This window comes from Vitis riparia, chromosome 3 (assembly GCF_004353265.1).
Source record: "Vitis riparia cultivar Riparia Gloire de Montpellier isolate 1030 chromosome 3, EGFV_Vit.rip_1.0, whole genome shotgun sequence".
Lineage (NCBI taxonomy): Eukaryota > Viridiplantae > Streptophyta > Magnoliopsida > Vitales > Vitaceae > Vitis > Vitis riparia.
The window spans coordinates 7,847,358-7,908,305 of NC_048433.1; the positions used below are offsets into that span (position 1 = coordinate 7,847,358).

At 32.4% G+C, this 60,948-nt stretch overlaps 3 protein-coding genes and 1 long non-coding RNA gene across 15 annotated transcripts; all 4 read right to left on the minus strand.

Moving 5' to 3' along the window:
- Positions 1-3,152: 3,152 nt before the first annotated feature.
- On the minus strand, positions 3,153-24,988 carry LOC117911524 (ribosomal RNA small subunit methyltransferase E). Of its 7 annotated transcripts, none has more exons than XM_034825931.1 (9): positions 24,681-24,978; positions 23,512-23,585; positions 12,648-12,790; positions 12,506-12,552; positions 12,302-12,410; positions 12,064-12,125; positions 11,467-11,581; positions 10,173-10,336; positions 3,153-3,421 (listed from the first exon to the last, which is right to left on the minus strand). In XM_034825931.1, exons 1-8 carry the CDS (start codon positions 24,840-24,842, stop codon positions 10,185-10,187), a joined length of 864 nt encoding a protein of 287 aa, XP_034681822.1. In that variant the 5' UTR covers positions 24,843-24,978; the 3' UTR covers positions 3,153-3,421; positions 10,173-10,184. The 7 variants fall into 7 exon arrangements, 6 of the variants coding, with proteins under 6 accessions (XP_034681822.1, XP_034681821.1, XP_034681823.1 ...); XM_034825930.1 differs by lacking the exon at positions 3,153-3,421 and adding an exon at positions 8,788-9,116 and having other exon boundaries at positions 24,681-24,977; XM_034825932.1 differs by lacking the exons at positions 3,153-3,421; positions 12,506-12,552 and adding an exon at positions 8,788-9,116 and having other exon boundaries at positions 12,302-12,352; positions 24,681-24,979.
- A 964-nt stretch (positions 24,989-25,952) lies between these two features.
- LOC117911580 (thymocyte nuclear protein 1) lies at positions 25,953-26,760 on the minus strand. Its single transcript, XM_034825986.1, has one exon. The coding sequence runs from the start codon at positions 26,693-26,695 to the stop codon at positions 26,219-26,221; it is 477 nt and encodes a 158-aa protein (XP_034681877.1). The 5' UTR covers positions 26,696-26,760; the 3' UTR covers positions 25,953-26,218.
- A 12,188-nt stretch (positions 26,761-38,948) lies between these two features.
- On the minus strand, positions 38,949-39,689 carry LOC117911427 (phytosulfokines-like). Its single transcript, XM_034825798.1, has 2 exons — positions 39,474-39,689; positions 38,949-39,355 (listed from the first exon to the last, which is right to left on the minus strand). Exons 1-2 carry the CDS (start codon positions 39,594-39,596, stop codon positions 39,227-39,229), a joined length of 252 nt encoding a protein of 83 aa, XP_034681689.1. The 5' UTR covers positions 39,597-39,689; the 3' UTR covers positions 38,949-39,226.
- A 5,074-nt stretch (positions 39,690-44,763) lies between these two features.
- On the minus strand, positions 44,764-59,478 carry LOC117911765. 6 transcript variants are annotated; one of them, XR_004650908.1, is made up of 7 exons: positions 59,291-59,460; positions 59,082-59,184; positions 58,176-58,388; positions 55,576-55,845; positions 53,761-53,819; positions 45,982-46,673; positions 44,764-45,812 (listed from the first exon to the last, which is right to left on the minus strand). It is a non-coding gene; the product is annotated as an uncharacterized LOC117911765 (long non-coding RNA). The 6 variants fall into 6 exon arrangements; XR_004650911.1 differs by adding an exon at positions 57,928-58,060 and having other exon boundaries at positions 44,764-46,673; XR_004650909.1 differs by having other exon boundaries at positions 44,764-46,673; positions 59,422-59,478.
- Positions 59,479-60,948: the final 1,470 nt, after the last annotated feature.

The following is a 60,948-nucleotide window of genomic DNA, read 5'->3' on the forward strand; positions in this document are numbered from 1 at the left end:
CTTTAAAAGCTTGGATCCAAACTTGGATATAAAAATCATACTCCAAAGTCCAAACCATGATTATGAGATTCTAATATTTAGATAAAATTATGAGCTTGTTTCATTTGGTTAAGAAATGCTTGTTAAATAATACAAATTCTCATAATAAATATTCAATAATAATAATCAAAATTATATTTAATATATAAAATTAAGAGTAAAATCTACCCAATCCAAAGTTAAATATGTAATAAAAATAAATAAGATAAAATTCCCAATTAAAATATCCACGAAATAAAGAAAGTCTCATATATAAAAGATTTTGAAAAGATTTTAGATTTCCAATTTTTGTATACATATATTTAATAACACCACTACAAAGCCCTTTTTACAAATCTTTATTTAATACTATTTTCAAAAATAATTTTAAATTGTTTTACAAATAAAATTTTATTTGAAAACTCAAATATAAAAACTAAGGGCCTAATTTGTCAACTGTTTTTAAAAATGGTTTTCTGTTTTTCAAAATAAAAAAATTGGTAAATATATTTGATAATTAAAAAAGTGTTTTCAAATAACATCTTTTAATTGTTTTAAATTATTTTTACTTGTTTTTTGAGACTTTTTTTTCTCTAAAAATAATTATACAAACATATATAATAATTAAAAATAAACCTTTAGATATAAAAATTATTTTTAAAACATATTTGAAAATATTAAAATAGATTAAAAATATTTCAGGTTCTTAAACAGATTTTTGTTTTACAAAACATCATAAAAAAGTTTTCAAAAACTGTTCTAAAAAACTACTTTTTTATATATATAAAAAAAAACAAATTACCAAATAAGGCCTTATTTTCTCCACTTATAATGAAAATATTTTTTAAATATTTTTTCACATTTTTAATAATTACTTAAAAAACTCAACAAAAGAAAAATTGAAAAATCCTCTTCTAAAAAATCACCTATTTTCAAAACAAATCTTCAAAAAACTATTTTTGTTATTAAAAGTTTAGCAAACATGATTTTTGAATTAAAAATTTATTTTCTATCTTATAAAAAAAAAAGGTGTTTTGAAGAATAATTTTCAAATGCACCCTTAATATTTTAATTAAAAATGTGGTTTTTTGACTCATTTTTCTAAAGGGAACCATGCATCACGTGTTGGCCATTTCCTTGTTAAAATAAAAGAGTGGTGACTTGTTAACCGAAAATGTTGGTAAGGGTATGGGGTATGGGGGTATGGGCTTAATATAAGAAATGTTTTTATGTTGGAAGAAAGAATATGACCACATGGCATAGCACATTGGGTTGGTACCATTATCTTGTATGTATTTCAAGACCCCTTGCCGACCTTACCTACCAACTTTCTTCACATTATTTTGCCTTTTGCCAAGTGCTTACCTCAACCTACCTTTCCCCTTATGTATTTCAAGGTACCATTTTTAAAAAATATTTTTTAAATATATGGCAACTTTGAACCTATTTTCAAATCTATTATACTATTTATTGCATCAATTGAAAATTATTTTTTTAAGAGATAACTTCAAAATCAACCATAATTATCTTTTTGGGAAAAAAATTTGATTTCTTTTTTTGAATGATCATGTTTAAATTATATTTAAATTATTATCTTATCCTATGTAAATAACAACAAAACAAAATTCGGGTTTATGACCTACTATCCACTACATATTGACTCCTCGTGAACCGGTGTCTATAATCTAATAAAAAATAAAATGACAATATAAAAATCATTATTAATCATAGATTTATAAATATGAATTTTATAACTAGGTTTAGATATTCTCAAATCAAATTCTTATAATGAAGAGCATGTCTAAATAGTCTAAAGGTTTCATACACCTAAGATCTTCTGTTCGGTGACTCAAACCATGGGCTTTAAAAGGGTGGAAACCTTGATTCTCTCTTTGTTGTCCTAATTTTAACTCAAAACTAATTTTTGGGTTATTTTTCCTTTTCATTATCTAAGTGAGTCACATATATTTCTTCTGTCTATTTCTTGTGTACTTCACTAATGGCAAACATATTTATTAGTGACACAAAACCTCTTTTTTATATTTTACATTGATAATAGATTATTTATTTCAACATATGATTGTAATTTCTTACACAAAAAAAAAATAAATAAATAAAAGGACATTGCCAAGAAAAAAAAAATGTAGCCTCATTATAAAGGAAAATTAGGAAGTCTGTCCTAAATAAACCCGAAAGATAAAGTAAAATTATGTTTACAATTATTTAAATATGCTAAATCAATTACCACTCACATTACTAATTATAATATGAAAGAATGACGTAATTATACTTAAAAAAAAGAAAAAAAAAAGTACCATTGATTATATTTTTTAAATACATTTTCTTGTTCTTTTTTACCTTATTCTCTTTTATTTGTATCATAATCTCATTTATTTATATCATTATCCAATGATCCAAACTTTAAATAATTTGAATTCAAAGTTAATCGATTTTAATAAGATACTTCAATATTTTTCCTAATAAATGAGTAATAAATTCAAAATTATATGATATTTTGAACAATATCATGCTTGATGGAGAAGTTTTTAATCTTCAAGTCCCAAATAGTATAAAAAACAATCCCTAGTTTAAAATGTTTTCGAATCATTGGGTGGATATAATCTATTTTACTCTAACCACTACTTAAAAAAAGAAAAAATCCATTCAATATCATATGTGAAATTAGTAGGTGACAAAGAAAAAGACAAATGCAACATGTTCTTGATAAAAAAAATGCTCCCTATAATTTTTTATCTCAAGTGTGAAAAGAACTGAACTCAAAGAACTCTTGAAGGAGAAGACCAAGGCATGTGCAGCACATTCCAATTATAAAGTTGTTTATCTTTCTTAACGGTTCACAGATTTTTATAATGCAAAGAATGAAAGAAGAGATCACAAGACTTGAGGAATCTGTCAGGAAAAAAATGTTTTCAGAACATATATTAACACAAGTATCCCATACAAACCAATAATATAAAAGACAGTACGTATCAACCAAGATTCAATGGTGATTTGGCACCAAGTCAATCAGTCTTGTCTTCCTATTTTTAATTTGAATCTGAATGAATTAAGCAAACATTTTAAATGGATGAGTTTAAGAGGAAAGCACCTTCCCCGGTTGACATCATTTCCCTATGTTTTCTTGGGAAAAGCTTGTTGTGGAAAGCAAAAGCATAAAAGAAGACAAGAAAGTGGTTTAGAAATCAATGCAAGACTTCATGGCTTAGCTCTGATACATCATAACATACGTACCTAGGGAAACAAAAACCCACCCTAAAATCTTGCTTACATGTAGAACACAGTACAGATGGCCAAAAGTCAAAACACCCATGACCTTCTAGACCCACTCCTTTGTTTTCTTCTTCACACTTCATGATGACCTTCTGGACGTATTCCTTGTTTTCTGGTTCATATTTCATGGGTCAGATTCCAAGTTATTGAAATCGATACCCATGAAAATCTAGACTATTCAACAAATGAAATCACAACGAAAAATGAAAGAGACCAATAATGGAATGAGACAAAGTTACAAAGCAATGAAACCTTGTATATGATACAAATTCATGAGACTTGAGAGGATAAAATAATGAGACTCCTATCGCATATGTGATACCGATACTTTTTAACAAGTATTAAAAAAATTATAATTCGGTATTATAACTAGCTCCTTTTGATTATCTATTTTAAGAACAAATGCAAATTTCAGTAACGAGTGTTTTTACTGAGAAGCTTATTCTACCAAGTGGATGTACATAATAAATTATAATGAGTGTTTGAAAGAGCAAAGAGCTTTTTTTTAATGCTAAAAAGTAAAAACAATATTTAAAATTCAAATAAAACTTTAAGAGTGTATTTGACAGTGATTTTGGAAAGTGTTTTTAATTTTTCTAACACTTAAAATTTTTTATTTTTTAAATATTAAAAATACTAAAATCACTATCAAATGCACTCTAAAAGTGTTTTGATAGAATTCTCAAGCATTAGTTACACATTTACCAACATGATCTATCTATGTTTCAAAAAAAAATAAAGACATCCATGCTTTTTCTCAAATGCAATTCTAAAAGTAGATTTTTATTTAATTAAAAGTTTAAAAAAAAAATCATAATTATCCTTATCTTTTGTTAGTCCAAGGATTCTCATAATTAAGTTTTGACAGTAACAAAATATGGTTAAGTGCACTAATCATTTTTAAATCAAACTAAGTTTCAGGTTTATAACAAGAAAATTAAAAATAAATAAATAAAATAAAACAAGTTCACTTAAAAGATTTCAAGGAAAGCTAAATCAAGGATGCATAAAGATTTATCAAGATTAGGAAATTAATGTAAGATGAATTCTTTGAGTGGTGCACTTAGGATTTAAACTTGTTCATACATTTCTTCATACTCAGTTTTTCTATAAACGATTACATTTTCATTTGAATCTGAATATATATCCAAAAATCTTAGGCAAAACTCTCTAAAATTGAGTTACACAGGTTCTTTAAAGATTATGTAAGTGTTAAAAAGCTTTTGAAAAAAAAAATGTTTTTAAGCCTAAAAAGTTCCAACCAATTAAGAGGGGACTTAAACCAACTCAACCGGTTGGGAACTGATCAAATCGATTACCTTTATTGGGTGAGGATTGATCCAAGATGCCATTCTCTCTCTCTCTTCTGGAGAGTTTGCATTCTCGATCTAGGCTTCTCAGTCTAAGTTACCCTGAGGATTAGTTGAACTTCAAAAAAGACAAATGGTAACCTACTATGCATGTATTGTTCAACGACTAGTGAATTGGTCGAGCTGGAGCTCGATCGGTCAAGACTTGTTTCTATGTTTTTGGGTGTCTAGGGTTAAAAACCTATAAATGGAGAGTTCCTATGCATTTATTAAGTAGAGAATAATTGCATTGAATTCCTTATTTACCATTTTCTCTCATTCAAAGTTCTCACTCCTTTATGCATTATCCATTTGCAAATCTTTCTTTGTACACTCCTTGTATTCATCTTAGCTCTCTTTCTACTTGTTCAATTATTGAGCTAGAATTAAATGAGGTTAAACCTTCAATATATTGAGAAAGAATGCATGTTGAAGCCTCAAGTTGAGGTTGAACTTGAAGAGAGGTTGTGAGAGCTTATTGAAGACTTGAATCCAATTGTATCACTTGAAAGTTTCAATTGAAAGCTTCAATTTAGTAGAACCCTCACTTGAAAAAAGTTTGAGAGTAGACGTAGACAAGATTTATCGAACCACTATAAAAACTGAGTTTGCATTTCTCTATCTATCTCTCTTTACTTTCATTGAGCTTGTGAAACAAGGCTAATTTAACTTAAGCAAAACACCCAAGAAAGAGGGGGGGGGGGGGGTGGTGGGGTGGGGATGGGGATGGGGATGGGGGTGTGGAGGGGTGAATTGGGTTTTAAATACTTTTTATAAAACACTCTTAATTAAAATAATAGTAGATCAAATAAAGAGAATAAGGAAAAAGGATTACAAATTCAATGTTATAGTGGTTCGGTAATTCTTGACTACATTCACTTTCCTCAAAATCCTTCTGAGTGAGGGTTCCACTAATTCGAAACTTTCAACCCAAGCTTCCAAGTCTTTACAATTGAGTTCACTGACTACAATGGGTTCTATAAATCTTTCTTCAAGTTTAATTCCAACTTGAAACTCTAACACTCAACCTTACTCAAATAGCTAAGAGTTTAAGCACATTCAATCTAGCTTAATAGTGAACAAATACAAAGAAGTTAGGATGAATAAAAAGGTGCACTAAGATGAATCTACTGGTGAGAAGTTAATGCATCAAAGAGAAGAGAGCTTTGAATGTGAGAAACAAGAAAACAAGTAAATAGAGATTTTAATGCAAATGTTCTTATAACAATAAATGAATAGGAGTTTTCTATTTATAAGTTTGCAACCTTAAACACCCAAAAGTGCACCAATTGGCTTTTTTGATTAAGCTCTAATTCAACTAATTGACTAGTCGTTGGGTAATTAATGCTCAACAATTGACAATTTATCATTTTTAGGGCTTGACTGGATCTCAATCATGAAGGGGTTTTCCTTGGCAGCATTATTGTCCTATCCTCAACTAAAAGAAGGTAATTGAATTGACTAATTCCCAATTGGTTGAACTAATTCAGGCCACCCGTGATTGATTGAACCTAAAAAGGCTTAAAACCTATATTTTTCATTTTGAAATCTTCTAATATGCAATATCTTTAAATACCTCTATAAATCAAATTTGAATAGTTTTACCTAAGGTTTTTGAAATTATACCCAAGTTTATATAAAATATGATTATTCTAGGTGCACCCAAGTATTCATCTGATACTGAATTCCTAAACTTGAATGGTCTTCATACACTATTGACTTTGCTTTCCTTGAATCTTTTGAAGGTTCATTTGACTTTTCTTTTGATTTTTTTTTTTCAATTTATATCTTAAACTTATCTTGATTTTCAATCATTATCATACTAACTATTGTTTGTTATCATTAAACATATTTACAAAAACCTTTAACTAACAGGGTTATCAATTGTTTAATTAAAGGCGTCAATCAAAAAAGTTTTAAAGTTCAATTCACCTTCCCCTTATAGGTATTGTTACTTAATCTAATTAGTCTTGTTTCACATCTTCAATAAAAGTCTTTTTTTCTTAAATACAATTTTCAAACATAAAATTTCATTCCCTTTACTTCTATTCTTAAATAAGGTAGTCAAATAGCCCTAGTCAAATCTCAAGATTTGAACAAACACTTTCACATTTAACAGCAAGGAACTTGTATCATTCACCAAAGGGCACCGTATGAACACAAGAAATCTATTCTATTCTGATTGATTGAAAGAGAATTGACAAGTGACATTTATCTTTCCTGAGTTTTTAATTCTTGACTCAGACATCACCCCACTTTAAAGTTTGATTAAATTATTCATCTGCCCTTTAGAGCAATTCAATCAACAAAAGAGAAGACCAATTTAAAGCTAACATCAATGACCATGAAATCCAATCTAATCAACATATATTTTATAAGTAACATGGAAAGAATTTACTGATTTGTACTGTGATAGTGTGTGGTGGAGGTGATTTAGTGGAAATGGTGGTAGTAATAGGGATAGCAAAGGATACTAGTAGTGAGAATCTCATGGATTGCATAATTTATAATTTTTGCCGTCTACCAAAATAGTTGTATACATAATTTTTGAAAACAAATTTTAGAGTCATTTATTTAAATTTGTTTGACAACTATTTTCGAAAACAACTTTCTATTTTTCAAAATAAAAAAAAATTAGAAATCAAAAAATTGTTTTTTATTTTATGTGTTTAAGAATATAAAATAACATATTTTCATATAACATCTTATAATTGTTTTCACTTATTTTTTAAAAATTATTTTAAAAAATAATTATACAAACATGTATAACGATTAAAATAAAACTCTATAACATAAAAATTATTTTTCAAATATATTTAAAAACAAGCTAAAAACATTTTATATTTCTAGATAAACTTTTATTTTACAAAACATCAAAAAACTAATTTTCAGAACTAGTTTTAATTTGAAAACAAAAATATAAAAGACAATTCTTCTGTTTATTTTCCATGAAGGCATTACTCATTTATATATAATGTAAAAAATTTCATAATTTATTTATATTTTTCAATTATTATTTAAAATAGTCTTAAAATACAATTGAAAACATCTCAAACTTATCCTAAAAAATAACATGTTTTCACAATAAATTTTCAAAAGTCTGTTTTCTATTATAATTTTACCAAACAAATTTTTTTGAGTTTGAAGTTTATTTGCTCCTTTCCATATTAGAAATTTATGTGCTTTTGTTTCATTGTTCATTTCCTTTTGTTCCATGATTTTAGATCTTTGCTCAACATTTTTCTCCTTTCAATATTTCTATGACTTGCTTTTCAAATTTGCATGAAAAACATAAAAACTAGGATTAATTTCACTCAACTCTTCAAGGTTTTAGTTAAATACAACTAGCCTCCATTTGTTTGAAAATTCGTCAAATGTCTCCCTTATTTTGAATTAGAAAGGAGATGAATGAAAATATCAAATGAGAAAGATAAGAAAAACATTTGATGAAATTTCAAACCAATGAAACGAAGTATATTTAGCCAAAACGGCAGGAGGTCTATGAAATTGACTCTTAAAAATAAATGATCCAAGCAGCCTGGTTGACTCTAAATTCAAGTCCTAAACATCAGGACAACTCTATTTAATCACCTCAGTAAACTACCTATATTTTAGTCACAGATTTATATGCAAAATATTTTGTATTGTAAGTGCATCAGCAAATTCTCAGTCAATTTTTCTCCAATCCAAACAGGCATTTAACCAAATAAAAAACAATACATAAGCTTCTGAATTTCATAATTCTTCAGCACAAATTTTGACAGGGAGAAAAAAAAAATGCAACATCTAATCCTCAAAGAAAATCATTCTGAAAAACAGGTTCAGCCCAGTTCAATCCAATTCAATTCATAAATCCAAGCTTGAATTCATGCTTCAAGTTATGTGCTGGTGCAAAGTCAAAGATAAACCATGGTAAGGTGGTCAACAGGGCACCATATTTGATGGATGGTGAATTTAATATGCCATAACTCTCTTCAGAAGGGAAAAAAAAAAATTGAAATAACCCATTTTATAATTCATGTTGGCTTAGACAATGTTCCATATATATATATATATTACTCCCAAAATTCAGCCATAAATGTAGGCAATCAGAACATGTTTGCTTTCAGACCAAAAATTAAGCAAGAGATTCACACATTAAAACAACAATGTTATAGTCAAACACAGCATGGCATATGTCAGAGTCTACATAGAATAAGAGAAAGCATATTAAATAAACTGTGGTACTTGTGTAACAAAATGGGATGTGGGGTGTGGGGATATGCATGATAAAAAGTCAGTGGTCCATGCAAATGAGATAAGAAACAAAGACTTCAATGGTCCTCCTAAGTTGGTCATCAACAAAAAGAATTATAAATGTGAAAAGTAATAGGTCCATCCATGAAAAAGAAAATGAGAAATTTCTATAAGAGAGGAAGCCAAAACCTTCCCTAGATACAGCCAGCCAGGAGAACCCACCTGCTTCACAACCAGAAATAAATGAAGTCTATCAATAGAGAGGCTTACAAGGCATGCCCTAGTTAATTAATTAATTAATTAATAGCCACTTGACCAATCAAAGCTACTTTATTTCAGAAAGTTGAGAATAGTGAACATTTTTGAAGATTTACTTTTGACTCAAGACCTGACTCATATTACAAAATCTGACACCAGCCAAAAAATTAGATCAATAAGGATGAAGATCACTACAATTTTTCATACTACAGATTCCAAAGTCTGCATCATTACTTTATATCCTTAGTAGAACATGAGAAACAGCATATCAAATCTAAAGTATCAATTTCATAAATTTTCAGTTACCCATTTCCCCTAGTCTGGATTCATCTGAATTTAGTAAAAAAGAAATTGCCTCGAGACTTCTTTGAAATTTATGGAGTTTCCCTACTTCTCACTGCAATATTTGGATGGATGGATATGATTGTTTTCAAATATGTTTCTTTCTTCATAATAATTGAATCTTTATATAGTTAAACTCTAGGAGCAAAAGAAATAGTATTCTTCTGAATCAACCAGTTTGTCTATGAATTTTAGAACCACAACAAAATAGTAATGATATGCAAGTATCTTTTTAAAGATTTTTTTTTTTTTTTGAAGACAGATAGAAAAAAAAGGAAGGGTTAACTTGCCTTTTGACAAATAAAAAGTTCATGAAATTCGATTTTGTTCCAATGCACATCATTCATTATCTTTAAGGTTTTGACTGTAAGTTAAGATTAAGCAGGTCAAAGTTAGAAATCACTCCATGCTTCATAATTCCATTTACATATCCTTTATGCAAAACAAGAGTCATCTAATTCATTCACACTTGGAATGTTTCTTTGTATGTTAATATCACAACAGTTAGAAAGCACTTTGTGCCTTGACAAAGTTTCCCAGCAAAACAAGTGTCATCTAATTCAACTCAGTCCCGATCAGCCTAATCTCATATTGTCAGAAATGAGACCTACAAATAAACTTAGAGATTCTGGGTGTAACATTTTGAAAGCATTCTGGAGATACACAATCAAGGATTACCTGTAAATGTGACTAGGGTTCAGACGGCCTCTCAGAGTCGGACCATAGCATTAAAGTTGCTAAAAGTGCTATTGTTGCAGTTTCAACCCGTAGTCGGTGAGGCCCAAGACCAACAGCTGTAGCACCTGCTTCCCTCATCATATTCAGCTCTTTCTCAGTGAAGTCTGCAACATTAATAACCAGCATAAACACACACTAATTTTAGTTCATTCATTCTGAAGGATGAAAAACAGCAGATATCTTAAAGTTGGAAAGACGGCAAATTCTTATCCCAGCATGCCAATGAATGCAGACAATAATTTGAAACATCCACAGGTACAAGTCATACCCAGGAGCATGTAAATCAGCCTGTAGGCCTGAAATCAGATCCAAATTGACCACATTCTTTTGGCAGTGGCCCAGTCCAGCTCTGGGCCAATGGAGGCTAGCTCTGGACCTCAACTTGATACCAAGAAAAGGTAAGACCTATGTCTAGTAAGCTCTATGGAGCTTAGGGCTAGCAGGATCTATGGATTGGGCATATCTTGGGGCATGGATTACATCAATATCAGATTTTAATTATGTGCTATATACTAGGATAGGGTTAGTATATAGAGATCCATCCAACCACAACATTTAACCCACCCTGTACAGCCCAGGCACATTTGCACTATTGGTAAATGGATCAAGGAAAAGGATATCCCTAGAAACAAGATGAAGTAGGATCCAATAGGAGGATATAGCCCTACATAAAGTTGAATGGAAAAAAAATATTTCTTGCAGTCAACCACAAACAATTGGGATTAAGGATTTGCTGAGTGGAGTTAATTCTCACAGTAACAAATAAAGCCTTTACAGAAGCAGAATTTCATATACACCTAAGCCCCAAAACACACAATCTGTTAATTCGACTAGTTCTGTTTTTGTGAATATCTATCAAATCCACATTTAACAACTAATTCATTAAATCTAATAAATGATCCCTCCAAATTAAACAAGACAACAAAATCTTGAACCTTTTATGATTAAGAACTGTATTTTAAAAAATGAATTTGAAATATAAGATAGATGCCACAAAATTCACCATGCTACCAATCAAACCAATTGTACATGACCATCCAACAAAGACAATGGGAACACAAAGAGAGAAAAGAAACTAACGTATAATGGGTACTAACCCCCTTCTGGTCCAATTATTATTAGCCCACTAGATAAATTTACCATACTACCAATCAAACCAATTGTACATGGCCAACTGACAAAGAAAATGGGAAGAGAGAGAGAGAGAAGAAATTAACGCATAATGTGTACTAACCCCCTTCCGGACCAATTATCATTAGCCCAGTAGATTCTTTTCTTGATGAAGTCAACACACTAAAAACAGGAGTAGCTTCTGCAACAGCCACCAAGGATAGCTTTGACTGGGTGACCTAGAGAATAAAAAAATTATGACATAAGTTTCACACAAACCATGGTGGGAAGATAACAAATGCCAAGAAGTATTAGAACAGTTCATTATACACTAAAAGGAACACAGTATATTCTGTAACTGACGTTTGATTAAGAACTATAATACATAATAATACAAGAGAATAAACAAACTGCACCTGTAAAATATACCATAAATATGTGCCAACAAGAAAATGTGTAACAACATACTATATAAGCGATTTAGACTAAAATCAACAGATATGCAAGAGCCTGAATTAACTACCACCTTAGAGTTCATTTGAATGAACCAGAACCAGAATATTTGTTCAATCTCCTATAGCATACAAGGGGGGAAGGAACTCACAGTAGGTAAAAGGTTACTAATTTCTCTAGGAGGATTCATAACCATCTTGTGCAGATTTTGGCTTATGAGAGATGTATGTGTAAGAATAAAAGCCAGTAAACATGAGAAGTAACTCACAATAGGTAAGAGGCTATCAATTGTTGTAGGAGGATTCAGAGTCATTTCATGCAGACGTTGACCTATAGGAGAGAAAAATATACAAAAAGAAGTCAGTAATGAACCACAAACACAGGTCATCTAACTGAGCAATGTCCAAACTGATTTGGCTTTTCATATCACAAAGCAAAGTAGGAGGAGAGTCAGACAGATCTCACCTCAAAACAACATAATGAAACAACTAGAACAAATTATTTACATTGCTTAGCAGCAGCTAGAATGACACGTTGCAATCGATCCACCCGATTTTCTGAAATTGAAGGAGAACGTTCCGTCAGCAAAGGGGTTACACTACTGGCCCCCAACTCCTAATCCAGGAAAAAGAAAAGGAATGGTATTAGCAGCTAGCATATAAACAGAAGTACCAGCCAGATAATGCTCATATATACATTTTAAGACATACTGTGCACTTTTCAACCAGCCAGTCAGCTCGACCACCCTTTAAAGTCCCTAAAAGGAGCAACTGTAAACAAGTGATAGCAAAATCTAAAATCCTTAAAAGAATGCAGCCAATTCATTCTACTGAAGATCCAAAAGGAACTCACCAAAAGCTGCAAACACATGCCACCGTGAGCTTTGTGGAAGCACTAATTTTGGATCTTCCAAAGCGATAAAATCAAGTCCAGTGCGATCAATTCCATTAATGCTTCCTTCCACCAATCCTCCTTTCCCATTGAAGAGCTCTACCCTTGCACATTATGATGTCAAAAACCAAAAATACATTATAAGCAAGCTATTCAATATTCTTCTCCAATAGATACGATTTTTTATGATTAAGCAATATCAAGTTTCTATCAACTTCCTCAAATTAATTCCACTTTCAGAAAGACGATAATCTAATTCCAGACTTTTATGAGTAAAATAGTACATTGAGCAGTTTCTATTCAAACATATATTTGACAGAATGCTTATTTGGGACTCTTCACATCATAAGAATTATGGAGAAAATTTGGGAAATTAAACAACCAAGGAAGAACATATAGATATCGACTATAATAGAGGTTATGACAAAACTTGGGAAAACATATATTCACACTCGTAGATATTGGAGATGTTGATGCAGACACTAACATATATTTGAGACCACATGCACAATGAAGACAATTTTATTCCTTAAATGCAAACCTAAGACATGATTAAAGTTGTGCTTTTGTTGCCATTTCACAGATTGACTAATAAGACCGATGGCTTATTCCACAACTTGACTCATATCTTGTTTCTTTTGTACCATTTTATTTAACCATGTTTCTTATCAAATTATGTTTCACCAATTCTGGGGTCTTTGTACAGCCTCCATGTGATTTAATTGGTGATTTTTTTTAACAGGCAAAACAATTTTATTGAAAAAGTATCTAACAAAACAAGCCACACCCTATGCACATAGAAAGTATACAAAGAGTGCCTAAGATACCAGTAACACATTCATCCAAAATAGTCGAGAAGGTCAAGAAAATTGCCAACCTTACAAACTAATACCACATTAGACCAAGAGAGCATAGTAATTTAAAAAAAAAAAAAAAAATCAGTGTCATTACTGAGCTCTCCACTTCCTCAAAACATCTTCAACACCTACCCAAATAAAGCAAAATAGTCAAAAGAGAGGTCATCCTCCAAAACCTCTTCTTCCTCTTCTTCACGAAGCTTCCATGCCAACCTAACAAGAACTTCCTAATAGAGTAAGATACACACAAAGGAGAATATGGTTAGTTGATACCTTTTTCTGACTGCACAAGAAACACCAACTCGTTAATGGCCAACCTGTCCCTTTAGCTAAGCAATGTAACAATTTTCTTCCAAGTTGCCTCTCAAATGAAAGAATTGACTTTCAAGAGAGCAAAAATAATCCAAAACTCCTTCGTAGGAAAAGCAACACATTGTAGGGATGGCAATGGGGCAAGTATAGAGAGATTGTAATTGGGAACAGAACAAATTTGGAAAAAATTTTAAAACATGATTCATGTTTGGGCTATGGTTAGGTCTTGTACCTACTTCACCCCAAATAAATATTTATTTTTATCCACCATTTCTCCATTCTCTCTTCAATGGTGAGGCTCAATTTAGATGGCAAAGAAATTTCACTATCTTCTTGATTGGCAGCAGCTTGATTGAATCCCACCTCTATGAACTACTCATGACCTAGACTCACCATTTGCCATCTTCATTGATGCCTCCTATAATAAAACCAACGATCCCTTGGAGAACATGTGTTCTTAGTACAACAGCATTGAGTTCCACAACATCAATACAAAGAATGATTCTCATCTTGCAATCATCAAGTCATCTGATCAAGTAAATATATTGTTCTGTTTGGTGAGTTTTGTTTGAGATTTTTTGGTGGTTGTTTCCAATGGATTATAGCACGTGGCCAGTAGACACTATTTATAACAATGTTCTGATCCAATTCTAGTGGTATGTTGTTTTTATTGTGTGTTGCCTTATTTGGTTAAGAAAGCTAGGAAAAGGAAAGAAAATTGTATGATTTTTTTTCCTTTTTTACCCTTTTTTTGGTGTGTTTGTGGCCTGTTTGGTTGTTCAGAAAGATGGAGAAAAGGAAAGAAAGTTGTTCACTATTTGGCGCCCTTGTATAAGTCCCATGTACTTTGGTGCGTCTTTCTTTTATTGGCACTATTGATATATTTTTTGTTTGCCCATGAGAGAGAGAGAGAGTTGTTAGTTATTTATTTTTAATGGTGTGTGTTTTTTACCTATTTTGTTGATAAGCTAGGGAAAAGGGATGGGAGTTGCAAGATTTATGTTGTTATCTTTTTCAAGAACAAGGCAAGCCTGGGTAGGGGTAGAGTTTTACTTTCTTTATGCACATAGGAATGGAATCCATCGATCTACCCCGTCCCAAGTTTAGAACAAGGATGGAGAATCAGTTATATAATTGAGGCAGGAATGGGATAGAGCTTCGTCGTTCTATTAGCAACCCTATTTACTCGATTTGTGCAGTTTGTGGCTGAATGCATGTATTTGGGGTTTACACTAAAGACCCTGAGAAAATAAAGGCTAAACTTAAATGAGAAAAACACCCAAGAGGGGGGGGGGGGGGGGGGGGGTGAATTGGGTTTTGAAAATTCTTTTTGAACACAACAAATTCAAGCACAAAAGAAGCAAATATAAAGAGATAGAGTTAGAGAAATCAAACTCAGATTTTATAGTGGTTCGGCACTTCCTTGCCTACGTCCACTCTCCTCAAGCTCCTAATCGAGTGAGGGTTCCACTAACTTGAAGATTCAACCAAACTTCTAATCTCCTTTACACTTAGATTCCGGCTCCAATTGGCTCTTATACAATCTCTTCAAGATTCAACTCACTTGAAGGTTTTAACACTCAATTTAACAAGAATGAATCCCTCAACTTAGCTCAATGATAGGTCAAATACAAATCAAAGCTAGGATGAATCACAAGGTTGCACTAAAGGATATGCAAGTGAAGATTTAATGCACCAAGAAAGAAATGAGAGTTTTTAAGGCAAGAACAAGTGGGTAGACAAATAAATGCAGGTGTTCCATATCTTATAAATGAAGTGGAGCTCTCTATTTATAGGTTTCTAACATTGGGAGCCAAGAAAAACAAAAAGCAGCCTCAACCGGTCGAGCTGGGAGTCGATCGGGAAGGAGGATACCTCGACCGGTAAGGGAAGGCTACTAGAAGAGAGAGAGTGTTTTTACACTCCTCGATCGGGCAAAGGGAACCGGTCGACCGGTACCTTGGCCGGTTGAGCCGGTTGGCCCAGTGCCTCGACCGGTTCAACAATTTGGCCCCGAAAACCTATCTTTTTTTGTTCTTTTCTTTTCTAACACTTAGGCAAGGTCTTTAGGTAAATTAATATGCCAATTTTGAAACGTTTTGCCTAAGATACATTTGATAAAACTTGGGTTTTGATGGAAATAAAACTTTAAAGAATAAGCCGAGTTTTTGAAAGATGTATGAAATGATATGTAAACCCTAAGTGCACCCATGCATTCATCTTACATTTGTTTTCTATGATTAAAGGTCTTCCAAACGTCTTGATCTTGTATCCATTAGGTCCTTTGATGAATTTCCAAATTAATACCTGAGATTCTTTACAATTCAAACCAATTAGTAATTTAACCATGGTTTGTTATCATCAAAACTTGATTAGGAGAACCCTTGGGCTAACAGACCTTATGCTTGATTAGGGATTTATCCAACAAAAGAAAACAAAGGGAAATCCCAACAAATTCCAACTTTGGCTTCCAAACAAAGGAACGCCCTCTTAGAAGATCAATAATCTTATAGAACCAAGCATCCAATGTTCAAGGCTTTCAAAGAAAGGAGTACCCTCTTAGACGGTTAGTGATCTTAAAAATAAAAGCATTCAAAGTTTGTCCCTCTCCTTCCTAAGGCACCCAAAAGAAAACAACTACTTAGTCCCTCTTCACTTGGAGATTACTAACCAGGAAAAGGATACCTTGATCAAACCTTCAAGCAAAGCTAGGACGAAAAACAACTCCATTTCCCTCCAAGTTGGCTAACCTAAGCTTGCAAACAAACTACACCCTCTCAAAAGGTCAAATCTTACATATCAAAGCATCCAAAGTTCAAGACTTCGAAATAAATGAATACCTCTTGGAAGGTCAATAATTTTATAGCCCTTGACACCTAGTTTAGTAACAAGGGGTTGGTTTCAGGATTAGGGAGGTTGAAGATTGGATTCCATATAATCATATAAAGAGGGAAGAAAAATTACCTATATAAAAAATAATAATAATAATAATAAATTAATAACCGCACAAAGCCAAGCATCAAAAGTTCAAGTCTCTCTTTCATGAGACATCCAAAGAGAATAACAACTTAATTCCCATGCACCTTGAGGTTACTAACACAAGGAGGATGCATTAATTAGACTATCTAGTAATGTTGGGATCTTGGCCAATGGGTAAATCAAAATTTGCTAGCTTAAATGGAACTCTAACCTCATTAGCTCTATATCTTCAAAAACACATTAATCCTGATCTTTCCAGAGTTACCTAGACAACAACCAACATGCAGGGTTAGTAACTTTATTAGGTTTCTTAATTTATACAAAGTATTTGGTATTATCCTTTTTATTGGCCATTTACCATGCAAAAACTCCAAAAGAAAAATTTTCCAAATAAAATTTGACTACAGAAAGATTTATAGACAAACACTCTTGGAAAAGGCATAATAGAAAGAATGAGGCCTCGTTTGGATTGACTTAGAAGAAGCCCAAAGCACTCTTTTAAGCTCAACAAGAGTTTTTGAACCTATTTGGCTATATTTCCTAAAAGAGCTTATGCCTAAGAAAAGGATCTTAACATGGAAGCCAATAAAATGTTATTTTTCTAGAAGCTCTATTTTGGCTTAAGTAGAAAGTTATTTCATATTTGATGAAATCTTACAATAACAATAGTGCTTTTTGAAAATTTTGGCTTTGGCTCTCACTTCTACTTTTTTATCCCAAAAGGGACATTCGAGGAGAAGAAGCCCACGGGGCTAGGATCCGACACCTCTCATCTAAAAAAAATAAAATAAAATAAAGAGATGAAGATAGAGATGGGGATGGACTAATGATCTCAGAGAAGGCATAAGCATAATAGAAAGACTTAGATAAGAAAAGGAGATATGGGAAGATCTCTAACTGGAGAGAGGAGATAGAGATGAGCATCATAGAAAAAGGCATGGCTCCCTCAACAAAGATCCTCACAACTAGATGTTTGACCCTTCAACAATGACGTATTAAACAAAACAACCAAATTCCTAATAGTCCCAAGAAATAATTTTTCAAAGAGGAAGGTATGACCACCTAATGACAAAGGTTAGCATCTATCCACTATAATGCAACCTATAAATGTTTAATAGCACAATGTCAAAAGTAGTCAAAACCATCAAATCACTTACAAACAAGGATAAAAATATTGGTTTTCAAGGATATATCAATAGTTGGATTTTGCAAATATATCGGGATATATCAAGAAATATCGATGAAAATTTTGATAAAATATATATATATATATATTTTGATAGAAAACCACACATGAATATATTGATAAGATAAAATAGTACATAAGGAGGACGAGAAGTCCTCCCGCCAGAATTAAAACTAAACAACACAAGAAAATAACATGATACTACACCGTCTCATTGGAACTACACACTGCTAGCCAATCTAGTTGTAAAATGTTAAGGGGAATGCCCTTAGAACCCGTTGAGCAAAAATCCCAAAACGAAGCGATGAAATGAATGGAGTCCCAAAGATTCTCTGAATTCCTAGCTTTGTCCTCAAATATCCTAGCATTTCTTTCCCGCCACACAACCCAAATTAAAGCTATGCACGCATTTTGCCACAAAACCAACCCTCTCTTGGACTTGCCAAAACCTTTATAATTGATGAACATCATGTCTGAAACTCTTTTCGGAGGGACCCAATCCATCTTGGCTAGCTGAAATAGTATGTGCCACAACCCCAACGTCACAGAACAATGAAGGAATAGATGATCTGCTGATTCTCCTTGCCCCATACACAACTTACAAATGTCAAGGCTAAGAGCTTTGTGGGGTCTCCTCAATTGTAGCAAGTCATTGGTATTTACCTTCTTGTGTGCCATAAGCAAGACAAAGGCCTTAACTTTGAAGGGAACTTGAGATTTCCATACAAACTTAGAAAGGAACAAAGGAGATGAATCAGGCGTTTGGGACAAAGCTGTAAAGAAGGACTTGACTGTAAACAGTCCTGAAGACAATAAGGACCAAGATCTCACATCTGAAGCGGAGGTGGATAAATTCATACAATCAATAGAGCCCATGAGGCGTTCTAGATCTTCTATCTCATAATCGGTTAGATTACGACAGAAATTAAAGTTCCATGAGAAAGGGCGAGCCGAACCAAGAATTGAATATATGGGAACACTTTTATCCATTACTACTCTAAATAGTCTTGGATATTGGTCTTTGAAGATTTGGTCCCCCCACCATAAATCTTCCCAAAAGCGAATTCTTTCCCCATTTCCTACGACCAACCGAGTATACTTGGAAAAATCCTGAAAGACTTGTGCAATGGCCTTCCAAGGACAACGATGTGACCACCTAACTAAAGTGTTAGCATCCCAACCATTTGAGTGTGTCCCGTATATACTAAGAATGACCTGATGCCATAGAGTTGTACTTTCCCTAGGATACCTCCACAACCATTTCCCTAAAAGAGCGCGATTCCTTAAAGGAATCTTCCCAATCCCCAAACCCCCTTTTACCCTAAAATTTTGATAAAAAATATCAATGGAAGAAAAATTTATTAAAACTCATAAACATTGGGAAAACTCTAAAAAATGATAGAAGAAACAATAATACACAAGTTGACATTATTTTATTGAAGAAATATACATAATGAGTTTGTAACATTAGCCAATAATGTACAAATTTGAAAACACATTAATATTAAAATGATAATATGTTTAGTATGAATATATTAAAGAATATAAAAGAAATGATGATATATAGATAAGTATTTTTTATTTAAAAATATTGATAATTTCATTTATAAATTTATATTTATTTTGTATTTAATTAGTATACAAAATGCATAATAAAATAATTAAAATTAACTTATTTATAATAATTTTACTTTAATTAATTTATAATATAATATATAAAAGATATTTATAATTTATAAAAGATATTTACAATATTTATAATTTCATGTGCACATATAATAAGAAGGGAAAAAAAAAAAAGATTTGGCTAAATGGCACAAGCCATCCATCCTAAATCCAAGGACCTAAGTTCAATCCTTCCTTTAATGTCAACATTAAGTGTTTTTTTTTTTAAGTGCAAGCACAATCAATCCCACATTGAAACTTTAAGAGAAAACAAGGCTCTATTTATAGAGACGGTGCCCCTCAACTTGTCACAACAAAAAGAATTGGGCTGGTTGGGCAAGAAGATTTAGGCTAGTTGAGCCTGCTTCTTCAATTAATTGTAGATTTTTAGCATTGAATGGAAAAGGATATGACACAATGGCATGGCAGGAAAGGTGCTAGCACCAAAAAATTGGCAATAATTTCAAAATAGTGCTATATGACCAATAAATCAGTGAAAAAATGGAGAAAATCCCAAATTTTGGAGGATCAACATTTTTGTGCCACCTATTGCATCAAGGTGGACCAACACCCGATTTATTAGCAAAATATCATCGATGTATCCCAACACTTCCATCCTTGCTTACAAGAGCTTTACTCTTCACAAGTGAAGTGAGGTCCATCAAAGTTACTCGTCTATGAGAGCTTTATTCCTTATAGCCACTTTCAGAAGACCTACCCCCTACTCACGTTTAAGCTTGCAAACATGATTCCAAATCAAGTGATCTTTCTTGCCTCCCCCCCCACCCCCCTCCTTTGTTTTTTTTTTTTTTTATAGGCAAGTAAAGATTGTATTAAACAAAAAAAAAGTATAAGTGATGTATACAAAGCAACCAAAAGAACAAAAAAAAGCACAAAGACACAAAAACTGACAACCATGCCCTATAGATAGCCTAACCAATTCACAAAGTCTAACAACGACAAAGAACCATCCCCAACATACAATCTAATCCAATCCCAAGAAAGATGCAAGAAAGAATTTTTAATTATTTGGTCCATGCTTTCACGATTATCAAAAGCTCTCCCATTTCTCTCTCTTTATATGGTCTAAAACAAGTATAACGGAACAACCTTCCAAGCCTTTTCTCTTTTTTTCCAACAAAGGACTCGTAATAGCTCAAGATAACCCCTTTGACCAGAGAGTCCATCACTCACTGTACACCAGAAAGAGCATAAATCAATAGTCACAAAATATGTGATTTCGAACAATGAAGGAGAAAATGGTCGCTTGTTTCTTCTTCTACTTTGCACATGTAACATCTATTAGGAATCCACCAACTCTTCCTTTTGAGCTTGTCTAGAGTCAAAATCCTAGTCCAGGTTAATTCCCAAGCAAACAAGTTGATTCTCAATGGCACCCAAAAATTCCATATTGTCATAGAGTACAACTCTGTTTTCCTATTTGCTAAAGAGGAATAGAAAGACTTAACTGAAAAAATACCGTTCTTTGTAGCCAACCACACCATAATATCTTCAATGCTCAAACTAATTAAGTGTTCAAACAACCTACCAAAAAAGACCTTTACCTCTTTTAAATCCTAGTCATACAACTGCCTCATAAACCTAGGACTCTAGCTACCACTATCTTATTGGTCAATCACCCAAGCATTTTTTTGAAGAGACTATAGAATAGAGCTTCAAAAACGATTCCCTCAAAGGTGTGTCCCCACACCACTTGTCCTTTCAAAACTTCACCTTGTTCCTAGAACCAACCTTAAAACCTGTTTTATCCTTGAAAAACCCGCAACTATCTCTGATTGCCTTCCAAACCCCCACTCCATACTTTTTTCTCACTTCTTTAGCGCACCACCATCCTTTTTCTTGCATGTGTTGGACTACAGGCTACAATTACCCATTTCCAAAGAGGATTCCTTTCACTCACAAATCTCCAAGACCATTTTCCCAAAAGACTCTTATTAATTACAAACAAATTTTTTATGCCCAAGCCCCTTTTTTGTTTCTCCAAGCAAACAACAAACTAAATCACCAAAAGTGGCTTTTGTTTCAACAACCCCCCACCCACCTGCCAAGAAAATCCCTTTGAATCTTTTTCAATCCAACAACTACCCTCTTTCTTGCCTTCTCTAATACTTAACCATAAGAAATCTCCTTGAAATTTTCTCCATCCTAAAGGCCTAAATAGGCATCTTGGAAATGGAAATGTAACATGCAAAATAAGAGTTATTCTTCCCTCTAAAAAAAAAACTTATTCAAAGATCAAGTCTCTTAAAGATTTTCTCAACACAAACATATTGCTTGTATTGTCTAATACTAATCTGAGATGTTGCGATCGATCCACCTTAGTACCTCTGAAATCAATGACCGAGACTATAATTATGAACCATGACTATTATTTAAGGGATAGAGAATCCTCTTTGCCTAGGGCTTGTAAATGCCTTCAAACCCTTGTTCTATCATTAATAACTACAATCAAACTAACTAACAACTCAAACATTTCCTATGAAGAGGTGGTCAAAAACCCTAATCAACATGGTTATAGGCTTTTCTCAAGTCCACTTTGAAAGTAAACCTCTCTTCCCCTAATCACAACTATCATCCATGATGTATTAGCAACCAAAACAATGTAAGGAACTAAATTTCCTAAAAAAAGGGTCCCTTAGAAGGGGCAGATAGTTACACAAAGTACCTCTTGTAATTGCTTAGAGAGGACTTTTGTTAAGCTCTTATATAGACTAGTCAATAAGCCAATGGTTTAAAATCTTGAATCCCAAGGGTAGGCACTCTCTTAGGAAGAAGAGTACTTAAGGTGGACTTTGTGCTTTTATTAATTACGTTGTTATGCTCTATTTTTGGAAAGTATTTCATAAATCTTCTCTCAAGGTAAGCCAATGCACTTGATAAAAAGCTAAAGAAAACTTGTTGTTGTCAGGGACTTTAACCTCTTTAATTTCCTCCTCTATGAATGGTTGTTCTAACCATCAAACCCTTAGTTAACAATCCTCACTAACATTTTAGGACATAAAATTCACACAAACACAATATTCTACCCAAAGAAAAATGAAAAATCCAAATCTTTTATAGGCAAAGGAAAAATAATTGGATTAAAGAACACCAAACAAAAAATTTACACAACCCAAGCATACAAAATTATCATTTGAAATTAGTTTCATCATGAATCCTCCACTATCTTGCCCAACCACAAGCACTAAACCATGGCCCCATGGAATAATGTGGCCTAGTTTCAAAAATTATTGTGCTCATAAAAGGTTGAAGCTTGGTTAAAAGTTTAAAATTGAATCCCACATTGTGATAGGATTTCTCTCATTTCGCATAGTGAACCCAACATGAGACTCACACAACAAGCTATTAGTTTTAAGGTAAAACATGTCCCCAATAATTGCATCATAGAGAATACAAGCTGAATTTGTCCCCAATAATTTCTCTCATTACAATGTTTACTGTAATTGCAAAACATTAGAATGAAGAAAATCTTAATGGCAATGATGGAAAAGGATGGTTAGGACATATCCACCAACAAATTATAATATCTACTAAAAGTAATAGATTTTTCAAGGAAAATAAATTGAACTTTATTTACTTGTCTCAATCCATAAAAGTTAAGCAGTGAACATTTTCCATAAAGTCCTCCAACAATGATGAAACAAATGTTTGTCAATTTCATATTAAATTTTCTTTGACAACGAATGGCTTTAACAATCATCATCAATAGTTATGAATTCTATATAGGCATTAATTATCTAAGTTAGACAAACATAGGTATATATCCAAGAAAGTTGAACTCAAGAGTGTTGATAATTAAGAATACCTATCATTCACACTCAATCTTAAAATTTTAGTCATGTGCCAGAATTCATCACCCTGTACACGTACAATACCACCCTGCATTGTTATGAAAAATAATAAGTACATTGTCTTCTTTTTTAGTGGGGAAATTAAAAAGTATATTACTAAGAAAGAGGAGGGAGTGATGGCTAGTTGACACCTAGTACACAAGGAGTATACAAGACACTCCGAGGCCACCAAAAGAATACAGGGGAAAGAAAAAAAACCAAATTAAGTCATGCCTAAACTATTTATAAAATCTAACATGAAGTCAGTGCTTTAAAAAGCTTTAGAAGCTTAAGCTCCAAGCCTCACCTCAATGCAAAACCTTGTGAATTAGCCTGGAGATTATAGCCCCATCACTGGATAATTGAAACTTAGGTGGTGTTTGTTTTTTTGGCTTTTTGCTGAAAATCATTTAGTTTTAGAATTAAGGTTGTTTGTTTTTTACTTTTTCATGACTTATTATAAACTTTTTACTAAATAGAAAAAACCAAAATATGTGGCTTTTTCTAAATAGAAAAAATAACACAATGGTTTTTTTTACTTTTTAATACTTAATAGAAATAAAATACTACAAAAACAAACAACCTAATATTTAATACTATTAAGTATTAAGGTTCTATTTAGAATTAAGTAAAAAAACAAACACACTCTTAGGGTCTACTAGCGTGCTAGATTCTGGGCCTTATGGGTCTTTAGTTCATATTTTAAACATCTTGGTCTTGGGCTTGAGTCTCTTGAGGCTTAAGCCTCACATGTTTAATGGATTTTTGATAGTTAAACTTTTTTTATGTGTGTGTATCTATATATATATATATATTAATCCTAATCCCCTGTGTGTTATAGCTCTACTTGTACTTGTACTGGGGATCCAATATTTTACATTCATTTCCTTTCCCCTCAGTTTTCTCAGTAACCAGAAGAGAGGCAATTGCACAGCAGCAAAAGCAAACATATGTCCATACCATTCAAAGCCTAACTGTTTATTTACTGGTACCAGGCTTAGTTGAGTTTTAAGTTCTAACTCCCAAACAACAAAACAATTCAATTAAAAAAAAAATTCCAAGTTTCAATTTCCGTTCTTTTCCTACATTCTCTCAGCAACCCAATGGAATGCATGTGGTAGAGATAGAGTGATAGAGAGAATGCCTTGGAAGGAGGGAGAACTTCGGAGAAGAATCGAGGGAGACCACCACGAGACTGGTCGGAGTAGAATGAGGATGAAGAAGAAAATGATCGGAGGGCAGTGGATCTTCGCCATGACCGTTGCAGCAGCTCTGCAAATCGATATCCTCCTCCTAGGGCTTGCATTTCAATTTTGCTCCGTCCCCCTTCACTTCTAACCAAAATTTATCCTCAATTGTTCTTGAAACGACGTCACTTCCCCTCCTATATTTCAAAATTTTGAGAGCTACTTCGCTAACTTTTAAATCTTAAATTTGAAGTGAGTTTGATTTGATTAAAGATTTTATATAAGCAAGTGGTAACGTTTTCAAAAATAGTTTTAAAAATCAATTTTTAAGAATAACTTTTGAAAACTATTTTTTAATATTTTATAAAACAAAAATCTATTTAAAAACATAAAATATTTTTAAACTATTTTTAATATTTCTGAATATATTTTAAAAATAATTTTTATATATAATATTTTATTTTTATTTATATTGCATATTTATTTAATTATTTTTTAAAATAATAATAAGAAAACAAGTGAAAATAATAAAAAATAATTAAAATATATTTTCTAAAAACACTCTATTTTTAGTTTTTAAGAACAAAAGACAAAAAATAATTTTTTATGGATAAACTTATTTTTCAATTTTTTTTATTTAAAAAATAGAAAATTTGTTCTCGAAAACAATTACTAAACAAATTGTAAAAACAATTTTTTGTTTTTAAGAAAAAAAACAATATATTTTTAAATAATAGTTTTTATTATTTTTATTTGTTTTTTTGGAGACAAATGTTAAAAAATAATTATATGTAGGATGTATAGAATAATTAAAAATAAAGCAATTATTTCTAAAATATTAAAAAACATATCGATTTCCAAATAGAATTTTAAGTTATAAAAGATCGTTGAACTGTTTTGAAATTCATAAGTACTAAACATAAAAATTATTTCTAAAACATATTAAAAACACATCGGTTCCAAACAGAATTTTAATTTAGAAAACATCATAACCTTATTCAAAAAATGTTTTTTAAAGCTGTTTTCAAAATCTATTTTTCAAAACTGTTTTCAAAATTTGTTACCAAACCCTTCTATTTTTCAAAAACTGTTTTTATCATACAAGGTTCAAATCAGATGAGAATCGCTCTTGAAAAACAAACTGTTTTTAAAAACGGATATAAAAAGTCCCTTCTCATTCTTTAGGCAAAAGGAATGGCAAAATGCTATAATTCAAATTTAATAGAAAGTTGACAATCAAAATCAAGCTCTGCAATTTTGAATTTGAAGAAGTATTTGGGTGGTTAATCTTTGCAGTGAAAGCCCTCATCAAAATCATGGTCCCACTGTTCTACTGTCAAAGACTGGAAACAAAATATAACAGATTTTCCATCATCGTCTTCTTTGTCTTCCTCCTACAAAAAGACCCAGAAAGAAAAGAAACAAAAAAACAAACGCCTTCATTGAGGCATATTCACAAACACCAAAAAGGCAAGGCAACACCACAACCTTCGTTTCACCCACCGCCATCATCACCCACCTCCGCATCTCCAGATTCTCCCCCGTCCCCTTCATACCCACCTCCCATCTCGCAGACCCTCTTCCACACCTCCTCCGGCACCGGCACCACCGACAGCCGCGGCTGCCGGAACAGCCCAAATCCCTTCAACCCACTCTCCTTCTTCATCTCCCCCAAGTCCACAGCCCTCCTCATCTCCCCCACACACCTCACATCCACAGCACCACCACCACCACCGTCGCCCTCTTCGTACCATTCACGAACGACGGAGACGACACCGACGACGCGGCGGGCCTTGGCGCCTGAGTGATAGAAGAAGCAGAGGTCGCCAAGATGCATAGCCTTGAGATTCTTCTGGGCTTGCTTGTTCTTGACTCCGTCCCAGTTTGATAAGCCTTCGTTGGCGGCTTGGTCCTCCCATGACCACTCTCCAGGCTCTGTCTTGAGCAGCCAGTAGTGCTTCTCCTTCCCCATTTTGCTTTCTTCTTCTCCTTTTTTTTTCCTCTGTCGTCTCCTTTTTGAATCCCAGGGGGCTTTTGTGCTTGCCTTTTGGCGGCAAATATGGGATTTTGGCGCCAATTTTTTTCTTTTATTTATTTATTTATTAACGACCTCTATGGGATGACAAGTGACCGTTATCAGCTAGGACAAAGGTTAAAAAAAAAATAAAAAAAAAAACAATATAAATTTTTCACCTAATATCATATATGAGTGGGAATGATATATTAAATTAAAAGAGTTATTGTAATTATTTTAATTGTTATAATAATATATTTAGTTATTAATTTTTTGAATTAATAGTTTTTATATAACAAGAGGTGTGTTGATTCATAGATGATACTTCCCTTGTATATTGTAATTTTTTTTAGGTTAAATTTGGTTCGAAAATGAGAGGAAAAGAAAATTAAAAAAAAAAAAAAAGGAAAATAAAAAATAAATTTAAAATTAATAAAATAATGATTAAATAATTTAAAAAACATATAAAATTTTAACTATATTTGATTTTTTTTTTTTTTATGTTGAAAGAAATTGCGAAAAAAAAATATTTTTTGTAACATTTTTTTTTTCCTTAATATCTTTCAGGACCAAACATAGCCTTAGTTTTAAGGGACTTTGTAGATTAACATCAAATTATTGGGTTTAGCACATGGGAGGAAAATTAATTAAAAATATTTCATGCCCATTTTATTTTACTTTAAATTAAAATACTCATTAAATTGAAAGATGTAAAAAAAATCAAGAATATCATCATTTTAGTAATTACCTTTAATTAATAAAATATTATATTTTAATCTAAATTTTATTTTAATTATTTGATCTAATATTTTTGTGTGTCTAATTCTAAATTTTTCATTTTTTTTAGGTGAAAGCATAATCCATCTAAAAATATAACATTAAAATAGGAATTATTTAAAAATTAACATCAATATTAATTATTGTGTACTTATTCACATAAGGCATAAACATATATACTTCGATGTTTTTTCTCCACTTTAAATACATCATTTAAAAAAAGAAAAAGAAAAAAGAAAAAGTCTAAACCCTTGATTCATGAAAAGAAAAGTTGTCTATTATAAAAATAAAATGATTCATTTAAAAAAAATATAAAATAAAAAATAAAATAAAATTTCTCAATCCACTCAACCCGTGCACAAACTTGATGTTTGAGTTGACACGTACAAAGTTTGAACAAGTCGAGATCATACTTGAATTAAAAAATATCAAGGATTGACATGATAACCCATTAAAACCAAAACCTATATTTTGTTTATTTATTTCTAATTATATATTATAGTATATAATATTAAAATATTAAAAAGCGAAAACAATAAATCATTTTGGTTTTTCTTAGTTTTAAATTATATCCAAGGAAAGAGTTTCTTTTTTTAATTGTTAAAGTATATGAACAATTATTTGTATTAAATTGATAAGTAATGATTTATTTCAAAATTTTAAAATATTTAATTTTAATTTTTTTTAATAATATAACTTTTATTTAATGAGTTTTAAAATAATTATTTTATTTGATTACTCAAAAAAATCCATAGTAACTTATGAAAACTCGAACTATCTATAGGTCAGGAATTGGTTAAAAATTCTCAACTCAAGGTCAAATTGGGTTTCGCACAAATTAACCTTCTAACTCATCCAATACTTATAGGTTACAACCAATTTGTGAAGGAAGTACAAACAACGGAAGTATTCCTTCAACCTTTTTCTATTATTTTTCGAAAAAGTCCATATTTAGTTAGATAGGAATAAAAGTCCACACGTGTACATTATTATACTCTTGACTTCGTACTCGAGGCCAAGAAGTAAATCAACACAAAAATCACCTAACTAAGAATCAACTTAAAATTCTACCTAATCTAAGAATGAAAACTAAACTATACTAATATAAATGAACCCATCATCCAATTCAAAAAATATTTAGAATAAAATAATTGAAGGTTTCCATGTCATTCAAATGTTGCAAAGCTTGTAACATGTGAAATACCCTGAGGAAAAATGTTCACCTAATTAAGGTCCATTCATGGTCCTACATTCCACCAAATCCTCATTGAATTCATGGGCTTCTCCATAAGTTTCCAACTTTTGACCTATTCTCTAACTCAAGTAGCTTGTATGATTTGGTATCATGGATTGTAATAGGGCCTATTAAATCAATAAAAAAGTCTTCAATACTGAAACATCTATGTATAAAACAAATTAACATTTAAATTATCATAGTCAAAAGGATGTCACAATCATGAATATTAAACCAATGTGGCCCAACTATTTATTATGATAAAGAGGGTTGAAGCAATCCTAATATTCAAACAATTAATTCAAATTTGAACTTGTGTGGTGGCCAAACTAAAGAAGTTGTGATCCATGTGATAAGAATTTCTAAGATGACACCAATGGTTGCTTCTAGAAGAGAGTGGAGAAGTACATTTATTATCTATCATATAAATGTCAAACATTTGAGGAAGGAAAGGCATAGGAAGCCAAGTAAACCATGTCCACCAATACCTTTTGGCCATCAATGACTCTTCAACATCATCCATCAAAGCTTTTAAAATTGACCACATCTATGTAGATACTAACTACAAGGGCATTAAAATTGACCACATCAATGTAGATACTAATTAAATATTAAGTTGGTTAAAAACAAATAATAATAATAATAATAATAATAATAATAATAATAATAATAATAAACCAAGATCCTACTATCTTACTCAAGAAGAGATGAGATTTTATTTTCTATTTAACCAAAATCAACTTGTAAACTGTGCTACTTCTTTACCATGACTTCAAGCAAGATATACCTTCAATGAAAAAATTAAGTGTTTCATTCAAGTTTATCTTCGAAATTAGTTTTAACCTAAAGATTACTATTTAATTGCTTGTTAAAATGTTTTAGGTTGAGCATAAGCTTATGATGCATATTCGAAATCTCAAAGTCAAAATAAATAAATAAATAAAATAAAATAAAATAAAAAGAAAACATAATTCCAATATATGCTTCAAGACAAGCCTTCAAGTGATTGGAGCCCAAGTACATGCTCCAGTGGTATATAACAACCATGGATTATGCAATATGAATGTCCAACTTAACCTAAATTGATGCTAAGACCTTAGTTATAGCTTTAAGTTTCATTTTGAAATTAATCTCATATTTAAAAGATGAAAAGAATGCAAGTTGCAAGAATTGTTTTCAAGCAAAGGTAGAATAAAGCGTAAATGTGTATAAATGAGAGATTGAGGACTTAAGAAGTATGAAGAGGTTAGGCAACATAAAATAAGTGAGTTGTGAGCATGAACATGGGAAATGAACATTTTAGATTGAGATAGAGGACAAACAACAATGATAGAGGAGGTTTGAAGCAAATGCAACTATTTTCATTTAAAAATTTTGGAACTCAAAATTTGGTATATTACATAGAAAGGAATTTTTCGAAACCATTTTAGGGCAAACTATAAAGAGTTTTGAAGCTTGAGATGTCAACAATCTAATGATTTAAACAACTTACAAATTGGAGTTGAAAAGAAAAAGATATGCATATTTGGAGCAAACTACATAGAAAGGAATGTTGAGCTCAAAATTGATAGGTTGAGTTCTAAATGGTTTTTTACCATTTGGAACTCAATGGAATGCAAAGACTGATTGGGTAGAGGCTTAGTTCAACCCCCCAACACGCGCACACACACACATCACCTATTTTGAGCAAATGAAACACATTAAATTCGAAAACATGACAAAACTACATGAGCAATGTGTGAGTTTAAAATGGGTTGGAAATTTTAAACACTCTTGAATTTGAATTTAGCTTCTTTAGTCACTAACAAGTTTGAAATTGATTTTGAACTCATCCTTATTTTAAACTTAGATTTGCGTGTTGAGTTTTGAGTTCTGAAACACATCAAAATAAATTCCAAATGCATTCATCTAATCCAAAATGCATCCTAGATTTAGAATTTCTAATATTTTGAGTTTTTATGTTGTTTATAACCTATTTTTGGAATAAGTGGTCAAATGAAGTGTGTCACACGTTAAGTTTATGAATTTACTACATAAACTTTCTTAGTTTTATGTTTTAGGAGATCTTGGAGAGAAAAGTTTGAAGTTTTTGCGGAAGCAAATAATGGTTTGATTTGTTTCCTTTCACTTTGATTTAATATATTGTTTTAGTTTCTCTTAATTTAATGCATGATTCTTTACAATATTATAGATTGTACATGAATGCAATATTACTCTCATGAGAGGTTCATTTTAGGGGTGTGAAACATGAAAACTTAGGGTTAGAAACTAAGAGCAATGGGTAAATAGGGTTAACAAGTGAGATTAATGAATGGTTTGTGATATAAATCATGAATCTTTAGTTCTCTCCATGATAGTTGGACTTGGAAATGATACAATAAAGAATTACTTAATACAAGTAATTTTTGGCAACCCTTGATCACTAGCTATCTTAGTTTTCCCTATCATTATCTATCCTAACATAAAACTACCAAGGGTAAGAGTTAAAAAGCTAAGACTTGAACTTGAAATCAATTTTATTCGTTTGGTGATATTTAGGAATTAGGCTTCAAATGCAACTCTAGGTTATAAAACTCAAGTTGATTGTGAATGACCAAGAATCCTAAAAACTTTAAGATCACCAAAAATAAGAAATTGTTGTTCACTCTAACTTTTCTTCCTGAAGTTGGATTGCAGAAACCCCCATACTTGAATATTTGAATTAAAAATCAATATTTGTTTAGTTATTAATTTAACTTTCTTTAGTTAATTCCATTTCATTAAATCAATTCATATATTGTTTTCACTTTACAATTTAAGTAAAAGCAAGTCATTTAAACCTAGTTTTAACCATTTTCATAGGTCAATCTTTGAAGACGTTACTCATAATATTACAAAAGCCATAGTAACTTTTTTTTTTTTTAAATTTTTCTTAGCTTTAGTTGTTACTTAATTAGACTTAAGTAATCTGATATAATAGAGAATCATGGCCATCAAGCAAGTTGGATTTAGGAATTCATGTAAAGTTAGGTCAAGGGGCAATTAATTTCTGCCTATACATGTTAGAAACTTGACACGTTGAAAATTATACTTGGGCCTAATTTCTATATATATGTAAGATTTTTTGAAGTGCTTGTAAGAGTGAAAATTTAGGTAAACTTTCAAAATTTTCATTTCACCTTTCCAAGGCTAAAAGCAAAAAAAAATCTTATAAACTTTAAAGTTAAATATGGTTTTTAAAAAGAAAGAAACTTAGTCCTAACTTTGACTTGATTACAAATTTCTATATCTTCAACTTAGGTAGTGAGTTAGTCCTACTTAGTATAGAACTCTAAATTTAAGCTAAGTGGCATGCTTTCTCGATTGAGTAGTTGATTGGTTGATTATGTATCCACAATGACCTACAACTCTAATTAAATGTTAGTTGCTAGTCACTAAGTTAATTACACGGGAAATTATCTTTAACAACTAGTTTATGCAAAACCACCTATTTAAAGCTCTTACAGTTTGTCTACTAATCTTCCAACTCTTGAAAATCATTCTTATACCATTAGTGCAAGAGTTTAAAAACTTGCATACCATTATTAATTGCACTAACCTAGCTACCTTCACTTGTATTCCTTTATTTAAAGCTAATTTTTTATTCATCACCATTTGATCCAAGTAATTTCTATGAAAGAGAAATTTAAGTGAGTAGAATTCACTTGTGCAAGATTGTATATGTTGATTGGTATCTTGGAAACCAATTATACTTGGAAGTAGACGTGCATTTGGAGGATTCTTTAAGTTGGTGGAGCTTGAAGATTGTGGATGTAGGTAGGATTGTACCAAACCATGTTATATTATGTTTTCCTCGTTACATTAGTATTGAGTTTTTAAAATTTTCAATAGTATAGTAATTTTTAAATATTTATGAACAATACTTGATTCATCTATATTTAGGTATATACCTAGATTAGGTAAGAATAATTTGAATATGTTACAACCAAACTTTATTTATTAAAAGTAAAACTAGAAAGTTTGGCAAAATAATAAAGGGAATCTTTTTAGGTAGAACAACATTATTTATCAAAGATAAGCTATAAGGAAACCTTTTTAGGTGGAACAACTAAAAAATGAAGAAAAATCATAAAGGATACAATTGCAAATCCCAAAAAACACTAAAAATAACATGGAGAAAGAGGTCAAGTTTTGACCCCAAAAAACACTAAAAACATCCTGAACCTAAAGACTAAGGGAACTACGTCATCTCATATGTCAAACCCAAGAGTCCAACACATGAATGAACTTGACTAATAAATCCATCATGTAGCTAGTTGATAAATACTTCAAATTGATTCAAATCAATACTCATAACAAAATTAAAATATTATAATTTTTTTATTTGAACTAATTACAGTATCTCAAAAATAAATTCAATGATTATCTCAAATGCCTTAAAAAGTTCTAAAAACCAATATTGAACTCAATCTTAAGTCAATAATTCTAAAGTTGTTTCTAATAGAAGCAACATTTCTAATCCAATCTTTCATCATCAATACCACTTGTACCTAAAAAAGTGGAATAATAGAAAAATGTGAGTTTGGTAGTTCCCTAAGGAAAAATAGCTAAATAAGAAGAATCAAATATTCTACAATGGGAAATATCACATTTTTACATAAATCAATTAGCAATTAAACTTAATTTCATAATTAAGTTTACTTCCTTTGAAAAATTATGTACATTCAATTTTAAGATAGAACCAAATAATATACTTTGCATTCTTAGTTTATATTCAACAAAGTTCATATATAAACATTTTATTCTAGTCAATTGATACTAACATTTTGCTCAAAGAGTGAAACTTGTACTAATTGGTTAACCTTAATTTGTTCATTTTACTAGTGGATGTAACAATTGCTAATCAATAATATATCAACGACCAATTATGCCCTTCTTGACGAGGTTTATATTGCATCACTATCCTCACCAAAGGTGATGAAGATCAACAACTTATCTCATGTTGATCAAGGTTATTGATAACTAGAATTTTCAAAATCATTGTCAAAAATTAGAAAGTGAAATTTACATGCATAACAATCAAACAAATCATATAATATTCTCAATTTATTTTATAGACTAAAAAATAAATCAAAATATATTTCAAAAAAAATATTTAATCCACTTTAGGGAATTTCAACATTTTAATACTTTAAAAACAAATGAAAATAAATAAAGAATTATAAAATAACTTATTACATTATTAACCTTTATCTCAAAGAAATCACTCCAATTTTTGAAGGACTTAATTCACACTTAACATAAACACATTGAAATAATAATAATAATAATTGACTAATTACCTTAAATTAGTAAGTTCCAAAATTCTTGTTTTTATTAAATAAAATGATAATCCACACTTAAACTTTCTCCCACAGTTTTTTTTTTTTTTTTATAAATTAAATCTTTATCAACAATAATATTATCATTTTCACTTTCCCTAATTGCACTAATTGTGTTTATTGAATTGTTAATATTAATATTAATTTTTTAATCATATTCACTCAATTTGTATAATTAATTTTGAAAAACCAATGTTCAGTAGGTAACACCTGATGAGGAGTGAATGAGTATATTTAAAAATTTATTAACTAGGGAGTTGAATTTTTAACCCAATTCTAACTTGTGAGAGATATCAAGGATAATCACAATAATCAAAATATTTAAAATAAATAAATAATTATGCAAGGGACACATAAAATTTTACATAGAAAACCCTCTCACTTACCACCGAGTCTAAGACATTAAATCTAAATCCACTATATGAGATTAAATCATATAAATTTACTTGTTTGTTTTACCCTAAAGACATTCTTTAGAATCTATAACTTGATCTATAATTGCAATGCAACAATCTTCAATTGCTTCAATGAATACTCTTCAGTCTTATTGAAGGGATGTAGGTATTCAAACAACCTAATATTTAATATTCTGCATCCTTCTTGATAGATTGAAAATGGTAGGGCAAGTTAGTTTGAACCTCCCTCAAAGTGTTTACAAAAAACACATTTAGGTAGGGTATATATAGGAAAAAAGACTAGTGGAATTGAAATTAATTTAGAAATCATATTTTATTAAAAATAATTTAGAAACTTAGATTTGAAAGATTTCATATTTTAAATTAAAAAATTTATTTTATAAAAAAAAAAATTGATTTTTTTTTTTTAAATATAATCTTAAATCTTCAATTTAAAATTTATTTCTAAATTATTTTTATTATTTAAAAATATTTTTCTTTTCAAATTCCCAATTCCCAATTTAAAATTCTTTTCAAATTAATTAAGATATTTTAACTTAATTAAAACTTCCAATTCAACCCTATTTTATCATCAAAACTAATTTGTCTTTACTCAATCATTTTTAGACTTAACTGTGACTTCCAGTTGTATCAATAACAACATTGAATCTTCAATATAAAGTAATATCTAAAAAGTTTCTCAACCTAGAAAATAATTTAAATAAAATTACCAACTTACAATATAAAGAAATTGTACTAACAAATTCAATATCTAGAAATTAGATCATCTTAAAATTTATTAAAATCTTCTATTCAAGTCAATTTAATATTCAACTTTATTTATATATATATATATATATATATATATATATATATATATATATATATATATATTATTTACAATAAAATAAATATTTTTTAATTATTAAAATGAAACTCAAATATTAAATCTGTATCATATATCTTACATGGGTCACTAGTATGATATTTATACCAAAGTTTTTTTTCCCTACTAATCTTAAATTTAAGGTAAGAGAAAAGAATTCAATAAAATAAAATAAAAGGTGAAAAAATCACCTTGAATTTTAGAACAAAGCAAAGAAAAAAAAATCTTCTTTTCTAACTCTTTGAATCAAAATTCTCTATGAATCTTCCTATTTTCCCTCTTCTATTTTGTCTTTTTAATTTTTTATAATAGGAGAAACTAGAACAATATAAAGATAAATAAAGATAACAAGTTGTTAAAGGGACATAACAATATCTTACCTATATTCTCTTTTAAAAATAAATTAAATTAAATTATGTAAATATCCCTAAATTCAAGGTAGGGTTGTTGTATTCTTCCCTTCTTATAAAAATTTCGTCCTTCAAATTTATTAATTCATTATACTTTTCTACTTTTACATCACTATAATATTTTCATTAAGAAATCAAGTAAGTCATTATAAGAAACAACTAAATCCTTTTTTTAATATCATTTAAAACAATTCTAAGTAGTTTGATTTTCTTTCATAATTTTTTTTACATTTTATTTCTTTATCTATTAATCTCCATTTAGTTCCTTTCTCTTCCCTATGAGTAACATTAGAATATCCTAATGTGAAAAACTTACTCTATGGAGGTACCTTAACCAACTTGTACAATGCTAGCATAATAATAACTTAGTAAATGAGTATAACAATCCACAAGGACATGAAAAAAGAAAAGTAAATCCAAATTAATTAAAACTTTAGCAAGTGATAAAACTTAGGGATATTCGGCACCACATTTAAAATGCTTTGAGTATCTTTAGCGGTCATGGAAAACACTATACCATTGAACTAGAGGTTTAAGCTTTCAATCCTTAACTCTATCATTCCGAAGTTCCTTTTTATTTAAGGCAATCTCTAACCATATAATCGTAATTGCCACAAATCAAACAAGCTCTTATTTTCTTATGATATGGTGTGCCTCCATGCCTATTCCCATGGGACACGCCACATTGGACCTTCCATATGAGTTTCGTATTATGCTCCTCTACTTTTAACTCTTAATTGAACAAATTTCTTTTACATTTGATTGTTTATTATCAAATCTACGCCTATTAGTTGTTGCTTAAAAACTTTCACTACCCTTCTTAGATAAGACGGCTTTATATATTCACTACTTTTGAGTTTACTTCTAAATCTAAAACTAAAAGTCTATCCCATAGAAATGAATTCAAACCATCCAAAAATTGATGGATCTTATAACTCTCCATAGAGATAATATCTAGACTAAATACAAAATTATATAAATATACCTAAATCCAATTCCAAGCAGGTTATAAGCTGTCTTGTGCATACCCAACCCCCACTCTTCTGGCACAGATAATCCTTATCCACGTTGAGCCGACCTGTATACCTCAGAGTTTAAGTTACTTATATATCAAGTCAACTTTGCCTACGGGTAGCAGCCCAATTCGCACAACGCCACCCTCGACACCTACAAACTTAGGTCATCTCTAAAGTCATCTTTCTATTCTTGAGACGTGTAAAAAATGTACTTATAAATTCATTCTTTGTCAATCAATGGAGGCAGCCAATGCAGACAAGAATCAATTCTTACCAAATTGCTTTTATCATCTTTAGTGGAAAGTTTTTGCTTCTTCACAACTCCTTCAGCTTTCCATACAATATAGATTTAAAACCAAGGTTTCAGTGTGAAATATTTTTAAAAAGCAAGGGCTTTTATTTACGAGAAATTAATTTTTAAATGATAAAATGAAGCAACAAGACAAAAAAATATGTGGGCTCTATAGCTTTAATGCAATGCACGTAGTTCAAACAAAGCTACTCCTTGAGCCAAACAAATTCTAAGTTTATTTACAGTGGTTGAGGGTGGAGCCCAAGTGTCCATGCATACTGCCAAAAGATGAAGTGTTGCACAAAACCCAAAGCACACGACTCACACCCATGTCCCTTACATTATCAGGATAACGTTGCTTCCATGCCATTCACCAAATATTAATGCTTCTACTTTCTTGAATGATATATTCAATATGTACATCACGTTAATCAACTCAAAATTGATTGAGTTTTTGACAAGACATAACAGATCATCACACACACACACATATATAAATATATATATATATATATATTACAATCCTTACTAGACGACAACTTGGGAAGAAAGCCACAAGAGATGTGCCAATAATTTTGACTCAAATTATTAATTTTTATTTTTTAAAAAAAATAATATTTATACTTTATAAGCTTAGGTAAATTAATGTTTTTGAGTTTGAGTAGTATTGAGATATTTACTCTTTTTAAGTTACCTTATAAGATTAGAGGTGTGAGTATCGTCACTTTGCTCGATCTTTGGATAAAAATAATTGGTTTTACATGTGATGAAAATTGAATCAATTTAAGGTCGGTTTGATTTGGTTTGTATGAATCGATTTCGCTCAATTTAATGGTCCTTTTTAGTCCTCAACTCAATTGTAGATATGAATTTATTTTAAATTTAAAGCCTACTAATTTGAGTTTATATGAAGTTATAAGTTTAATTTATTTTTAAAATTAATTGAAACAAATTTGAATTTGATATTAAAAATATGCTAAATATATTTAAAATTAATTTGATTATAATATAAAAATAATGAATTACTTTAATAAAAATCTAATATAAAAAAAATTATTAAATATCAAATAATTATATGTAAGTTTTAAAATATCGATTCAATTCGATTTTTATTCGCGATAAAAAAATTGAAACTAAACTAACAAAGTCAATTTTTAAAATTCTCAAATCGAATCGATCTTTTTATTATTGAAAACTAAATTAATTTTTATTGATTTGCATCGATTTGTTAGTTTTTTAAATTCTATTTACACCCTTATGTAAGATTATAAATATATGACTTTTTGGTAGGATTTGCGGGGAGAGTAAAAAAATGAAAAAAGATAGGGTAGATAGAGTAGATTGGATAGAGAGATGCTGAGATATATTAATCTTTAATTTTCATGGATTTGGTGGAATTACGTAATTACATTGCATCACATAAATATTTTACTTTTTTTTTTTCTATTTGAATATTGCAATTTTTCCAACAAAATGAAAATGAAAATCAACTTAGACTTATTTAGACTTTGCTCTTGGCCAAAGAACACATGCATAAATTTGAAATCTTTATACATAACACCAAAAATTTAGTAGCTAGCCTAGCTAAATGGCATGGGACAGAAGACAACAATCAGTATAGGAAAAACACACTGAAAGCCATGTCAATAAATCTTCAATCTTTCTTTCTTGTTCTTCCATGTTAGAGATGACTGAGTAATGGGAATATAAAATTAACAAATTATTTATACTAAAGTTTGATTAGTCCTTGCAAGTAACAGTTAAGTTGGTTAACCTGTATGACAAGTGAAGAGTCTGTTGAACTAATCCAAGGATTTTGATGAGTTGGGAAATCTTATATCTTGTAGAATTCAATTTAGAACTTTTATTGAAAAGCTGCAGCATCCAAAATACAGAGGGAGTTACAATAACTGATATGGTAATTTATCTAAGAATTTCCTGTTGGAAACAAAAACAGAAGAAAGATACAAACAGTATAATCCAATACTAATACAGCCATGGCCTGCTGACTACAAAAATCTACACGATCTAAAACTGTAGTATACATATGGATGACATGAACAGGATTGTGATGTACACATAACTGAGGACTAATAGAAGATCAAAGTATGTGATGATTTCATGGATTCTTCTTCTGGGTGTAGATGTAATCTGTGTGAGCTGCAAGTGTTCTCCTCATCAAACACTCTTCTTCCCCAACTCCTTCACAGCTCTCCTCCACCTCGACCGTCTTTGCTTCATCAACATCCTTCAATACATGAAATTAACAGAAATATGAGCAAAACCCAGAAATATTTTTTGAAGAGTCAGTGGTTGGAATTCATTTTTGATGTGAAAAATGATATAATTTGAGAAAATTAACATACCCCATGTTGGATTTTCATTGGGGTGACATCGGAGAATGAAGGGCCTGGGCGGGCGGCCTTGCAGGATAGAGTGAAGAAGAGGAGGGAGGATATTATGAAGAGGGAGGTGAGCTTGGAGGACATTGTTCTTGCCTTCTAATGGAACTGTCAAGAGAGCAACAGGCACAGAGAGGAGGGACTCTCTGTGTAATGAATTTATAGAGTATGCAAAGGTGGAAAGAGGCTCATATTGAAGAGTAAAATAAGATAGCCATTTATTTACTCTACAAAATGGAAAAATGTTAAAAGAAAAGAAAAAGGTAGAAGAATTGGCTATGGCTCCATCTGGTGAGATCTTGACAATTACAGGAGGTTCTAGAAGAGATTTGATTTGTATACATGAACAGAGAAAGTCCAAACTAACCTAGCCTGGTACACATCTGGCAGCATGGGGAGGGTTTTGGTATTAGTCCTTTTTCTTAATTCAGTGTTCTCCTAATCTCAAATTTTCATCCGAGAAGAGTCTAAGGGTCCTTATCATGAACCCTAAATTCATTCTTTGTGTTGTTGATGCCCATTAAAATTTCAAAAGGAAAAAAGAAAAAGAAAAGATGAATATAATGAGGTCCATGAATGCCAAGAAACATAGCCTGAAATGTGAAATGATGACCATTTTTGGCATGCTGATCAGACCATAGATGGATTGAAAATGAGACACCAAGGGACCACTGCAGATATGATAGTCATGGTAGTAAATAGAGGCAATGACATTTGCTGGTCATGTAGAGGGAAATAGACAATTCTTCACTCATTGATTATGGTGGTGGGGTTGGGTGATTGCAAACCAGAGATAAAATGCTAAGAATCAAGGCCTGAAAGAAGCTTCTCTGGTCAGCTTTTGAAGCCTCAACTTTACGTCCACCGTCCTCATGAGTTTCTTTTTTCAGTTAGGGGCAAGTGCATTCAATTTTTATTTATTTATTGCCATATCTTATAAATGCAATTGGGTGTTTGTTGTTCGGTAAGGGCTCATCAATACCAGCAAGTGCGCTTAATTTTTGAAAAGCAATTTTTAGTAACTGTTTTCTAAATTAGTTTTGAAAAGTAATATTTGAAAATAATTTTTAAAAATTATTTTCTAATATTTTATAAAAAAAAAAAATTATATAAACAATAAAGAAGTTCATTACATTTTTCCTCAATGTCCTGCTTCAATTAGAGTACTCCAAATCTCATATCATTCAATCTTTTGATACCGATAGGAGCAAATTCAAGATAATCGTCACTTTTACTATTTTTATATATAATGCTTTATTTTTAAGCATTTTTCATATTTATATAATTATGTTTTAAAAAAAATCATCAAAAAATAAATAAAAATAATCAAAAAATGTTCTTTAAAGATATTTTTTTTTATTTTTAAGAATAGAAAATTATTTTCTATTTTCTAATAGAAACATTATCAATATATATATATATATATATATATATATATATATATATTTTCACTTGCTTCATGAATTAATAATAAATTAGTTTATGTATGATGAAAATAAAGTATTTTTTTTATTTACATATTTGTCAAAATGTTAATAATAAAAGTGCCTAATAAAACTAAAAATATTTTTATTAGAATTATTCCAAACAAGACATCGAGCCCCATGAATTGATGATAAATTAATTGATTGATACAAAAAGAAATCTTTTATAATTTGAAAGTGGGCTATCATCACATAGAGGTGGAAGAAAGTCAAACGAAGTTTCTATGGAAATATAAAAGTGGATTTGGTAGTTTATTCACTTCTAGATGCTGGCATTGTACATATTCAATTGTATGAACAAATAAAATACCAAATTGGATTTTTCTATGGTCTTCTAGAACCCATTGAAGAGAATTCATATGGTAGTTTGACCAAAATAAATTAATTGAATATTAATTCATGCCTAGAATCAACCATATTTTTAGCTTCCATAATAATTAATCAATTTACAAGCCAATTAAGCTTTTATTTAATGAGATTCAAAGAAGGGAAACTTGAATCTATACCTAACGTACTCATGCATGTTCTTTCATGAATAGCTAAATTGTAGCTTATAATTGAAACCTTATACCACCATAAACCCTTAAACTAGAGGTGGGTAATAATGTGTCTTAAATTATTTCAGACATCTTGGTCCATTTTTGGATGATCAAGACATAATTTTCATTTATATGCACTTTAATCTAGAAAGATAAAATGTTTTCGACTCTATTTAAAAATATTTTTAATATAATAAACATTTTAAAAAAATTAATATTTGACAAAATAAAATAAATTTTATAAAAAATTGAAAAATCACATCTAATATTGACAAACCCAAAACATTATACTTGATTTGAAAAAAGGGTTTAAGGATTAGATTGAGATTTAAGTGGTATTTATTTTTTGGTTGAATAGAAAATATCGAAATATTTAACTTTTTTTATTCAACTAAAAGTACTTTGTTGATATTAGCCGAACTTAACTAAATTAAATTTATTATCAATAAATTTAATTTAATTATGTTGGTTGATATCAATGAGTTACTTTTAATTAAATAAAAAAAAGTCAAATATTTATCTTTTTCTATTTAGCAAAAAAAAACACCATCTTATATTAAAATGCAAAAATAATCTTTGTAATTTATTAAAAAAAGAAAAAGAAAATGATTCATGAACTTGCCTAAGGTTCCCAACTATCAAGACAGAATGATGATTAGAAATTCACTGTCATTTCCACCACTATCAAGACATGATCATGGATATCCCTTCATGCTCATCCAAATGATCATAATTACTAACCCTAATAAAAATAAAAATAAAAAAGGAAAAAGAAAAGGGTGCCTGATATCATCCTAGGCATCATAAAAGTCTGTCAGGGTTTCCAGAAGTGTAGGGTTGCAGACAAAGTATCAGCAATCAATCGACTATAAGGATAGATAGAAGTGCCGGGCTCGCTTCTCAACCTTTCAATAATAATGGAAATCGGAAAGAAAGAAAAGAGGACCACAGCCACAGGTTGTGGGCACTGGGCATTACCTCATCTACCCACCCAAGATCTTTCTATCCGTATATTAAATTAAATTAATAAAAATCTAAGAGTCATACACAATTAATGAAGTCCCCTCTTTTCACACAGGGCCACACGTTTTTCTGTGGTCATCAGACATCATCCTCTCTCTCTCTCTCTCTCTCTCTCTCTCTCTCTCTCTCTCTCTCTCTCTCTCTCTCTCTCTCTCTCTCTCTCTATATATATATATATATATATATATATATATATATATAATGCCACAAACTACCTTTTTTTTTTCTTTCTAAAATCTTAATAATTATTTAAAATTTTACATATTTTTAAAAATAATGTTAAGAAACAAAGCAACAACTAAAACAATTCTCAAAATAATTTTTAAAAATTATTCTATAATATTTTATAGGATAAAAATCTATTTAAAAGTTTAAAATATTTTTAATTTGTTTTTAATATTTTTAAAATTAATTTTTTATATATTTTTAATATTTAAAAAATAATTTTTATCTAAAATTTTATTTTTAATCATTCTTTATATCTATATAATTATTTTTAAAAATAATCCTCAAAAAACAAATAAAAAAATAATTAAAAGATGTTATCTGAAAATCCATTATTTTCTATTCTTAAAAATAAAAAATAAAAAATAATTTTTAATTATCAAATGTGTTTTCCTATAAAAAACCATTCTAAAAAAACAATTTTCAAATATACCTTCTTGTTGAACCTTGAATATATGAGTTTAAATATATACAATTTACTCTATATGCTGACAACTAAGAAAGCCACTGAGACAAGAATAATGCATATGTTTAGGGTTCATTAGTGAGAAACAACAGAAAATTATTCCAAGAAAAAGTGAAGAAAAGTGAGGGGAAAAAAATGAAAAAGAAAGAAAGTTTCATCCCAATAATTTTTTTTCTACCCCTCTCCAATTTTCTCTCTTTTCATTAAAGATGGGGAATCTGAAAAAGTTATAAACTGCTAAATAATTTTTATTACATTTAATTTTTCTTTCTATTTCTATAAAGAATCCACCAAAACTTCATCAATTAAAAGCTTCAGGGATAAAATAAGTGTAGACAAATTTCATGCCAGGTTGGGGACCTCAGAGTGATATCTAAAGGATACTTCCCTACCCTTGCATTCCATCTCTCTATTGAGGATCTGCAGGGAGATTTCCAACTTCTCTTTGATTTTTTGTTTAAACTAGATTGGAAAGGGACTACCAAAATAAGCATTATACCCAGTTCAAGAAACTCCAAAAACAAGCTCAAAATTGATATCATAAACTAAAATGTATAGGAATATCAACACTAAATAAGCTCAGGGAGTGCCAGTGCCTTCAATACATCTTTTTCTTTTCCTCTCTTTTTAACAAGGGTAAAAGAATTGGAAGTTTGTGACTCACCTTGGTCCTCCATAGAAGGTCAGAGTGAATCTTTTCATAAGCTATTGTTAGACCTGAAAATTCCTGCAAAACTTGGAAACATTGGGTGAAAAATGCATGGTTCTATATATAGGCCAAATTATCGTATGGAATAAAGAGTCAATTTTGGCAAGGTCAGCCAGGATCATAATAGACTGGTAATAAGCAACAATGCACCATGTCTTCCATGAAAATTACACCATGGGGTTCACAGTTAAATCCAATAACCCTTTCTTTCAATGATCAATCAATCCATCCCCACCTCTCAAAATAAACAAATAAAGAGACCCAAGAACTTCATGAACCAGGAGCCAAAACACTCATAAACTGAAAATTGTCACCTATAAATTCAACCTAATCTTGGAAAAGAAATTAAGTCCAATCATGAGGGCTGGCTTAAGGCCATAGGCCTTAGGAACTGAAGCAACCCACATATCACAGGATAGTGTATTAAAACCCATGATGTGCAGCCCACCAGGGGCACCATTTGTCAACTGGCTCATGTCTACCTATCAAACCAAATCAGCACAAATGCAAGAATGTACTCTTCTGAAGGTCTCGTATGGCCTTTTTTTTCCCTTCAAAAGTATTGAGAAGATTTCAATAGCGAGACGCAATAGATACTTATGAGCGTTCTAATTTAAGGGCTCTCCCTTCATCTTCCATTTCACCCTGAAAATGAGGTCTCATTACTCCACACCTACCTACCCAAAGCAACAAGACACCCTTATCAGAACCCAACCACATGCATGAACCCCCAATAACATGTCTTGTTAACAACAAGAGTTCAACTATATTACATTAGCGTCCTAAAAGGAGGGACACGGAAGAGTAATTTAGGGTCAAATAATACATACCCATATAGATGCTTGTAGTTTGGAAATAAAATATTTGATCACATGCATACTTCTCAAAAAAAAAAAAAAAATCATATACATATAGAAGAATTCACAAGGGTACAATAAAGCCAACATCCATGCAGATACATGACATTCAATTTGCCTCCACTCAATAGAAGACAACTGAAGTTACTCTTCAATACAAGACAAAACTGGAGGGCTTGGGACCACTTCTTTCAGGATGTAATCTGGTTACTAATGATAAGGCTGTTTTAGGCACATTAGAATCTATGCAATATTCTAATGAATATTTTTTTTGTGCACATCAGGATCCAGGCAATCTTGCAATAAATGAAAATTTTGGCCTCTCTCTCTCACTTTCTCTTAATTCTTCAGTCTTCTCTATTGGCTTCTCCTCCCTCTCAGCTCAATCTGACAGACATGCTCGATACAGTTACAATTATTGCTCCGGCACCTCATCTCCACTTCAGCCTAGTGCTTAACTTGCACCTTACATTTTCATTCTCTTCCACTCTAAACCCCTAAACTTTTGCAGACCTAATGGCTTCATCATCTAGACCAGCAAAGCAGCTAAAAGAACTTCTCCAAGAACAACAAGAGCCTTTTATGCTGACAACTTACCTTTCAGAGAGAAGGTACACAAGGAGCAGCTTGAATTCGGATACGAGAAATGGTTGCAGCCCCAATAATTCAGCTAAGAACTTGAAGAGATCGACATTTGGTTCTGAATTGAGCACTAAAAGAGAAAGGATAGCAAATGGTTCAAGAGTCCTGAGATCAGTTCTTACCAAGCTTGTTTCCAACAATGAATGCTGGAAAATTTCAACTTATAATGTTTCTGAGATCCGGAAAGATATGACTCCAGACAACTCCTCTCCCAAGATCAATATCATGCACAATCACCTGTTTTTCAAAGAAAATCGTGGCTCAAGTTCTTCGACAAGTACTTTCCAGACCTTTGAACCTTTTGATATGGGAGGACCAGAGGTAAGAGAACTTCCATCATTTTCCCTCTGATAATGCACTACATACGAAGATGACAAAGGCACAGGTTCCAAATTTCATTCTAGTGGATAAAAACAAAATTCACCCTTTTATTTTCTTCTCATTTTCTTTGCATTTCAATTTTCTTTTCTCATCCATATATTAAGCTCAGTTATTCATGAAGAGAACAGGCTGCTACAGATACAAACCTTCAGTGGTCATTCATGGATGACAGGCAACTCAGCCCAGTATCGGTGCTAGAAACATTACCATCAAACCAAGGTTCTGGAGTTTATAAAATTGAATAAATGTGCATTTCTTGATTTCCAAGAATATCTCAGTGACAATCCCCTTTTTTGATGAAACAGCCCAACACTTCTTCATTGCAAGACAAGAAGAAATCCTTTCAACTTCCAGCTTTAATTTGCAGAAAAGAACCACAGAAAACTCCACAGCCTCAGCTTTTCCATGGGAATTACTAATCCAGAGTCATCCTGGCATTGCAAAACTAGAGGAGATATTTGGGTTTGCAGGTTCTTCTCAGTGCCTAAAAACTAAAAGAATCATGCAGCACACCAAGCAGGTTTCATTCGACTGTGAAAAGGAAGCCATAGAAATCCATGGAAAGAAGAGTAATGTGCAGAAGAACGAAGAATTCCCAGGGGACGAAGAGCCTTCTAAAAATATTTGTGAGCATATCTGCTACTGGGGGAAGCAATGTGGACATGTTACAAGCATAACCAAACTGATAAATTCAGACTCTTCTACCACAAAACAAGAATGGAGTGATTCCCAGCCACTGACCATAGAGATTGGGATAGAGATAGCTGATGCTATCATGGATCATATTGTCACAGACATTATCAACTTTTTCTTGTAGCAGATCAATTTTCCCCTCTCTCTACATAGTTATATGGAATCTGTTTATTAGTTCAAGCTCTTACACTTAACTACAGATCAAACATTGTAAGGGGCTGGAAGACAAGGAGGCATGTTCAAAGACACTTATCATAAGAACATTTCTGATTCTGTACTTAAGAAACTTGAGGTGTAGATGATGTAGTTTTCAATGAGCAGAAATGACGGCATATAATGATGAGTGTGATGATGGTGGGAGTTGTGATAGTGCCTTATGAAAGAAGGGTTCAAGAAGAACAGTAACATAGCAATGATAGGAAGCAAAATAGGAAGCAATTTTTGGGATCATTTCTTTGATTTTTTGAGAAAAGATTTGGGCCCCCAGAATGCCATTTTCGATCATGATCTCAGTTTGCCTGCTAATCCTCTAGATCTTGTAGAGCTAATGCCATGTTCAGATGATTACAAGTTGTGCATTAATTTTGATATTAGCTCAACATGACCAAAGCAAACTGAAAATGCAATAGAAAAATCTTTGAAACTCCTTCAAGGCCCTCAAAACCCACCCTTGGGGTGTGTTTGGTTTGCATGTATCTTAATTAGGGAATAAGTATCTTATTCTCAAGTATAAGGTTCCTATATTTGGGTATCACGCAACTATGAAGGTTTTAATTTCCTTTGAAGCTTGGATATGAGAGGAATCAAAAGTGAAAGAATCTCATACCCAAAATAAAAGGAAATTGGACAGCTGATCCTAATTTCCTTTTATTTATAACTAAATCTAATTTTGTAAATATTATTTCAAGGTTGTTAAATAATGTTGTAGTAATCTTCAAATCTTAAGATTACCAAACATTAGAATGAAAATAAAACTTGATGGCAATCTCAAATTTTTAACTTTAACTAAATATTAGAATGAGGTCTCATATCCATTACATTCTGGGAATTCATTTTTTGGAAATATGATTTCCATTCCTGTGTTTTAAGTTTTGGCAAACCAAACCTGTAGAATGATGTCTTATATCTGTTACATTCTGAGATGTCAATTTTGAAATATGATTTCCATTTCCAGGTTTAGATGTTGATGAACAAAACACCTCCTCAACAAATGAAATTGTAGAATGTAATAAACACAAGATCTAATTCTAATAGAAAGAAGAAAGACCTTGATTCTCATTAATGTAATAATCTACTTACAATTGAGAAATATATATATATACAAGGCTAAGAGTCCTAACTAACATACATGTGTCCTACCATATATGTGTCCTATATTAACAAGGAAAGGTTATACACTATAAATACATTATATTCAACACTCCCCCTCAAGCTGGAGCATATATGTCATATGCACCAAGCTTGTTACAAATATATTTAATCCTAGGACCTCTGAGAGATTTAGTGAAGATGTCAGCTAGTTGATCATTTGAATTAACAAAACTTGTAGCAACACATCCTGATGCGATCTTCTCTCTAATGAAATGACAGTCAACTTCAATATGTTTGGTCCTTTCATGAAAGACTGGATTGGATGCAATATGTAATGCGGCCTGGTTATCACATATGAGTTTCATCTGTTCATCCTTTCCAAATCTCAACTCTCGAAGAAGATGTCTCAACCATATGAGTTCACATGTTGCCAAAGCCATAGCTCGATACTCGGCTTCAGCGCTAGATCTGGCCACTACATCTTGTTTCTTACTCTTCCAAGATATTAGATTACCTCCAATAAAAACACAGTACCCTGAAGTGGAACGTCTATCTGTGGGTGAGCCAGCCCAATCTGCATCTGTGTAACCAACAACCTGAGTATGACCTCTGTTCTCGTACAACACACCTTGGCCTGGTGTACTTTTGATATATCGAAGAATGCGGATTACAGCATCCCAATGGCTATCACATGGTGACTGTAGGAATTGACTAACAACACTCACAGGAAAAGAAATGTCTGGACGAGTAATGGTGAGATAGTTCAATTTACCTACAAGCCGTCGATATCTCCCGGGGTCTCCTAAAGGCTCCCCCTGTCCTGGTACAAGTTTGACATTCGGATCCATAGGTGTGTTAACCGGTTTACAGTCTACCATACCGGTTTCTTCCAGGATGTCTAAAGCATACTTCCTTTGGGAAAGGACCACAGCAGAACTGGATTGAGCTATCTCAATTCCCAAGAAATACTTGAGTTTCCCCAAGTCTTTGGTCTGAAAGTGGGTAAAAAGGTGTTGCTTTAGTTTCTGAATACCATCCTGATCACTGTCTGTAATGACGATGTCGTCCACATAAACAACCAGATAAATACACTGCCCCAAAGAGTTATGATGATAGAAAACTGAATGGTCTGCTGTACTGCGAAGCATGCTAAACTCTTGAACAACAGAACTAAAACGGCCAAACCATGCTCGAGGAGATTGTTTCAAGCCATATAGAGAACGGCGTAACCTGCATACTAAACCAGACTCCCCCTGAGCAACAAAACCAGGGGGTTGCTCCATATAAACCTCCTCGGCAAGATCACCATGAAGGAAGGCATTTTTAATATCCAATTGATAAAGAGGCCAAGAACACATGGCAGCCATGGAGAGAAGCAGACGGACAGAAGCAATCTTGGCAACAGGAGAGAATGTGTCACCATAATCAGAACCATAAACCTGAGTATAGCCTTTAGCAACTAAGCGGGCCTTAAGGCGATCAACCTGACCATCAGGACCAACCTTAACTGCGTAGACCCAACGACAGCCAACGGTAGATTTACCCGAGGGTAAAACAACAAGATCCCAAGTGCCATTAGAGTGCAGAGCAGCCATTTCATCCACCATTGCCTGTCGCCAGCCTGGATGGGAAAGAGCTTCATGGGTGCTCTTTGGAAGAGAAACAGAGGATATAGCAGAAACAAAAGCAGAATAGGGTGAAGACAATCGATGATAACTCAAAAAATTGTAAATAGGATGAGGATTACGAATAGAGCGAGTACCTTTCCGAACAGCAATGGGTAAGTCATTAGGAGAAGGCAGAGCCGGGGTAGGTGAAGCCGAAGGGATAGGAAGTGAGTCAGCAGGTGCCTCAGCAGAAGGGAGAGGAGCAACGACACGAGGGCGACGATGATAAACCTGAAGTGGTCGAGGAGGCATAGCATCAGGTGGGGAGACAATGGGAATAGGCAAGACTTCAGAAACAGGAAGAGACTCAGAAGTGGTGGAAAAGAATGGTGAGTCCTCAAAGAAGGTGACATCAGCGGAGATAAAGTATCGATGAGTCTCAAGGGAATAACAACGATAACCCTTCTGAAGTCTGGAGTATCCCAAGAAGAGACACTTCATGGCTTTGGCGGAAAGCTTGTCCTGTCCAGGAATGAGAATATGAACAAAGCAAGTACAACCAAAGACACGAGGAGGAAGGAAATAAAGTGGTTGGTCAGGGAAGAGAAAGGAGTGAGGAATCTGATCATGTAAGACAGAGGAGGGCATACGATTAATCAAATAACAACGGTAAGAACAGCGTCCCCCCAAAAACGAAAAGGAACATTACTGTGGAGGAGGAGAGTACGAGCTGTCTCAACAAGATGTCGATTCTTGCGTTCAGCTACCCCATTTTGTTGAGGAGTATGAGCACAAGAAGACTGATGAAGAATCCCATGATGGGACATAAACGAAGTAAATGGTGCTGAAAAATATTCCCTGGCATTGTCACTGCGTAACACACGAATAGAAATATTGAACTGGGTTTGGATTTCAGCATAAAATTTCTGGAAAATAGAGAATAACTCAGCTCGATTTTTCATTAAAAATAACCAAGTACATCGAGAATAGTCATCAATGAAAGTGACAAAATACTGAAATCCTAAAGTAGACGCAGTCCGACAAGGACCCCAAACATCAGTGTGGACAAGCTCAAAAGGAGATTTTGCCCGATTATTCAAACGCTTTGGGAACGAGACACGAGTATGTTTCCCAAGCTGACATGACTCACACGGAAGTGACGATAAAGTGGAAAAACGAGGGACCATCTTCTGGAACTTGGAGAGACTAGGGTGGCCCAGACGATTGTGAATGAGGAGAGGAGCATCAGTGGAAATGCAAACTGCAGGAGATGAATCCGAGGTGAGGTGATAGAGGCCTTGAGACTCACGTCCTATGCCAATCGTCTTCCCCGTACTCCGGTCCTGCAAGGTCACAAATTTATCAGAAAAGGTAATAGAGCAATTAAGAGTACGAGTGATTTTGCTGATGGAAATAAGATTAAAAGGACATTCAGGAGTATAAAGGACAGAAGTGAGAGGTAGAGAAGGTAGAGGAAGGGCCAAACCAATACCTTTAGCCACAGTTTGAGAACCATTAGCTAAGGTAACAGTAGGTAAAGCAGAGGTAGTAGTAATAGAGGAGAAAAGATCCTTATTACCAAATAAGTGATCAGAAGCTCCAGAATCTAGAATCCAGGGTCCAAGAGAAGATGTGTGGGTAAGGCAGGCAGAGGCATTACCAGGCTGGTCAACAGAGGCAACAGAAGCCTGAGATGCGGAAGAGCTCGGAGGCTGAGGCAGCGGAGAATCAGAGGACTGGGCCACATGGGCAGTGCGAGGAGGTCGTCCATGTAACTGATAGCAACGATCGCGAGTGTGGCCAAGTTTATTGCAATAGGTGCAATGAGGACGTTGACCTCTACCTCGGGTACCACTGCGGCCTCCTTGAGAGCTAGTTTGAGAAACTAACACAGAAAAATCTGAAGTGCTATCAGATGGCAAAGTCTGAGTGGAGGAGATACGGAGGAGGCGAGCAAACACATCATCCAAGGACGGAACTGATGAACTACCAAGAATCTGATCGCGGACAGGCTCAAGATCCGGACGGAGGCCAATAAGAGTAAGAACCATGAAGAACTGGTCAAGCTGTGTTTGTTGAGCCCCAACATCAGGAGTAAGAGGCATCACAGTCAAGAACTCCTCCTTAAGAGAGGCAATCTGGCCAATATAAGTAGATAGATCCAAGTCCTGTTGGCTGAGATGGACAATAGCAGAAGCCACCTTATAAAGACGCTGGACATCATTCGTATATAATCCTTTGGCCTGAGTCCAAAATTTAAAACAAGTTTTGTAGGCCCAAAGATGAAGAAGAATCTTAGGATCAACCGATTGCCATAATACACTACATAACTGTGCATCTATCTTCCTCCACTGTACGCGGTCAACCTCAGGGATATCTGCCTCCTGTGTAATCAAGTGATCCTCATATCCTTGACCCATAAACCAAAGTTCAACAGAGGCAGACCAGGAAAGATAATTGTCACTGCCAACCAATTTCTCCGAAGTAATCATAGGAGATCCAGATATAACAGCGGAAAAAATGGAATTTTTAGTAGTCATATCTACTTATCTGGAGAATGAAGTATGTTTGGATCGAAGAGAGCCCTAATACGGCTTCAGATTGCGGCGTGGCACCACCGAAAAAGGGAGACGGCCTCAGATTGCGGCGTGGTACCACTAGAAAGGTAGAAGAACACTTCCCAAGGCACGTGCAGGGATTGGAGTGGAGAAAAAGTAGTCAGAGCTTCGCCGGAAAGACTGTTTGGAGGGCCGACGGAGACAAAAATCCCCAAAAGAGGTATGTGCAGGGCTCGGATGGGAGAACCAGGGAGGTAGGGAGGCTGGTCGGCGTCAGGCGAAGCTGGAGGAGGAGGCGCGTCGCCGGAAAATGCCTCACGCGCCCTCACGCGCCGGCGCGTGAGATGCAGCCGCCGGCCGGAAAATTGCACGTGGACGGCGCGTGGAGGCTTTTTTGGTGCTGGTGCCTTCACAAAAGTTGGAGATCTCCTCCAGGCGCTCCTTCTGGTATGGTCGGTGTCGGAAAAATACGTCGCCGGAAGTTCGCCGGAAAGTTCGCCGGAAAATTTCGCCGGAAAATTTCGCCGGCGGTGAGTGGTTTCTGTCGACGTTCCGAATGACCGGAAAGTATTGGGAGATGGGGAAGGTGACCGGAATGAAACACGGTCACCGGAAGGTTTCCCGGAGTTGATGACACGGGAAACAGGAAAGAATTAGGTTTTCTTCCTTGGCTCTGATACCATGTTGAGAGAGAGAGAAAGAAGAAAGACCTTGATTCTCATTAATGTAATAATCTACTTACAATTGAGAAATATATATATATATACAAGGCTAAGAGTCCTACAAGGCTAAAAGTCCTAACTAACATACATGTGTCCTACCATATATGTGTCCTATATTAACAAGGAAAGGTTATACACTATAAATACATTATATTCAACACTAATGTTTGGTTAAGGTAAGAAAGTTGAGATTTTTGTCAAGGTTTATTCTCATTCTAATGTTTGGTTACCTTAGTAGTTGCTTAGGAATTGTTAAAATTTACATAATGGTTCATTTAAATAATATTTATAAAATCAGATGTATTTAATAAATAAAGAAGAGAATAAAAATAGCTTGTCCACTTTCTTTTATTTTCTCCCCTAGGAAGATACCATGTCTTAAATGGGAAAGAGATCTTCTGAGTTTTGAAGGGATATCATATACAAGGAATCGACATTTCCAAAAGTAACCTCAAAATTTTCATTTCTAGGAATACTCATTAAGGTTGTGTTTTATCAAAAATTGTGTGGTAAAAGGTTCAAGGGAAGGGGGAAAAAAAGTTTCAAGTTTGATCCAGTAAGTTATTACCCTTTATTTCCAACTTTTCTCACTTAAAGAAGAAGAAGAAAGAAAGGAAAAAAGAGAAAATGACAAGTTTCAAAATATATAAAATTTTTCTTAATTTTCATTGTATTATCTTTTTATTTCTATTTCACAGCCTAACAAAAGACATTGATAAAAATGGCAATTTTTATCATGGCTTTAGATAAGGATGACAAGGACTCACCAATAGTCCTCACAGATTTGATTGACAATAAGGCACAAATAGTTGGATAGATCACATTTCATACCATATGTTGAACCAAAAATACATAAATATAGAAGCAAAAGAAATGCACCAGCTAGCACACTACTTAACTAACCAAATCTGCCATGTCAGATGATCAGAGAATATCTTTACTAATTAATGTCACCTTAACTCCTAATCGACAAGTAAATACTAATATTTGAAAGTTTAAGTGAGCAAAGATACTAACTTAATCCATACACTTACAGCATTTGACGCAGTCGAACTTGAAGACGGTGTTTTAAAAGCCAGCCTCCCCATCAAACCTGAAACCAGGTCACAAATCAAGAACAGGTCAATCTGATGACCTAATTGGATACGTGTGATGTGCAATGAGTATTTCTTATGTATTAAGTTTTTTAAATATTGTATGATAGTTATTTTTACTATAATTACATCTTCAAGGGCTTCTCAGCAAACTGGTAGTTCCAAAACATATAAATTCGGAGTGACAGAACAAGACATTTAAACAGAAAACCATTACAAAGCTAGAAAGGTCCACCAAACTTATCAATATGTTTTCATTTCATTTGGCCAGCTGTCAAGAGGAAAGGAAACAAGGAGATTTTTTATGCCAAATCTTTTGCAAAGAACCTTTACTTAACAAATAGGCAAGTAACTAATCTGAACAAGACTCAATCTTATATTTTAAACTCAAAAAGCTGAATGATCAGATAACCGATGCTTGTTTGCCTTCAACTGGCACTAGACCAATAAGATGTAACAGGACAAATAGGCCCAAAATGCCATTGAGAAAGAAATCAAAGCAACACTCTTCATGTCACGAGTTTAAACCCATACAACTAAAAGAAGTGGAATCTTACCACTGCCTAAAAATGGAAAATCACAAGCGTGAGTAACCTAATCAAATGTGTTTACTCAATATCTTCAGGAATTACAAAAGCTGCAATGAGGCCTGGTAAGAGCTTCCACAGCTGTTTGGATAAATTTGTTACAAGAACTTAAAATGGAAGTCATGAGAATGTTGCTTGTTGTAGAAGCACTATTTTTGGCTTATTTAGGAAACTATTCCATATTTAATGAAATTTTTATAGTATCAATATTGCCTTTTGAAAATTATGGCTTTGGTTTTGGCTTCAACTTCTAGCTAAAGCCAAAGACAAAAAGCAATCCCAAGTGGGGCCTGAAACAAGTACTATGTCATGATTTTTACCCTTCACACTAACTAGTTAGTAGGCTGGCGATTTTAGGAGAAAAATTGAGTCAATTGTATTATATGAAAGAAACCTTTACACGACTATATATAAAGATTACAAAACTAATTAAAATAGGAAACTAACTCTTCCTAAAAACAAATTCCTCTATCAGTGGGATTCTGGAATTCCCCAACTGTTATGCCATAATTCTAGGAATGTCTACATGTTTTCCAACCTAGGTTATTACCAAAAAAAGAAGACTGAAACAAGCTCTACATAACCATTTTCCCAACCAGTTGGAACAACATTAGCCCCAATTGAGTGACAAAAAGAACAAGGGAAAGGAAAGGGGAATGCCGAAAATTACCTAATAATGGATTTCTATTTCAATTTATTTGCAACAATTTTCTTCTCAATGTACTTTATGGGATTGAAACAAAGCCATAGGCTAGGTTGAAATTTCATTATTTATTAAGTACCAATACAAGGTGCAAAATTATCCTATAAATGGAGAAAATAGAAGAAAATGAACCATGAGCATGTGTGACACTAAAAAAATGGAAATACCATTTCATGAAATCCTAAATATCCCAGAAACAGGTGATGGCCAGACGCATCTAAAAATGCAACTAGCAACAAAACAGATTCAACTTGAATTCCATTAAACATTTGAATTTCAGTTGTAATGGCCAAAAGTTCCAATATCCTCATATAATAAAGGGAAAATTACACAACCTAAAATTTGAATTTTACAAGGGAAATAAACAAGGAAATACATTTCATCAGCCCAAAAAGATCATCCAAAACTATCTTGCTAACATTTGATTTATTTGTGCTTCAAAACTATATTCGGATAGACAAATACCTCCATTGACTTCTTCCAATCTTCATGGCTTGGTAAATTTTAGACACAGCCAGCCAGGCCTTCAAATTCTAACAATCAGAACGACGGACTGTATTCATTTTCTCTTGCCAACAATAAGCAGTCTCTTGCTTTTTGACAATATGCCTCTTCACCATGAAAATACCCTTGTCTGCTATGGGACACTTTCAGCCTGTGATTGTGGGGGCTATCATGCTATTTCTCCAGGTAAAAAGTGATACGAGAAATACACCATGCTGGACAATCAAAAAGCTGCAAGCAAGAAAGAGACAAGCAATCAGGAGTAGATATTGGGAGAATTAAGCCATGTGCTTATGAGACTAACCATGAAATACTCAAAACACTTTAAATTTCAAAAGTTATTGCCAATGCAACACTCTTCTTGATGGCTGTCATATTCAGGCAAATATTAAATAACATCAGGACAAAAACATGTAAACGAAAAAGAACAAAAAATAAAAACTCGCATACTACTGTTGCATCGCATGATTATGATTTTAAGCATTTGCCATGAGTTTATAATGGATTTTTGAGGCCACAAGTCTTCTAGCACATTCAGCAGCGCAACTGAGAATTTAGCTCCCCGATGAACTTTTCAGTTAATTTGCTTTCTTGTTTACATTTTAATTATGGAGACTGTACATTGATTTAAAATTTTCATCACTAGATATAGACATTTTTTTAATCAGTAACATGAATAGAACTGTCCCTCTCTTATGTCTTTTTCAAATAATCCTCATTCTTCTACAATTTTCTTCTTCTTACTTGTGTAGTTACTATATCTTTCACGAATACTTATCAAAAAAAAAATATAGTTAATATATCTTTCACGAAGAACAACCCCTCTCCCTAGTTTCTATTTTACTTGTCTCCACCAGGTTGTCATTTCATTTAAAAAATACCAGACAGATCACAACATCATTAACATTTGATGATGGCTTTAAAACTTTTAGACTGGGTGGGCATATGTGAATGAAAATTTACTTGATCTCGTTTCCAAAAATTAAGAATTTGAACATCTAAACATTCTTCATACTATTATTGTTACAACAATCCACTACAAATACATTTGAAGCAAGATCAATTAAAATTCTGGAAATTTGCTCACATGTTCAAAATTAAGATTACAAAAAAATTGTTTGCCAAAATAAATAAAAAATAAAAAAATAAAAAAACGAAAGGAAAAATCAAATTCAGGGGCTAAAAGAGTTTACTGAATACAAATTGAAGAGTATGCATTTGATTATGGTACATGCCTATTATGACATGAACCAAACCTTGATGAATGACAGAGCCTACTCTCTCCTTTCCCTCTACCCCCACCTTGATATGCAACTCACTGAATAGTTGGATGTCCAATCTTGTAAACTATTGTTTTTTGCCTAGGTTTGACTTTAAAAGTTGACAATGATAATGAGAAACCAGGGTCTCTTTATCAAAAGTATTGAAATTGATGAGACTGAAAAATTATGGTAGGACCTAAAATTTCACCAGAAAAATCTAGAGAATTCCATTTTCCAGCTCAGAAAGGCCTATTTTGGAGACACTGGGTAGAAGTCTCCATAAGGATTGGGCCCAGATGAAAAGCATTTGAGAAAGAAAGGCGGGATAATCCTCATAGTTTCCATACATAGACAATGTGGATCTCTACTGTGTCAAAGGAAAAGTGATGATGTAAAATATTTCTTTTGACGAAACATTCTTTGGAAATATGTCCTTAAATTATAAGACTGTTCTAAAGACTTCAAATTGCCTATTAAAAAAAAATCAGGTCAAACCATGTAGGAGAAGTTCTCATGGTCATCTGATAGAACTTATGCAAGCAGGCAAGCTGATGTTCCAGAATACGCCATTCAATCAATCAAGGAAAAAAACCATTTAGAAACATGATCTTGAAACTTTCATTAAATTCACAAAATAATTTCACCCCCCGGAGTGATTGAGGTTGAAAGTTTAAAACATTCTCTAACTGAATTATTGTGTTAGTTGTAAGTCACTCTATAAAGTTTCACCCGTTAATTCCACTACCACATTGACTGATTTGAAGCCTGTTCAAAAGCCACCTAGGAGTTCGTTCACCAAGTCTAAGCAGCGAATATCTTTCACAACATCCAATCAAACACTGCCAGAATCATTATTAATATAGTGCTTATGCAAGGCTAAGCATTAGACAGAAAATGATTCATTAGATTAGAAACCAAGGCAAATACTAATCATCATATGTTGTAAATATAAGCAAGTACATTGCAGCCCAAAAAGGTATCTTCCCAGCACTAAAGAAAATTAAATAAGAAAAAAAGAACTATAACCAACTTGTGAGGAAGAAAATACTACCAAGTTCTCAATCTGAAGCTCTTAATTGTCACTATTTCTCCAAGAACCACTCTGAAGCTCTCTCTTGTGTTTCTTGTGCTTCCTTTCATTATTGATTCACGACAGGAGAGCCCAAAAGTTACATTTCCTCCATCTATCAGAACAAAAAATTACATGTTTCCCCAGTGTATGAAGTGAATAATAAACCAAATGAACCAAAGGAAAAGTTTGTTTCTCATACAGAGAAAAAGGGGTTAGTAGAAGTGTACCTGTCTTGACCTTTTGAAGTCACTGCTACTTTTACTGGAATTCTTAGACTTATGTTTCCCTTTTCTGTCCCAACTTGGATCATCCACAGCACTTTGGTGCCTTTTCCGTTGTTTCTTTTCTTTGTCTGATCTTTTGCTCTTTTCATCCAATCTTTTTTCGCTGGCCTTTTCCCTTTTTTGCTTTGCCTTCCTCTTCTCTCTTTCCCCTTTTTCCTGGAGAGTGAAAAAAATAAAAGCTCATGACTTCATGTTCATATGTTTTGACTTATATATAAACTCCACATAGAACGAATGAAGTTTACTCCAAGAATGAAATCTGAGACTTAGTAATAGGGCACCAGGGTTTCAAACATCAGTCCATATATACCAGATGTGTATCCAGGCCAAGCAATTGATATATTTTTATTATAGTTTCTAGAAATTCATAGAGATACAACCCTATAGGAATTTTATCTCTGTATGGGACTGTACTAGACAGTATCAACCAATATCACAGCATATCAGTAATAGTCAAAGGATTAGGGTTCAAGCAATTCCACTTCTACTGCAAACCCATTACTAACCCATTACCAGCATTAAGGACCCAAAAAGTGGATTTGGAATTGGGGACTTCCTAATATTCCTTCCATCTACACCAGGCAACCAAATACAGTCTAAGCCTATCAACACATGATTCACAAATTCCATCTTTACCCCAAAAATCAACCAAAAACCCCAAATTACTTCAACAAACAAGAAAACAACCTCTAACCCTAACCACGCCAGAGTACGATTATCGCTACAACTAGCAGTATCACTATCAACAGCAATAACATAAACATTTGAAAAAAAAAAACAAACAGAAAGAGTCATTCATCAACTTTTCCATTCCAACAATACCACTCAACTTAACCCTAAATTACACACCACAGAGGTTCAACTCAGTCTCTGCTGCAATAGAAACCTACAGAACTGACCGCTTCAGTGCACCAAATCCTGCACTTTTTTCCTCCTATCGTCCTCCCTTCTCCTGCCATTTGTCACCAACCAAACAGAAAACAATCAGATTGAAAATCAAAAACACAGAAAAACAACAAATCAAACTCCCAAGAGAGAGAGAGAGAGAGAGCGAAAACCTGAGAAACCGAGAATTGAGAACAGAGATTGAACAACAAAGGTCTCAGCCTTCCAGAGAGAAAATGCGGAAACGACGAGAGAGAAAGTAAGCGATAGAGAACTGCTAAGATTGAAGAGAAGCGAAACGCACCTCTGAAACTCTCAATAACCTGCTCTACTCTGCTCTGCTTCTGAGACTGTCTCCTACTGTTGTTTCGTTTGTTTGTAGTATTTGTATACCCACACTTTTATTTTTCAAATTTTGCCTTTTTCCTTTTTTTTATTCATTTAGGATTATATGGATTGGATTTAATTCTAAAATTTGTTTATTTGAATTTTTTAATTTAAATAAGTTAATATATTGGAATTGTGTTTTAGAGCAAAAAAAATGGAAGGAAAATAAAATGAGAAAGAAAATAAAATGTGAAAAGAAAACGAAATGAAATTTTATTAGAAGTCTTTCTTGTTATATAGAGAGTTATAAAATATATAGAGCACCACAAATAATCATAAAGAAGTTCTCATAATGTTATAAATTCTCATATTTTATAACACTCCCTCTTAGATAATTATAACAATATTATAACTATCTCATTAAAAACCTTATCAATAAAACTCAATGGAACAAAACCTAAACGAAAGAAAAAATAGTACAGTATATCCATATTAGTGTTCTCCCTTTCATGCAGACATGATTATAATTTATTTAACATTTTAACAAGTAGATTTCTCAATCTTTGCATTTGATGTTGTAACTTAACTTTTTCAATGTAGTTAAAGGTAACGTCTTTATGAATAGATCTGCTAGATTATTGAATAATCGATTTTGTTTGATTATCAATTTCACCACTCTTCTAAAGCTAATGAATGTAAAAGAACTTGGACGATATATGTTTAATTCTATCACCTTTAATGCATTATTTTTAATATGTGTAATGCATGAAATATTATCTTTTATATAACTTGGTAGCATTACCTCTGATGGAGGGTAGTCCACATGTTTTCATTGTTGGTTTAACTATTCTCCCTGATATTGTTGTACTACTATAGGTAAATACATATCCTATTTGAGAATGAGTTTTGTAAGGGTTTGAACATCTACATATCTAAACAATTAAGATTTTGAACCTTTTGAATAAAATAAACTTATGTTATCGTAGTACATGCTTGACTCTATTCCAATGTCTTTAAGTTGGTGCAAAACTATATCCCACAAGTAAGTTAACAAAGAATGCAGTATATGATCATGTATAATTTGTAAGATATATCAATACACTAATAACACTGGGATATGGTACTTTTGGACCAAGTAGTTCTTCATTATCTTATTTAGAATGGAAGATGTTTTTTTTTTCACTTTAAACAAATGAGCTATCATTCAAGAACTTAATGGATGTGATTTACCCATAAGGAACCCTTCAAAACTTTCTTTATATATATTAACTAATGGATTAACATTTCATTTGAAAGTGCTTAATCTACAAGGCGAGACAGAACTTTGTTTTTCCAAAATATTTCATTTCAAATTCTTTCTTCAAATAATCCATCGTTCTTATGAGCTCTTCAGGGGTCCCAATAAGATTTAAGTATTGACACATACTACAATAATTACAAATCTAATTTCTGATTTCTTAATGAAAATGCATGGACGTATAAAGTTATTCATTTACTGTAACGA

Coding starts and splice junctions, on each gene's coding strand:
- LOC117911580 (XM_034825986.1), bottom strand. CDS start 26,695: ATGGGGAAGGAGAAGCACTACTGGCTGCTCAAGACAGAGCCTGGAGAG.
- LOC117911524 (XM_034825931.1), bottom strand. CDS start 24,842: ATGCAAGCCCTAGGAGGAGGATATCGATTTGCAGAGCTGCTGCAACGG. Junction 12,553..12,647: donor GCATGTGTTTGCAGCTTTTG/GTGAGTTCCTTT, acceptor TGCTCCTTTTAG/GGACTTTAAAGGGTGGTCGA. Junction 12,126..12,301: donor TCTAGCTGCTGCTAAGCAAT/GTAAATAATTTG, acceptor TCTCTCCTATAG/GTCAACGTCTGCATGAAATG.
- LOC117911427 (XM_034825798.1), bottom strand. CDS start 39,596: ATGTCCTCCAAGCTCACCTCCCTCTTCATAATATCCTCCCTCCTCTTC. Junction 39,356..39,473: donor CAATGAAAATCCAACATGGG/GTATGTTAATTT, acceptor CATGTATTGAAG/GATGTTGATGAAGCAAAGAC.